A 70,147-nucleotide genomic window follows, 5' to 3' on the forward strand; every position below is an offset into this window, starting at 1 on the left:
TTCCACATTCTAGTTTATGACTCACTGAAAAAAGAAGTTAGTGTTTGCTTAAAATGTCTCCATAAGGGCTTCCCTGGTGGTGCAGTGGTTTAGAATCCGCCTGCCAATGCAGGCGACACGGGTTCGAGCCCTGGTTCGGGAAGATCCCACATGCCGCGGAGCAACTAAGCCACCTGTGTGCCACAACTACGGAGCCTGTGCTCTAGAGCCCACGAGCCACAACTACTGAGCCCGCGCGCCTAGTGCCCGTGCTCCGCAACAAGAGAAGCCACCGCAATGAGAAGCCTGCGCACCGCGATGAAGAGTAGCCCCCGCTCACCGCAACTAGAGAAAGCCCGCACGCAGCAACAAAGACCCAACGCAGCCAAAAATAAATAAATAAAATTAAAAAAAAAAAAAGTCTCCATAAACCTCCCTCCCTGTCCCATGGAGAAAACCTAAATTTCTAAATAAATCTATAAATCCATTACCCAAATAGATGATGAAACAAAGCATCTCTTTTCTTGGTCTTTTAAACTTGAAACTGTCATTGAAAATAAGCTCATACGTATTTGGCTATTGATCAAGTAGAAATCTTCAATAAAAATATTCTGCCATTTGGTTTCATCCCAAGCTTCCTTTGTCTTTCAATTAAGAAATGGTTTTATGTTATACCAATAGAGTGAGATATTCAGAGAATTAAATCAATAGACTATAAATTATATGTGAAAGAAAACATCAGGTCATTGCCCTGACACAACAGATTTATTATTAAAGTAGGCAACTCCATGCCAATTTACTACATTAGTTTTTATAAAGTAAGAGACAGGGAGAGAGCAATGATAACTTTGGCTTTCTCTTGCTTTTAATGGTTCATTGATAATAGCTACTTATCTCCTATTATTTTAGCTTGCTATAATAATGTCAAGCCAAGAAAAAAAAAGATAATCACCATTATGGGAATGTATATTTAATTCAAGTTTGACGGACTATTCCTTAATCTGATTCATGTATTTGTAGAGTAGCCAGAAACACTCTAAAATGCATAGTGATTCTTAGGTACACATAAAAACTGCATTATACAGGTTACATTAGGTTTAGAGCACAAAACATCAGGCAGTTTTGGTTGTACTTTCATAGGCATGTTACTAGATAAACAACCACATTGCAAAGCCTACCCACAGCCCACCAGCTCAAACCTACCTGTGCTAGCAACATCAAGAATAACAGCTGAATCCTAAGTGGACCCTTTAGCTTCACTATGTTTCCTGGAAACTACTGTCTTTGAAAATATAAAGCATATTTTTGCTCCAAACATGCATATGGACCCATACTCCATTTGTGGATTCTCTGCATTTCCCTTGCCATTCTTGAATAATTATTACCCTGATTTCAGTGGAGGTTTGATACAGGCTTCTAAAGGCCATCTCAAATGAAGGAGGAATAAACTCACCTATTTCTTTTGATAAGGCTTAAGGAGGGGGATCCTCATCAACCAATCCCCCAGATACTTTCTTCCAGGGAAAATGGGATTAAATAAATATTAAAGGTGAGGAGGTATGATTGAATCAGGGAGGGAAGGCTGACCACCACCACCACTACTTCTTAGTGATACAGGAATGATAAATAAAAAAACCCTCAGGTCGTCTTGGCAACAAACGGTGTCTCCACCACTGCTTACCCTTGCTGGTTGCCTTATTACTGATCATTCCAGATTCTCCACACTTCTGAATTATACTACTGGTGTTGCACATGCAATTTCACTCTATTTATAAGTAGTGGTTACTCATATCCAGACTATAGAGAACTCCTAAAACTCAACAATGAAAAAGACAACCCAATTCAAAAGTGAGCAAAGGACTTAACAGACATTTCCCCAAAGAAGATATATAAATCACCAATAAGCACATGAAAAGATGAATGAATGAATGAGAAAAATGTGATACACACATACGATGAATACTACTTAGCCTTAAAAAAGAAGGTAATTCTGCAATATGCTACAACATGGATGAAACTTGAGGACATTATGCCAAGTAAAATAAACCAATCATAAAAAGACAAATACTGTATGATCTCACTTATTTGAGGGCAGTCAAAATCATAGAGACAGAAAGGAGAATGGTGGCTTCCATGAGCTGGAGAGAAGAGAGGAAGGAGAGTTATTGTTTAGTGGGTATAGAGTTTCAGTTTTATAAGACGAAGACTTCTAGAGATGGATGGTGGTGATGGTAGCACAACGTTATGAATGTACTAAAAACACTGAACTTTATACTTAAAAATTGTTAAGATAGTAAATTTTATGTTATATGTATTTTACCACAATTAAAAAAGAAAAAAGTAGTGGTACTATACTCTACAATTCTCCATGAAGGCTAAAATATAACTGGCAATTCCAAGCATTGGCAAGGATGTGGAGTAATTGGAACTCTCATACATTGATGATGAGAGTATAAATTGGTACAAGTACTTTAGAAAAGTATTTGGCAGCATGCATTAAAACTAAACATATGCCTAGCCTATGATCCAGCAATTCTACTCTTAAGAATATATCCAAGAGATATGAGTGCACATTCTCACCAAGAGACAGCAACTAGAATGTTCAGCTTTACTCAGAATAACCAAATATCAGAAACATCCCAAAAGCCATCACAGTAGGATGGATAAATGAAATGTGGTATATTCATACAGTAGAATACTACACAGTGATTTTTTTAAATAAAAACTATTATTACTAGTTATAACATGAATGAATCTTACAGGTATTACATTAAGCAAAAAAGCCATGACAGTACCTACTGTATAATTCCATTTACATGAAATACAAGACTAATACATTGGTAGACGTCAGAATAGTGAGAGGAGGGTATTGACTGGAAAAGCACAGAACAGAACCTTTTGGGGTGCTGAGAAAGTACTATATCTTGATCTAGGTGGCAATTATACACGTATGTGATAAATCTTAAAAGGATTATAGAAAAAAGTCAGACAGAAAAGTCTACTTTTGTATGGTGGTATGATTTCACTTATATGACATTCTGGAAAGGGTAAAACTATAGGGATAGAAAACAGATCAGTGGTTTCCAGGAATTTAGGGTGGAAGGAGGTGACTGACTTGCAAAGGGACACAAGAGAACTTTGGAGGATGATGGAAATGGCCTATATCCTGACCATGGTGGTGCTACATGACAGAATATAGTTATCAAACCTCATCGAACTATACATTTTCAAAGGCTGAATCATCTTATAGCTGCTCAGATAACTTTCTAGACCCAAGATGGATCCACTCCCACCTGGGATGCCATGTCAGCAAACCAAAACTTAGATAACTTTTGTGTCCCTGTGATTGCTCCGCTAGACCAGAAACTCAGTGTACCCGGGCAGCCAATCCCCAAATGCCAAGCCAACTCTCACCTCAAACAAGGTTTGACTCTGTGGCCCCAGCCAATCAGATATTTTCTATTTGTCTCTTCCCTGTTCTTAATTCTTTATCCTGTTAAAGGTTCTTGCTCCATTTTGCAGTTCTCCAAAAGGAGACTGTTCACTTCTTGAAGTGTTAAATAAGTTTATTTGTATCACCTAAATTCTCTTCTTTAATTATTTTTTAACATAACTAAATTACAATTCAATACCTACTTTAAAAATATTTAATAATCTGTACACTTAAGATTAGTGCAATTTATACACTTACTATACTAAGTATATTTTATACTTCAATAAAAATTGTGAAATTAAGATTTTTTAAAGTAGAGCTTAAATGGGTTCTAAGACATGTGTTCCAGTCCAAACTCTGCTACTGGTTTGCTATGTCAAACACTCTAGTTGTTGCAACTAGTAGAAACATAGAAAGTATCATGTCTGGAATGAGCCCTGAGGTTCATATAGGCTCCCTCACCCCAGAGAGGAGAAGTGATCTGTGATGTGCCACACAGCTACTCAGTGTGGAGTCAGAAACTAAAACCTAGGACATCTGGCTCTCAAACCAATACTCGAGTTCAATTCCAGTTCAAGGGAGATTGAAAAGAAAAGAAAGGAAAGCCAAACTGACCATTTGGCACTGCATAAGCCACAAATTTTCAGCTAATCGTGCAGCATTGGGCCTCTGATGGTACATATTTGGTCTCCACTTCCAAAGGTACTGAGAGAACCAGCCAGAAACTTGCAAAGTGCCTTGAGCTATTTAAGCAGCTCTACTTGAATAATGTGAGGTATCAGAGATCCTTTGATAACAGCAATTTTCCACAAAATGTAAATTATGGCGGTCCCCATTTAGGGAGCTCCAACTCAAAATCAAATCTTGACATATCATCTACCAGTCCAGGGCCATCTCCAACACCACTTAGTCACGCAAAGTACACAGACTGTTCTACTACTGGGAGAGTTATTTTAGGGTATAATCTAGGTTATACAACCCTTAATTAACTCCTCTGAAAATGTAATTCCTCTGCAACAAAGTCAACTTTTTAAAGTGCACACATGCACAGACAGCCAGATCTTAACAAATCCTATAAAGTAGTGTTCACACGCTATACAGTTCCCAACACTGTCCTGACGAAAGCACGAACATGAGTGGTCCTGCCATACTTCTCTCTAAAACTGAGACATTAAGGAAGTGTTAAATCAGTGGCCCCTACTTCCCCTTTCTGTGCTCTGTTTCTACCTAGATGACCCTTTGACCTCCCATCCTCTCCTGCCACTCTAAGGCCCAAGCACCAGCTTCTCTCTAACTTCCACCCCCCTGTCAAAACAGAAAAGGCACTAGTATCAGTTATTTACACTTTTTGACTGACTGATTGGTTACACTTTAGTGTCAATAAGCTTTAGTCAGTATATTCATTCAAGCAGCATTTACCTTTAAACCATTTTACACATCATTGTATACTGAAAGGTCGATTCTCCATTAAAGAATTTTGAATTTCAATTTAACTTTAGTAAGCAAGTAAGAAAATACTTCGAAAACATGGAAGAACTTGAGATCACACTTTGTGTACCCAGCCTTGGGGAGTCATGAACCGCATTAGAATAGCTGAGAGGCTATAGAAAGAACCCAAAGAATTTTTCCCTCACCCACTCACTCATTCACCTATTCATGCATTCAGCAAACATTTATCAAGTGTCTACCATGTGCTAGGGATTGTACAAGGCAGAGAGAATGATTAATAAGATATGGTCTCTATGTTGGAGTACTTTACAAAGAAGAGTAACAGCCTGGTTAAAAGAATTTAAAGTCCAAAAGTAAGAAGTGCTCTAACAAATGAAATGCTGAAGGAGGACGATTCGCTTTCCCTGGGACAGGTTTCACAGAAGACAGACCTATGAGCTCAGCTGGAAGGAGTCTGGCAGGCTGAAAGGCAGAGAAAGGGGCAAAATGGGTTCCCTAAATCTTTTGGCCAAATATATTGGGGAGATGGGAAGGAAATGGTTACCTTTTTTGTGCAAAGAGCATTTAAGGCAGGAGGAGCTAACACCAAACCCAGTGTCTTCTGCAGCCACAAACAAAGATAACTTGGGCTGTGGCAGCAGCTGGGGCCCTTCAGTTCATCTGTAGTCACATGACCAGGCCAGTTGATGATAAGCCAAGATGCCCTGAGCCACTCAAAGGGAAGGACAGGTGCAAGCGCTGTCACAGAGCTCCATGCTCAAGCCACACTTGTAAAAATGTGATTTCTCTATCAGGACACATCATTGGAACATAAATTTTATCCATATCCTTTAAAATAGTTACTATTTGGTTTTGCTCTGTTTTCAGCCGTAGAATTTCCAAGTCTTTGTTAGTGTCAAATTTAGGTTAACAAAGAGAAAAGGCTGGTAATCAAGTAATGTCCTTGCCTCAAAATAGCTCCCTTCTGATTAGGAAAGTCTTACCTAACTGTAGCAGCTAAAAGCTTATTTCTGGGAGCTTGCTGAAGACATGGAATTCATCTCCCAATTCTAAAAAGGCCAGGTATGTATCCACAATACCCAGAGCCACCCATGCCCCCTTTGCTCAATTTCTTGGCCTTAGCAAATTTCTTAGAGCTTTAACCCCCCTTGTCCCAAAATTTGCAGGTGAATAGGTTGTGTCATGAAACATATTTGATGTTATCTTAGTCTATATCTAGCATTTTGTATCATAAATATTTTTCTGGGATTCTAAAACACAGCTCTCAAACCCCTATTTTATTCCAACCTCTGATAATGTAATAATGAATATTCATTCTTTCAACAAACATTTATCCAACAATGAAGTAAATGATTAGTTACTCCCCAAATACCCATTCTCTAGTATCCTTTGCATTTCCTAGTATCCTTTGCAGCTAGGTGTGGCCATGTGACTAAGTTCATCACAATAAAATGTGAGTGGAAATTGTGTGCCACTTACAAGTCACTTCCTTCGTAGGAAATTGCTTGCCTTCCACTTTCCCTCTATCACTCTTCCTAAAAACTGAAATGGGAATGTGGAGGTGACACAGCTTCAACCGTACAGACAAGACCTAAGGAATGTTGGAAGAGCACAATGGAAGATACCCACCTTATGAATGACCTCACGGAGCTAAGGCAGCCCAGCAGTCTGGGCTCTTATATTTCTCTGAAATTTTACATGCAAGAGAATTAAAGTCAGCCATATTTAAGCCACTGTATTTTTAGATTTCTTTGTAACAGTAGCTTAGCTGGACCCCAATTAATATAAACAATCATTCAATGTCCATTGAGCATTTACTATGTGACAGGAACTGTATGCTGAGGAAACATAAAGTAGTGAATGGACAGAAAAGCCCTCTGGGCATAGGTTGCTTATGGTCTAGAAGAAGAGACAAAATATATATATAAAACTACATCTGCAAACTCTGATAGTATGTAAAGGAAACAGAGGGTGCTCAGGTAAGGCCTCTCTGAAGAAGCATCGTTTAGCTAAAGCCTCAAGATCTTAGAAGAAAATGGGGAGGGGGGAGTGATTCCAGGTTGCAAGTCCCTCAGACAAGAAAGAGCTTGGCTCTTTGGACGGAACTCAAGAAGCCAGGTGAACAATGTGAGTAGTGTAGCATTAGAAGGAAAGGCTCTTCTAAAGAGAGATATAAACACATATATGTATAATTGCATAGTTACACTAAACCATGGGTGAATTATCTTGCTTTTAGAGTTGTTCCTAACTTTATTTTCTTTTTTTAAGCCAGAAGTTTTTTTTAAAAAACTTCCTCTAGTCACTCACATATTCCAGATCTGGATCACCTTGAAACCATTAAGAACTCTATCTAACTTGGTAGCATCCCTAGATTCCATCTACAGAATTTTTCCAAAATTAAATCCCCTTTTTCCTAAGCATACAATTTCCCCAGGGTCATTTCCAACTGTCTCACCCTCCATTTTCATCCTTTCTGACTCACAAACACCTGAAAAGCCCCAAGTTTCTACAGTTCTGACACTCTTCTCTTTCCATTCCCTTGGCTTTCGCAGTCAAACGGGGGCATGAAGATTACGTTAACATTTCCCCACCATCATGTCTTCTCCAGCAAAGGTCATCTTAAAACCTTAGCATTTGACCCAAATCACATGTTGATCACAGCCCCAACCAGAACTAAAGGCTTACTCTCAAGTTATACGTTTTGGGGAGAAAGGAACGTCACCTGTAATTACTCTATACAACTTTTATAATAAAATCCTAGAAGTTTAAATGTTTAACTAAATTCTAATAAAAATATTAATTAAAAAATGTTCTCTAACATAAATCAGGTTATATACTTCATTATGATTTGTAAACTCCTTGAAAGGGGATGGTATCTTCTCTCTGTAAAATTTTGCATCACCTCTGAATAAATATTTTAATTAATGAAGGAGCAGAGTCATGAGACAGGATTCAAATAGAAGACAGCAAGAAAGAAACCAGATGACGAGAGAGCAGAAGTTCCTAGTGGGGGAAGGGATGGAATTAGTGGAGGTCAGGAAGAGGTGAAGTTAGAAGGAATTCCTAGAGCCAGGAGAGCAAAACTAGAGGTATTCTCAAAGGCACCCGCAAGTGATAGGTGCGGAACCACTCACCTCCCACAATTATTGATGTTCAATTAGAGACTGGATGGGATGCCTTCATGTCATTCTCAAATAGGAAAGAAAAAGCTAGGAGATGAGAAAGATGAAAAGTAAGAAAAAGAAAAATGGGATGAGTCAAGCAAGTTAGGGTAGAGAGCGTATATACAACGTTATTAAGAATGAATGCTCAGGAGTCAGACGGCTAAGTTTAAAAGTGAGCATCGCCATTTTCTACCTGGGTGACCTCTCTTCTCAGCTTCACCTTCTTTAAAATAAGGATTTTAATAGTACCTACACCTCATAGTGTTGTGGAGAGGATTTTAAGGTGGCAACCCATGGAAAGTGCTTAGCAGAGTGCCTAGTACAATGTGAGCTATCAGGAAGTGTCAGCTACCCTCGTACACATAGGCTCAGACTCAGAAGAATAACTACTCGAGATGATAAGATAGGAAAGCTGTAAAATAAAATAGGAAATAAGTTCTGTTCTACAACTCAGTTAGATAAATTTGTGTTTTCTTGGTGGACAAAGAGAAGGGCCATCTTTGGCTCTTGTAACATACTTGTTTAGGTTTAACAAAGTGAAAAGGGTGCATATTAAAAGAGCCCAAAGCTGGGGAAGGAGAGAAAACGGAATTTGAAGAAGCTGCCATTTGGCCATCTTACATAGATACTTTCTAAGCCATCTGGTCCAACTTCCCTCCCACAATTCCAGGCCATAGCCCACAAGCCCTAAAAAAAATTCAGAGCACCACTATTTGGTTTATAATATGGTACATTATCTGGATTCTTGGTTGTAAGCAACAGAAACTAACTGCTGGTTATTTCATTGGAAAAGGATTAAACAAATGGATAGCTCAGAAAATTGCTAGGAAGACTGGAAATCAAGCTTGAAAAATGTTAAGCCCAGCAGCCAGAGCCAATATGTCACCACACAGCCAGTCTGGTAAGGAGACAACTACCCTTACCCCAAACCCTGATGTTGCCAAACCACTAGAGCTAACTGCTGCTGGATGTTTATCTACAGCACCTTCACATGGCTGTGCTGGAAACAGATGAGGCTACCGAGAAAGCAAGGGTATGGCCTTTTCTGGCTCACAGTGAGAAATTCTCTAAACATAAAAGGTTCTGATGTTGGCCAATCCCACTAAAAGAAATAGGGGAGAGGGAGGAAAGAAAAGAAAGAAAAATATCTTATGTAATAAGTAATGATACTTCCACTGTTTTAACTAATCATCAAATAAAAACTATACCACATAAACAAAGATAATATTTATGATATAACATAAGTGAAAAAATGTGGAATTCAAAATTGTAGTATACAATAATTGCCTTTAAGTAAAAGTATGCACAGGGCCAAAGACTGGACTCTAGAAAAAAGCTATATTTTGGGGAATGTGATGGTAATTGGTAATTTTTTTAATTAATAATTTTATCTGTATGATATTATAGAACCACGCTATTTCTTTACCAGGCTATGAGTATTGCAAGCAAATAATTGTTATTCTGAGAGCTTCAATTCTGTCAGCAATAAAACCCCAAAGAGAAAAATTAACTTTTTTGTATGCATGTTCATCATTATATATTTTTCAACAGAACTAAGATCATTCATAGTGTACATATAGGTTTATAACAACTTAACACTAGGCTTCTAAAATATAAACATTTTAAATCTGAAATTCAATTTAAGGTTAGTCTTAATTACATTTTACTTTCATATTCTTAAGATATGAGGCTTCAGTATGTGAGAACTAAATACATGGGCTGTCAATTTCAACTTTACTGATCACTCACTATGTAATGGAGAGCAACTTAGAGAACTTCTCTAAACTTCAGTTTCTCCATCTGTAAATGGGAATAGTAAATACCCACAAGGCTGTTATGAAGACTAACTGAGATATGATACACATAAAACTCTTAGCTCAGCATCTGGTACCAAGAAAGTTAATAATAAATATTAACATACAAAGAATAAGTTGTCACAACTTGCTAAAGTCTGGATCTCTCTCATAGAAGGAGTGTATTGGATGTAAGATAATGAATTGCAAGTGAAGTCCTTGTGGTTCATAGGAACCAGAATGCCCTCAACTTCCATGGTGTCTGAATCAGGGAACAACCAGGGAATTGACATGCCATCTGAGCAGCTTGGGCAGGGCAATTAAGAAGCCTGGCTTTTTTCTTGATTTTATCTCTGTTTCATCTGTCAAATCACATTTAAAAAAATTCTGAAATGGAAGAAATAAAATGGATCAGCCAGTTCCTTTTCACCCTGCTTAATATCCTGTGGGATAGGATGGATGTGAGCAGTCACCTTTTCTGTAAGATTCTTGGAGGTAAGTAGGAAGGAAGAAACCCTCTGGGCATATATGTAGTTATTCAAACCTGCTTATCCTTAATAACTTTTAGATCTTCAGTATTTAATTATTACTGAAATTAATTACTGTTAATTACTATACTTAATATAGTAATTAATCATTAATGTTATTAATATATCTAGCTTGAGATTAACTTTTGCCTGCCAGTTCTAATATCCACTTAAGTACCTATTAAAGATATAAGAAAATATTTTTTTTCTTACCACTATTGCTGCTAGTACCTTTCTGGACCTTAGGTTCTTCACCTGTAAAGTAGAGAAACCAAATTAGATGACTTCTAATATCTCTTCTTGTCTTAGATTCTGTGATTCAAAACTAAATAATATCAGTAATATTGTAATGTTTGTAATTATGCCAAGTCCTTGTTCACTTATGAAAATTAGAAAAGGGAAGAAGCAAATGTATGTGTTTCTACATACAATTCAATCTGACTTTGTGCAGACTGAGTTCTGAGAATAACTGACTTCTGAAGACTGGCTCTCTTTAAGCCTCATGATACATTCCTCGAAGTTCTGGTTGTTCTTGTTATTCTCAGTCAAGAAGTGTAAAGTGGTAAACTATGAGGACTGGCCCCTTTGGGTGAGGATGAATTATTCTTTTCCTTTATTCTTTAAATGCAAATTGTGACTGATTTTCAGTATATCAAATAAACAAATGAAAGCTGAGGGGTGGTACTTCATGCATTCAAATGTTTCCAACCATACGGATGTTAGCTTTCATAGAGACAACACATTTATATTTTACATTGAATACTTCCAATTTTCTGCACATGTTAGGCATGCCACAGACATCATTTGTGAATATAAACAGTATCTTTCTTCTCCCTGAAAATTATTTCCTTAACCAATTAGTGTCAGACATGAAAAAAAGTCTTTATTAAGTTAATCCTCTCATTGACTTTACTGTTAATTTTGACCTCTCTCTTTAGCTTTGTTTTCATTCAAATACTTGCCATTTGCTAATTTTCCCGAGAAGGTACAGCCATAGTTTGCACATACATCTGATATTAAACAGTCAGCTTCCCCAGCTCTCTGATTCTTTACCAGCATGATAGTACCTGTATCAAACACCAGTAGCCTGATAACTCTTTGTAGAGGACTTATGTGGTTGGCACCGTGGAGAAACACTACAACAAAATGCATAAGAATTTGGACTCTGGATTCAGTGGACAAGTTACTTAACATCTTACGCCTCTCCGTTTCCTTATCTGAAAATCAAAAGAATAAAAACACTTCCTTCTTGGTGCAGATTAAATGAGTTAATGTAAGTAAAGTATTTGACATAGGGCTTGGCTCAGAGTAATCCTGAATAAACACCAGACTTTCAAGATTCTGAAAAATCACATAAATTTTAGAGGGTAAAAGTCAACAAGAACATTTGCCTCATTTTATAATTTAAGAATCTCAAAGTATAGAAAGGTTAAGTATCCTAGCTACCTAAGCTTCTCCTGTGAAAGAGAAAAGACTAAACACAGGTGTCCTGAATTCCAGTCCAGAGCACTTTCCTCAGGGACTGTCTCCTCATTATTAAACGTCAAGAGCCCTGCCCTCAAGAAGCTTAAGATCTCTTAGGGGGAGTCAAAACTCACACACAACTCCCATTACTTGTTCTGTAACAAAGCTTCCGGCGCAAAAGGTGGAGCTCTGAGGGGCTCCGCTGATAGAGTGGAAAGTAGTACAGGAAACTTTCTAGAAAGAAGTGCGACTTGAGGCAAGGCAGGGTTTGACTCTACAACTGAATAAGGAGAGGACATTTGAGAAGCAAGGCTGTTTCCCTGAGCAGAGAAGTACTTGTCTCTCTAGGAACATTCACTGTTTAGAAACTCACCACACCTGCAACCCTCACCTCTACCCTCAAAGCATCTTAGTCGAACTAGAAAGGGAATGAACATATTACTCAATTAAACGTATGTTGAAAATATCTGAGAGGAGGGGGCAGGCAGGGAGTAAAGTCTCCCTCCGCTTTCAAATCAGAAAGGTGAACTAGGGGGCTAGGTTTCCGACCTGGGTTTCTTCTCCTGGAGGTGAATGTTCTGTCCAGGACCCCGTGGGGCGGGGCGTGGTTCGCGAGCTGGACGGAAGGCCTAGGCCCTCACCGGGAGGAGTCAGGCGGCCGCCTGCCGCATTTTAGGCCGAATCTCTCAGGCCCTGCGACTCCATCCCCGGAGCAGCCAGACGCAAGAGGTGCCGGCTGGGAAAGAAGGAGGAGACGGGAGGCGAGGTGGTCCCTTGAGACCCAGCGGGGCTCTCAGACGCCGCGGGAGACGCGCCCTGGCTCCGGCGGCGTTCACGGTCAACCCCGCGGGCGCTGCTCGGCTGCCCGGCTGCTGCCTCCTGTTCCGCGTGGGTCCCGCGAGGACGTGAAAGGAAGCGCGGCGTTCGCTCCGGAAGGCGGGGAAGCCGAGGGGGCAAGTCGTTAGAGCCGCGACGTCTGGGCTCCCCTCCACCCCCGCGGGCCCGCGGAGACCGGACGGCACCCCCCGAACCCCGTCCCTCAAGGCAGTAGCACCGGCCGGGTCTCCGCCCCCGCCGTGCTCTCGCCGAGGCTGGGGCAGCTGCCCACTGCGCGCCCTGAAGCAAGGAGCCCATTTGCTCCTCAGAATGGAAAATTCCCGTCCAAGAACATTACTGATATTGGGGGGAGGGGTGTCCCCTACCATCTCAAATCATTGCTTTCTGCCTTCGTATGAGTCTATGGCGATTTTTCTGTTAAAAGGTAGCAGGTCGTAATTTGTGAAGTGTCCAGCGCGGCTCAAAAGTCGCCCGATTTAAAAAGAAAAAAGTCATTCAATAATTTTTCCTTTATTTTCTGTTGCAAGCAGTTGCTTGGTGCTTTTTTTTCTTTCTTTCTTTCTTTTTTAACTAACCAAGTAACCACCCAAACCTAAAAGGAAAACGTAAAACAATCTGATTTCTATAGATTAGCCCTAGACTAGACGTTTTACAAACACAATTTTAACAAGAAAAATGTAATGGGATGTTTAAAAAATGGAGACATATTTTAGATGTGTCTGGAGATGTTGAGAAAGAAACATTGGGCTTTTCACTTATTTACAATAAGCTCAAAATGCAGTCTTTCCAGACTGTTTTGCATGATGTAATTGGGGTTTGGGATTGGGGGTGGTGGGGTCATAGGCTAGTGTCTACGGAGCAGCGTTGATTATTACTTGGTTTTCAGTTCTGCGGCCCGAAGGTCAGCTATATTTGATGATTGGTGTTATTAAAAATAAGGCTCTAAAACGCTAGGGATTCCAGTTAAGCTCTTCAAACACTGACAGCCGTAGATGTCCCTTTGGGCAGCAGGTTCTGCTGAGATCAGTAGAACCCCACTGAGGAAGGAAAACGAGGCAGGTTGTGTTGTAAGGAAACTTTATGTTAATTGTTTGGGCTTGAGGTGCCTTGCTTGTGTGTGTGTGTGTGTGTGTGTGAGTTTTAGGTAAATGAGTAAGTGGTGGAGAAAAGAAATTTGGACCAGAACAATTCAGGAGGATATGCTGTGCCACAAAACAAACAGAAACAAACAAGCACCAAAAAAAAAAAAAAAAAAAAAAAAAACGATTCAGGGTTAAGACACCCCCTGGAATGTTCCTTGCATCTCTAAGCCCTTCCTGGCTGATACCACTTGACAGTTTAAGGGAGGTTGTTGAACTTGGGTACAAACAACTCCTCTTTCATTTGTTCTTCTCTAGTCTAGGTTTAGAAACAACAACAACAGATATACATATGTTGAACATTGCCTGCTCGCTCTATCTCTATTTTTATATTTTTAGAACATATGTCTTTAACAGCAAGTAGCCCAACATTTTGTTATTCAAAGAAGATGGCAGAAACATTCCATCTGCCATACTGGGAGATTGTTTCAAAGAGTCAGTAATCCTGATGGCCTCAAAATCAAAGACTTGACTGAGTGTGTGGCTAGTAAACCAGAAGTAGAAAAATTTAAACAATATCCAGCCTGAAACTAATCATATTGAGTAAATGGGAAGGAACAAAATAAAATCAGGAATTTAGAATTCAGTGCACTGGCCTCAGGTGCTAAGCCACTCTGGTTTTTATTTAGGAAATAAGAGCATTGATATTATGTGCTCTGTGTCAAATCAATCCACCTCTGGGTGCCTTATCTCTCTGACTCATAAAATTAGAGTTTGGGTAGATGGATTTCTATCCATTCTGGTCACCTAAACACAAGAAGTCCTAAGACAGAACTTCCGTGTGTTCTCAGAAATGCAGGAAAAAGTAGATTATCTTCAGCAGAGGGTCACCAAAGTTAGCCATCTAGTGAGTAGCTCATCTGATAGGGGCATGATGTTCTTGTGTGTGTTGAAAAAGCCATAGCATTTCCGAGAGAGGTATTTTACAGTCCCAACCAATATTAAGAAAGATGCTGTTCACGCACCGTTTTCAAAATTTTAAAACAGAAGTTTGCCTGTCATTCAAAATAGTAAATTAAAGACTCAGACTCCTAGAGCTTCTACTGCAAGGATGATTATTCTTCAGGAAGAAACACAAACAGCAGTGACCGTTTTTTTCACAGACGTGCTCAGCCATCAGAAAAGCTTAATAAGTCCCTATTTAGTATGCATTTATGCAGTGATTATATGAACTTTGACCTCTGAAGAGCTGTAGCAATTAGCTTCAGGGTCCAGCATCTTCTCCCACCATTCCCCACTGGCTTCCTTGGGTCTTCCTTTCATCTCAGCAGTTCATATGCTCGGAGGGCATAAAATTTTAAAGTTGACTTTCCACCTGAGGTATTTGCTTCTGCACAAGGCACTTCCCCCTCCACTCCCCCCATCTGATGTCTAAACAGCCATCTCAGATGGATATTGGGGCTCTGATTGTCGATATTACTCAAACGCAAATAGATTTCAGTTCAATCTTGCCCTGTTCTTTCGCAAAGAAGATACACTCTAATGGCCCAAAGAGCTTCATTTCATAGTTCGTGGCATCTGAAATAAATCGGATCTCTTCTGTCAGGCTAATTGAATGTTTTTTAAATATTCCGTGTAATTTATTTTAAGTCAAATGAAACCTAGTGGCTTGGCAGAAAGCTAGAGGAGACAGGAGAAGGGCAGCTGGAAAGTCCCTCTCCACCACCACCCCAAAAAAAAGTCAGGAAGGGAGAGGAAAGTGTTTTAAGTTTCTAGTAAACACTGTTTAGCAAAAGAATAATAGGCAAGTTAACCCTTTCCCAAAGAGGGATGGAACTATAATTGTTGCCTTTAGCAGAGAGCTCAGATAAACCACTGGGACTCATTCTAAAGTGACCCATCACTGCATTCATCTCTTCTTGAACTTTCAGTGAACCTGAGATTAAACAGGGGTGAGCAGCTAAGCAGTTTGTTGTTAGCAGGCTTTTCAACAGCCCTTTCAGACTGAGTAAATATTGATCGGTTTGAATCTGATTGCCCCAGAGGAAAACACCAGGACATCTGAATAGCCTCCAAAAGTAAACTTTCAAAGGTGAAGCCGAGAGCAGACTTCAGAGTCACAGCACAATTTCAACTCAGCCTCAGTTGGGGACACCCTAAATTTCTGGAGTACTTTGAATGAAGGTGAGAGAAGTGAGGAAAAAGCATTGGAAAACTGGAATTTTATATTGTGATTATCCCAAGTCCCTAATTGAGACTCTTGTCCTTTTTAAATTTATCAATAAAATGTTATTTTCTGTTTTCCATCTTCTGTCATTTCAGTTACCATGGCTGTCATTTTTCAAGGAGCTAACTGTGCTCCTCAGAGACCAAAACAGAAAAAGAGAGACCTTGAAATAGGATGTGTTAAGCGCCTTTGATTTAATCGATTGGGACAACTAAAAAGATACAAATGTTTTCCTTGTTGAAAGGTATATTAATGTTTCCTAAATGCATTGCTTGTTAATTGATTTATTCCACGACCTAGAGAAGGCTTGGGATGTTTAGCCATAATTCATCATTCTCCTCTCTCTCAGCTACGTTAAAACCAGCACCTAGAAGATTGGAATCTCCGGATTCCAGCGGGTTGGCCCTGCTTTTAGATATTGAAATCTCGGCAGTGGCATGCAAATGACACTTTAACACATTAAAGTATTTGGAAACCAGCCATCTGTTTCGCTGTGTGGCTTTACACTAATAAACAAAAGATACTGTATACGGCCAGGCGGGAAATGAAAGAAAGAGTTGGCTGACTTTGAAGTTCTCCTCCATCCACTTGAGTCTTTTAGAAGCAACCCCAGAACCCAGGAGCTGAGGGGAGGGCACTGGGTGCCCTTGATATGGCCGCGGCAACTGCGCCTGCAGAGTCCCGGCTCACTCTCTTTGACAGGGAACTACAGGAAATCTCAAGGATGCTCTAGGAGGCCTGCAAATTACAAGTTTTTGTAAGATTTCTCACTACCCACCCACCCTGAACCCGAGCCCTTCCTTTGTAAAACACCCTTCGGAGCGGAAGTCATATGTCTGTATTTGTCTGTGATGCGGTAAAATTTCTGCTCTACTCTTGGGGTTAAGTTAAAGCCTCCAAAAATGTGTGAAAGTAAAGGGAACGTGGTAACAGGTCTAGGAGGAGAGTCACTTTGAACTTTCTGATTTGCTGGCTTCTTCTGTTTGAGACCAGCAGACACATGCATTGGTCAGAAGCAACTTGAATATGGACAGACTTCAGGGCGGCCTCCACAAGTTCACCTGGAAGAACCTATTGAGCCCAGAGAAAATTAAAATGTTTTTCTGGGTTATGTGGCATGGAAATTGAGCGGTAGACCCATTACAGCCGTGATGGCTGTGAAATCAAAGCTGAATCTGATGGGAATGAGATATGTAACCCAGAAGGAATTGGGAGTAGGGGTTTAAAAAGTGGAAGGAAGGAGTGGATCTTGACGGGAGGAATTGGAGGAGGGATGCAAAGGTTTACTCAGTACAGACCACACTCAATTTAAAGAGTGGAATATTTTGGCACGCTGTCCAACAATCCAGAAAGAAGGAAGAGGGGTGGGGTGGGGGCCCCGTCCTCAAACAGCTTTATACTGGAGCTAATTAAATGTGAATCTCTTAGCTCTTGGTTCATTGATGTGAGGAAAGACTGACTGAAGAGTTTCAGCTTTTGAAGGGGATTCTGTTTATATATATGTCAACGTTGAGTTGGAGGTGAAAAGGTTAGCACTTGACCCAGGAAGTATCCATGTTTGTTTCAAAAAATAGATCTGCTCCATAAATTTCTTCACCATTCATTTTTTTCCATAATGAACTTTGATTATAAAAAAGCAGCCGCTGCTATTTTAAAGAAAATCAACCTATTACATAGACATCGTTAGGTGCAATGACACTCATAGGGGAAGCTTCAGCTACATAATGAAAAGCCTTCCCTTTTTTTTTCAAGAAAAGGCCCACCTCTTTGAAAATACACACCACACTTCTCTCCCCCATGTGAAATGAGCCAACTTTGTAGGAACCAGCAAATTGTAGCCAAGCCAAATACACAGATGCGTGAGCATATCTGAAACCTGAATATATTTATTACAGACATCTTAAGACCCGTAAATTCTGCTCTAGATCACATCACTCCGGGATCTCTGAGCTGTTCATGATTGTACAGGAAATGGGGAATATCACAAAGGATAACTGATAGAACTCAGTGTGGTACTTCAGGGACATCAAAACATTGTGCGACATGCAAAAGACTGTTCACGAATCACACAAAATATACATTCATTGTGCCATCCATCACATTAACAATTGAGCCGAAAATATATCATAGCCAGCTAAGATAACTGTGGAAGGAAGAAGCTGGTTTGAATAATACATTTAGATGCTGAATAATCCAGCACAAATTTTAAATAGAGTGTGGCCAGAGAAACAAGAAAGGAGTGGGGATGGGGAGAGACTTAGCACAGGAAGCAAGGTTTCTGACCCTTGTATTCTGCAGGCCTTCTGAACTCACTGAAAGAACAAATTGAGGCTACCATCTGAGGTAGCCTCAATCTGATTGATTTTAAATGAGAGCTTTTAATTCTTTAACCTATAATCACATATAAAGTTGTACCAGCTTTGAGAGTTTGCCCACTGTGTTTTAGTCACTTAATCAAAACATTTCTAGAAAATCTGTATAAAGATAAATCTTTCAGGACAAAGCATTTACAACCAGCAAACTCACACACATAAAATTGAATTAAATTAAGGGATGAACTAATTGTGTAAACACTCTGATAGTGTATCTGTTCTTCATGAGCTCCTGGACCCTCTTCTCTCTCTCTCTAGCCTACTTTAAGAGCAAAGTAGGGGAGAACTGTAAATATACAGATAGATAAAAGATGAGAGGCCTCGCTCTGACATGTTTCGGCTGGCAGAGGAAACTATTTTCCAAAGGGCATCTGAAAGGAACAGTAGGTTCTGTCGAAATCTCCTAAAAGTAGGGGTGTTAGGTGCCATTGGAAAATTGATGCTGGCCCTCAATCTGCGCTACGGAGCTAACACCCCCCTCCCCCCTCATCAAGTTTCTAATCCAGAATTCTCTGGAAACCCATTATCCTGGCCAGGAGTTCCCCAGATAGGATCAGAAAGGAAGAGAAAGATTGTAAATGGAGAGGAAGATAAGCTAAGAATGTGCTTTGGGTAAGAAGTCCCAGCCGGAGGAGTAGCCTGGGCTGCAGAGTGGGGCCGGGGCAGCCTCAGTGGGAGGTAGGTAGAGTGTCTGAGGTAGAAGACCCCGGGGAAGGAACGCAGGGTGAGGAGCTGGACTTCTCTGAGGATTCCTCGGCCTTCTCCTCGCTTCCCGTCGGAGTGGCTGGAGAGATGGGCAAGAGGCCCTCCTTCTCTCGTTTCTTCTGCTTCATTCGGCGGTTCTGGAACCAGATCTTCACCTGGGTCTCATTGAGCTGCAGGGATGCGGCAATCTCCACCCTGCGGGCACGCGTCAAGTACTTGTTGAAGTGAAACTCCTTCTCCAGCTCCGTGAGCTGTTTAGTAGTGAAGTTGGTACGCACTGCATTGGGTTGACCCACGTAGCCATACTCTCCGACTTTCCCTGGGGGCAAGGTGGGAAGCGATGAGAGGAAAAGGTAAAAATTTTTATAATCAATATGAGATTCCGTACACGCTTCAGAGCAACCTTCGGGTAAAGAGGAATCAAGAATTTCTGAACATAAACTGGGCTTGGGAGGGTGAGTGATGAGGTGTAAAGTGTTAATCTGAAATCAACCATTAGCATGGTCAGACCGTGATTAATGGAGCCTGGAGATATTAACAGGACGCCCCCCACACACACACACCTACCCACTTCCCACTTCCTACTTCCCAAACCTCTAAAACCCAGCCCCTTTGGAAATACAGCAGTCCCAGATGCTCCTTTGCCCCAACGCACCTGGGTAAACCACCCCACACCCTACAACACAGGTAGGAAGAAAGAACTTTAAAAAAAAACCAAAAAACATGATTAATTTTCCTTGGAAACTAAGCATACCAGCTCCTTCCAAAATCATCAAGGAGCTTTCATGGAATGGCAAGACTGACCTGTTTTGGGAGGGTTTCTTTTGACTTTCATCCAGTCAAAGGTCTGTGCTGGAGAAGATGTCTCTGATGCAGGGGAGTGACAGGCTTCTTGGTGGCTGGCGTGGAGAGGGGACAAGGAGTTATTATACGTGGCCAGGGCCAGGCTCTGGTGCTCTTGTCCATATGAGTGGTGAATGTACTGAGGCGAGCCCACCGCGCCCCCGGCATAACCCTGGTGGTGGTGGTGATGCTGGACCATGGGAGATGAGAGATTTCCAGAGTAAACAGCGGGAGCGCACGAGGGGTACCCACCACTTACTTCTGCTTCCTGATTTAACGCGTAGGGGCTGTAAGGCGCGCCGAAGTTCTGCGCGCCGTAGCTTGGACCACAACTCGAGTGGGAGTAGGATACCCCCAGGTTCCCAGCAGTCTGGTAGGTGGCCGGCTGGGGGTGGTGATGGTGGTGGTGGTGGGGCGGGCTGATCTGCACCCCCCTGCCCACTAGGAAGCGGTCGTCGCCGCCACAGCTGTTGGCACTGACCGCGCACGACTGGAAAGTTGTAATTCCATGGTCGGAGGGGTAGGCTCGCGCTGAGCAGGTCCCCGAGTCGCCACCGCTGAGGATGGGGTATTCCAGGAAGGAGCTCATTCTTGCATTGTCCATCTGTCACTGAGTGACCGGGTCCTGCGAAGCCCTGGGTGACCGTGCCAACTTTCTCACTTCCTCCATGGGGCCGGAGAAGAAAAATGATATGAATGTACAGTGCGCAAGAGGGGGGGCGGGAGGGCGGAGGGCGCTAGGGGAGGGGCACGTGACTATATCAACCAATGGCGGAGCTTGCTGCGAAAGTTTGCTGGCTCCTGCGGTGATGGATCACCATTTCAGTGGCATTTAAATCCCCAGCGCTCCTCAGTCTAGGTGACGCGCAGTCGCCCCCCCAGGCAGCCCGGGCGGCAGCAGCAGCTGCGGCAGCTGCCGGGGCAGATTCGGAGCGCTGGGGCGAAGGGGAGCAGAGGCTGCTTTCTGCGCGCGCTGACTCCGATCTCCCCCCCCCCCTCCGGGAAGTGGGGGCTGGAAGGCATCCCCCGTCACCGCCCCCTTCCCCACCGCGCACAGAAAGATGAATTGGCAAGAGGTGAGAAGCGAGGAGGGCTCCTCGATCTCTCGGGTCGGGAATCAGTGGGCGGGAGCTCGCTGGGCCGCCACTAGCACACTGGCCGAGCCCGGAACGCAAGGAATTGGGAGGGTTGCTCCCCGGGCGCTTTCCGTTCAGTGCCTTCTGCGGTGCCTCGAGGAGTGCCGAGAACGGTGGCGTAGGATGAGGCTGGGCCACCAGCTCTCTAAGCTCGGGATGGAGAGGGAAGTACGCAGAGAGCTGGCTGGGAGGAACCCGAGTGGGCGTGGAGGGGACGAGGGCAAAAAAGGAAACTTCCCTTCTCCAAGGAGGGTCTTGAAGCCTCCTTTCCTCCTCCCCCTCCCTCCCCCCTCCCCCGTCGGCTATTAGCGTGGCAACGTGGAGCTTTTGTATGTAATTCGACGCCCGGGAGTGGGTGAGCCTTGGGAGCTAGGCTTGCTGGCCAAGACCAGGGGTGGCCCAGCTCTTCGCCCTCCCTCTCTCCTCGCTCTCCGCCCCTTTCTCCTCCCCACTCAGCTTGCTCTGGGAGCCCTACGGGATCCGTAGCAACTCCGCCGGTGGATTTTGAGGGGTAGGAGGCGGGGGGGAGAGAGATGACGCTAGCGGACGTGGCAAGCCTGGGGGCCGGGCCCTGCGCTGCAGGCCATCTGCCGGCTCCCTAGGACCCAGGAGCCTGCGTGATCCGACCGGGGCCTCAAAGGGCGAGACCACGGCTACGGCAAACTACGATGGACTCTCCCCCCCCCCCCACTCCCCGCAACGTTTCTCGTTTTCTGAAGGGAGATGTTAGGAGTGGTAGAGCTTCCTTTATCCACCCCCACCCCGTTCTACTGCACAGCTGAAGTGGGGGTGGGGGGCTGGCAGGTGGGAGGGGCGGGGGACAGATGGCTGATGGTGGACGGGACATTTCCTCCTTCCCCAACAACTGACTGCGTAGTTCCTTGTGTGAACCTTCAACTCTTTCCCTAGAGAGACACGTGCAAATCTGAGCGTCATCCCAGGAGAGGGGTCCTGTTCTCCATCACCCTCGTCCTACCCCGATGCCGACGGGGTCGTTAACTGCTGTTTACTATTACGTTTCGTGTGAACCCTTAGCTTGTAGAGAGAACAGGCCAAACAGAGGCCAAGAATTGATGCATTCTTGGGTAAAAGAAATCCAGACATCATCCAGAAGCTTTGCGGCCAATGCTGTGTAGCTCTATTCTGACCGTGTTCACCACATCGGAGTCCGACAGATCAGATTGTCTGAGGATTGTGCGTGGGTTTGGGGTCCCCACTCCTCTCTAGCTCCCCCTCCCCAGTTAAAAGAAGGAAGTTTTTCTTAAGGCAGGCACGTTTCAGATGTGTTAGTCAGCCTTTCAGGTTTCTGTGTTCTGTTCTTCACGTATAGAAGTTCCCTCCTAACCTGTCTCCCCAAGAGGGAAAACTGGCAGACATTTGACTGTAGATTCCCTCAGTAGCAAAGGAACATTTTTCCTAAACATTTCCTTTTGAAAGGTATTTTCCTGTGACCTGCGACCCATCCCCAATCATGGTTAAGAGGGAACCAGGAAAGGTCACTCCTGCCCCAGTTTCAGCACCTGGGGAACCTCATCCGGGAGAAGGGAAAAGGCAAGGAGGCCCTCCTGGAGGTGGCTTCCTTGGGAGCGCCAGGCCTCCAGCCAGTGGGGGGGGGGGGGGAGAAGGGGCTCCTATGGGGGAGGAGGCAGGACCTTAGGGGGTCTGGCCTGGCACTGAGGACGATCTGCTCTCACAGCCGAAGCTCGTCGGTACGTTCTCCCCCTTGCCTCATTCCTGTCCCTTTGTTGGCCTCCTCGGCTTGGGTCTGCACGACCCCCTCGGCAGCAGGGCTCGCGCCACAAAGCCACCCCAGTCTGCAGCCGCTCTCCTTCCTCTGCTAGTTCTCCGCCTCTGGGCTCCTCTCCCTCCACCTCTCTTCCTCCCTCCGGGCCTTTTTCCCGGCCATCGTGGGTGGAGTGTTTTTCTTGGGATCACAAGCTTGCGCTAGCACACAGGGCCGCCGCACACGGGCCGCGACCGACCCGCCTCCGCGCACTGCTCCGGGCTGGCCGGGCTCTCGAGGTCGAGCCGACTCCGCCCCGGCTGGTCGCCCAGAGCGCCGCTCTCCCGGTGCGGCTCACAAAGGCAGCCTCCTCTGGCCTCGATCCCGCAGGCTTCCGTAGCTTGGTTCCTTCACCACCACGAAATCCTAGGGCTCATTTCGCCGAGTGGGAGACCCTAGGTCCTCGGGGCAAGTAGGCCAGAGACCCACGACGCGAGCTAAAGTCTCTTTAAACGCCCGAGGAGAGTGCGTGAAAGGCGAGCTCGGTCACTATTTAAATGATCCCTTGCAAGCGGCTTGTTGAGCTCAAAGCGCCTCTTTCAGGGCTCTTCTAGTAGTAGAAAGGGAAGGAGCGAGGAGGAGACAAAACGCCGCCGAGGCCCCGAGCTGTTCATGGCATCCGCGGCTCAGCCAAGCTGTTGTTTTAAAAGAGCAATAAAAATGAATTATGACTAAACGCCTTCTAACTTAATGCTTTCGGACGGGGATTCCTGGCAAATACGTAAGAGGATTTTTATTTGTGCATGTGTTCCTGCAATTGATCTCTTTGATGACATTCTCATTCATAGAAAGCGTTTGATTTATGAGCGTGGGATGAATCGCAAACAGCAGCGGCTAAACCCTGGCCTCGGCCGGGCCGCCTGCTCCGCTCCGCGCCTGGGGCAGGAGACTTGCCCGGGTCCCCACTCGCCTCCGCCGCTGCCGGGATTTAGGGGGCAAAAGGGTGGGGGAAGGTAGGCAGCAAACCCGGGGAGAAGGATCGCGATTTCCTCATAACTTCCAAGCCTTTGCTATTAAGAGCCGGGTTCCTAAATCAACCCGCCCCCCACACATGTTGCTTACTCGCTGCCTTTTCTCACGGTAAGTAGCCATCGGAACAGAGCTCAGTAAGGGAAAAATAAACATGGGGAGACATAAGAAGGGAGAAAAAATCAGAACAACCCAGTAACATCCCTAGTTCACATTTTATTGATATTTCATTTAAAGTGCTTTTTCTCTTTCTCTCTCTAGAAACTGGGTTAATTTATAACCTGGGGGGTAGAAACACTCCACTTTAAATCTCATCTTGCTAACCTGACTTCAAAGCTTTAATGATCCATTATTTGCCATGTAAACAGATTTAAGAATGAAATATTGATTTTTATGACCCTGAAAAAAAAGAGAAGAATCCTAGAATGACTGAACCAGAGGATTGCAAAAAAAAAAAAAAAAACCCTTTCTGAAGTGCATTTTCCAGCTAGTAACCATTGTTTTGTTTTATTTTTGTTTTTCTGTTTTAGGTCTGTTTGCCTGGACCCATCAACAGCTGGGAGACTAATCAACCGCACTGAAAATGTTTGGGGATTTGTGGGGGAGGGGTTTGGAATGTAAATGTTTGAAACAAATGTGTATAAATAAATGAATTCTTGATAACTTAGTTATTGACCTGGAGACTGGTAGCTTGTTAAAGAAACTCCATGTTCCTCCTTCCTGGAGTTGGAGGTTTCTGTAGGCACTTTATTTCTCCACTTTCAAAAGCTTGGGCTTGGCCCAACTCTGAGGCTGCCCAGTCCTGTTTCTATTACCAATTTAAATCTATGGCTTGAATCTCTACATTGAAAAACCTACTCCATTCCCTTAAAAAACAAAAAAACCACACTTCTCAGAAGCCCTAACCATTTTCTGGCTTTCTTCTTTTGTTGCTGTCTATTGAAGACTTTGAACATGCCCATTTAATAAATATATTAAAATTGAAAAAGAAAATGGATTGTGACCAGAATTTTATTTACCAAGTTAGACTAAAAGAGGAAAAAGAAACTGTTATGAGCCTTGAGAAAGAGGGGGAGGAAAAAAAATAAGAAAGCTACTTATAGCAAAGGAGAATTTATTCTACCAAAAATACGCATGACAATGCATCCTAATGTAATACAAAAATAAAAAGAAAGTGAAGATACAATTATATGATCACTTTCTTGCAGGCCTCATATATTGCTTTCAGGAAATCACATAGAGGGTTGTTGGATTAGATTTTAAACAACTAAAACTCCAAAATAATCTGAAAAAGATGGCTCTGTAACTGGGTTAAGGGAATCACTAAACAGAAAAATCTTCAACATTTAAAGGAGGGAGAGGGTAAGTCAAGAAGAAAATAAAATAAAAATTAACTCTCAGAATAAAGGGAGGCAAAACCACCCGGTCAAAGGGGTTTTTGTTTTGTGATGCTTTGTTTTGCTTTAATGTTTTTAGTAATTCAGATGCTGCAAGTCGATTGTGGTGAGTGTGTCTGTAAAAAAGTCAAAGCTGTCAGCTGAAATATCTACAGGACTGTCGAGGGAACCCGGCAAACTGGGCGAGACTGCGTCTGAAAGCTGCAGGCAGGAATCTGTGGAAAAAACGTTAAAGTCCTGCAAAGAGGGGACCTCGAGGGCCTCGGGACTGTCATTGTTTAGGCCAGAGCCACAGTTCTGGCCCATTGTTGACAAGCAGTTAGGAACAGTGGGTGACTGGTGCTGAAAATGTTTCAGATTTTTTTCATTGCTGGTTAAAGGCGAAACTGGGAAACTTTGGGAGTCACCATTGTGTCCATTGGGAGCCTGCTGCTGAGAGAGGGCATTTTGCTGAAAAGTGTAACCTTCCCTCTCCAGAAGGGCCCCGGAGACGCTGAGGGCTTGCTCAAAGAGCGACTTCTCTTCCTCGTCCTCCTCCACTTTCTCAGAGTCTTCGAGGCTTTTAAATTTTCCTTCGCTGTTTTGGTTCTCCTTGCACTGGGTCTGCCTCTTGTGCTTCATCCTCCGGTTCTGAAACCACACTTTCACTTGTCTCTCAGTCAAATCCAGCAGCGCTGCAATTTCCACCCTTCGGGGTCTGCAAAGGTACTTGTTGAAATGAAATTCTTTTTCCAGCTCTAAAAGCTGCGTGTTGGTGTAAGCAGTTCTCAGGCGCCGGGAGCCCCCGCCGCTGCCATCGGCGATTTCCAGGGATTCTGCGGAAAGGGAAACCAACAAGAGACACACGCACAGTTGGAGGTGGAGGGGTCCGAGCGGGGTTATTCCACTGGAGAATAAATATAGCAGACAAGATCAACTGCAACAAAATGGCCGCCCCTAGATGCAGTAAAGCTATTGTGCTGCCTTTCCTGGGAGCCCAGCCCGGGGAGACCCCATCTCTTCCACCTCCATCAAATTCTTGCCTGTAGCTCCCCCCAACCTCTCCATCCGGGAGCAAACTTTATATTAGCCACACCACAATTTATAATTAATGCATCAGCTGCTTAGCTGAGCAAGAGCGATCTATCACTCTTCATTACTGTCAAAAAGCCAAACTCTAGGACAACTAGACAAGAGGAGGTCAGTTCCAACTCAAATAAATCATCCCACATTACACAAGTTAGGGAAAGTTCCCCCACCCCCTTCTTAAAATATATATATATATATATATATATATATATATATATATATATAAAATCAATGCGGAACGCAGGATCCCTTTTCTCAACATCAAACCCACTCCTGAGCCCACAGGGGAAGGGAAAGCAGCCAAGCATCTCTCTCTCTCCCCCTTCTCTCCCAGCCCACGCTCCCCTCCCCCCATAACCGCTCTCGGGGCAGCCCAGAAGGGGAAGAGGGTCCGGGGACCAGGGGCCAAGTCTTTGGACTGACCTTTGTGGCTGAGGCAGGCAGGGCCGGTGGCGGCAGCGGCCGAGGCGGGCGGCAGCGCGGTTTTCTTGGCCGCCTTCTTCTCCTTCATCCAGGGGTACTCGGGCGGCTGCAGGGCGCCGGCGGGCACTGGGCTGCCGCGGCTGCCCGCGGGGCTCGGCTTGGGGCGGCCGCCAGCGCCGTGGCGAGGGTGACTGCCCGGGTTCAGGCTGGGAATGGTCTGCTCAAAAGGAGGAGGAATCAGTGTCGAGTGTGAAAGCGTCGAGGTCTTGATTGATGAACTTTGAAATGTATCAGCGACAGGGGGAAAAGATGTCAGGCACTCAGCGAGCGACGGCTGGCTATTGATAAAACCAATCTCTCGCTCAAATTCGTAATTCATGGCCTTCTCCTTGGAGCCCCCTCGGAGAAAAAGTTCCCTCTTCTGGAGGGGCTTTGGGGGGGCAAGGCCCAGGAAAAAGGCGAGCGCGGAGGGAAAAAAAAATCTATCATAGAAGATCGCTGCTGGGGTGTTTTTTTTCTAATTCACTGATTACAGCCGTATGGGGACCGCGCTACTATTAAACTATTGAATTCATGGAGACAAGGTTGAAATTGGACCGAATTGGCTGTCACATGATTGCTTCTGCCCAATGACAATTTGGGCTTTAATCAAAAGAAGCCACTGTCTGTTTGATTGATCCAAAAAAGTCGGGAAGGAACGCCTCATTGGGGGCCAGCGAGGCTTTATTTACACTTTTTTCAGGGCAAAAATACCTATATGTGGGTGTGGGTTAGGGATGCCTGGGAGTGCGTGGGGGCGAGGGTGCCTGCCTGCCTCCTGATCAGCACGGATCTGGTGTGTGCGCCTGGCAGTGTGTGTGAGTGTGTGAGTGCGTGCGAGTGGTGAGCCCTGCAGCCGGTCCCGGCGGCAGCTGCCCTCTGCCTCCCCCGCACACTCCGCGCATTGTTTGGGACTGTCGGGAAGACGCCTCGCACCTCACAAATCATTTAAGCACCTCAGTCTGACGCCTGCAGTCATTAACAAAGTAATCCATTAATCTTAAAGTTTTGACACCCGAGGGCCCCGCATCCCAACCACATAAGTTCTGCTGAGGCAGGAGGAAGAAGCAGAGGGAGAGGGGAGATGAGGCAGAGAGAGGAAAGGGCGGGGGCGGGGGGAGACAGAAAGAGAGAGAAGGATTCTTTTGGGGGGTTCCTCCCTTTTATTTCCCTTTTCCTCCTCCGCCATAAACCAGTTCCTGGATCTCAGAACTGGTCTGTCTCTGTTTTCCTTCCCGTCTGTCTGTCTTTCCCTCTTTTCCTCTTTTTTTCCCTCTTCTCCCCTCTCCTCCTCCCTGTCTCTCCTCTGTCCACCTCTCCTCCCCCCACTTCCCTCAGGCCCTCGCCCCCCTCCCAAAGCCCAGCTCGGAGTCCGCGCCCACGGACCCCGGACCCCGGCCCATTGTTAGCCGGCTTTTCCACGACAACTATGCATCTGGCTCCAGCGGGAAGCGGAAAACGGGAGGCGGCTCTCCAGGCTTCCCGACCCTCTTGCGCCATCAACTTCTCAGGAGTGGCTCGAGAAAGATAGATGCATGTGCCAAGCGAGACAACAACCCCAGATCCATGTGTCCAAATCCCTGTAGCCAGGGCGGCGGCCAGCCAAAGAAATGCCGCCCCGAGCAGGCGCGTGCGGCTCCTGGCATTCTGGGTTTCATACCCGTAGGGCTCGGGTGCGGTAAGTATTTCTGATTTCCAGGAAGTCTGTTGGAAGTTAGCAGCACGGAAGGAGAAGGCGCTTGCTTGTTCTCTCCTGTTTTCTTTTTCTTTTCCTCCCCTTCTTCTCATCCTTGTCGCTCTGGTGGGGGCTTCTTGGTTCAGATGCAGTGAGTGCTCCCTGGCAGCCCGAACTGTCTCCTGCACTGTCCCGCTTCTTGGCCACCAGGGATGTTTGCACTCGGGTTCTGTTGTGAGAAACAGCACCGCGGGTGACAGAGGGCGACCCAAGGAGGAATTATAAAGGTTCTGTTTCTCTCTTCACTTTCTTTTTTCCAACTTGGAGACTTGAGACTGAGCGAATCTTGGACTGTGCTGGAGGGTTCAAAAGATAACACCTTTAGATACCAAACAATAACTTTGAAAAAATCCACCAAGCCAGAAAAAGGGAAGGAGGCTGAGAGAGAAATCTGAAGGTATCTCTTTTCCCCCAAACCCTGAGGATGATGATTCGCTTTTGCTTCCTTTGAAATGGACTAAGTGATCAGACTCCCCCTGGCCGGCAGGCATCGGTGGCAGGAAAATAAATCATTCTGATGGCCAGGGAGAGAAAGATTGTCGGAGGAGGAAAATCTACATAGAAAACAAGAAAGGCTGACCAAGCCACAAGGATAGGACTCCATCTCTGAGGCTGGCATCAAAGGGGGTTTGGGTTGGAAATTAGATATAAAGTGGACTTCGTCATTGACTAGCCCAGAGCATTGCCTTACAGATAGAGATGCTATTTTGGAAAATGTGGGGTTTTTTTCAGTTTTCTTGCTTTTATTCCAAACAAAGCTCTGAAGGAAGTCTGAGTGCGATCAATCTTGCTCACCAAAAGCCTTGACAGCTTCTGGCCCTTAAGAACACATTTCAGCTTCGAGCTCTTTCCAAGATCAAATGTGGCCGAGCAAAGAGGAGAGCAGGAAACGCAAGTAAACAAGGAAAACTAGTCTTTTTAAAGATTTTTCTTTTTTGGCAGCAAAAAGAGTTATAAGGCTGCTTTTAGGAAAGGTGCTTTGTGGACTCTGGGATGGTGGCTTTTGGCATTTGCTTTTACCAGAAAATATTGAGGGGTTAAGGGGAGGGGGAGCGTGGAGAGGAAGCAGCGCTGCCCCCGTATCGTTGAGGCTTTGTCAGGGGCTGCGTGGGTGAGAGCTTTCTGCTGGCCTCAGCGGCCTTAATTCAAATACCATCTGGAAGAAAACCCTTTTTTTGGACCATTCAACACTGAAATCTTCCCAAAACCTATTACTTTAACTCAGGAGGTATTTTAATAAGGATTTCTTTTTAATATCTAGGAAACTGGGGTTGAGATTGATATTTTTTCTTTGATAGTCAAAATGAATGTCTTGACTGCCAAGATATGGGAAATCATATTGGAATCTCCTTTCTAAAATCTCTGCCCTGAGGGAAGAAGGACTTCTCCAAACCAGTTCTCCCTCAGCTAAAGAGTAGATTTTAGAGATTTTAGAAACGGATTCAAACAGTGGGATCTCTGAAAGATTTTCATCTCTGGATGGGTAGCTTTCTCTCTCTCTCTCTCCCCCCACTCCACCACTGTTTCGTCTTCTCCCAGGTAATTTTACACACTTCTCTAAAATTATTACTTAAAAGAAGACCCCCTTGTCTCAGCCTACTGTGTTCAGGTCTGAACAACCAAAAGGGTGGAAGCTCCAGTCCTCAAAAAGACTGGTTTTCCAGCCTCTACATTTCTGAGGTGCGCCATATGTCAGCAGGGAGGTTGGGGTGGGGGATGGTGGGGAGCAAATCTACTTCTTCCATGGCCCAAACTCTTTAAAAAGAAAAAAAAATACATAGCAGGAGACCCAGGACAGATTTGGGGGAAGCACCTCTAGCAGTGAGAGAAACACCCAGATCTCTACAGCTGCCTCGCTTTGCATCTGCCCAGCCTTTTTCTTTTCTTTTTTTTTTTAAACTTCAGGAGTTTCTCTAAAAGCAGCTCCGTCACGCCCAGTAGGTACCCCCAAAACGGCTCCACTGCCTGTTTTTAAAGCTCATCTTCAGGAGCTTCTCAGGGGAAAGATAGAGGCCATGATGATGTATATTTTGGATTGCAAACAAAATGGCGACATTTCCCATCTCTGCCTCTGAAAGATACAATCCAGGGAGATGGGGGATTTACTTCTCACATCAGATGCTCCTGATCCCCAGACACAGGTGGTTCCTCACTTCCAGCTTTGACGGGGGGCTGCTGATGGGGATGTAGTTCTGAGGTTTGCACTTTCAGATTTCGGTTTCTTCTCCGAGCAATTCTTTAATCTGAAGATGAAAATATTTCCCTTTCCTGTGCCTGCCTTTGCCTCTGCCTCTGCCAGCCAGTCAGTCGGCAGCTCTATCTTAAATCCAGCAGTAGGAATGTAATGTTTAGCTCCTGTAGCATCAAATAAAAGAAGTACTTGTAAAACTGCATTTTTATTAGAAAGATACCAATCTCCTTTCTCTCTCCCCCTCCCCCTGGGGCCATAAAAGGAAAGCAGGGAGGGAAGAAGGAGAGGAAATAAATCCAGAGTATGCCAAATCCTATTTTCCGGGAAGAAGCCAATGCTGGGACTCAAGCAGTCCATGGAAGGACTCGGGGAGGCTCCTTGGAGTTCAGCTCTTCTTTTGCTGGAGACCTGGGTGAGCCTCAGTCTCTTCCGAGCCGCCCCGCACCCAGTGGCGATTTTAGGAGTGATTCTTTCCTCCGGGCGCGATAAGGGACAGCGAAGCATCGGCGGAGAGGCCAGTTGCTCCTAGAAAGTGCTCGGCATCCTCCGCGCGGCCGGCGATTCCCCGGGTTAAGACGTTGGCTGGTCTGCTTTGGCCGGAGGAAGATGGTGGAGCAGAAGACAGCCCTACCTTATCCCCCGGCGGGGCTGCCCGGGCACCTGTGCGGCCCGCGCCGCGCCTCAGCCGGGCTGCCTTTGTTCCTCCCGCACTCAGCACTCCGCAGCCCCAGCGCCCGCGGCCGGCCTCTGTGGCAGCTGGGAACCGGGCAGCCCAGCGGGCAGGCAGCTCAGCGTTTCCAGAACTGCCGCCGCGAGAAGCTCCGGCTGCCTTCCCGAGGATTCGCCGCGCTCCCGGGCGAGCCGCCTGGCCAGGCCTCAAGCCGGAGCTGGAGGGCTGCCGCGGCCTGCTCCGCCAGTTCGCTTCTGCCTGGACTCCACGCAGACCCTTATCTTCGGCCAAAGAATCCCTTCTGAACACGGATATTATTCAGAATAGAAACTTTATTTTATTTTTTTGTTTTGTTTCTCAGAATGTGAGCAGCAAGGAATGTAGAACTCTCAAAACAAACCTAGCGTTTTTCGCGTTTACAGATTTTTTTTTTTCAGTTTCGCTTGATGTTACAAACCTAAATCACTGTTTTCAGAAGCTGGATCCTCTCTGGTATTATTGCATCGTTACTGTTTTTATAAAGGAATTCTATTTCCCTTTCGAATAAAATTTTTTTCTATGTACGCCAATACACCATTGAACAAAAGGCCCAAGAAACCTTCTGAACAATCAGGGTACAGAATTTCTTTAATATAAATACGAACGGATGGGGATAAATAATATTTAAAACTTATTCAATGCTTGCAAAAAAAATATAAATAAATCTGACTGTTCACCAGCATACACACACGGAAAGACGTACACTTAGTCATCCTTGCACAGGGAGCCCCTGTTTCAAAGCGCCTTTGATTTTTTTCTCGCTCTTTACAAGAAGTGCAATTAAAAAAAAATACTAAAAACTAAAAAAAAAAAAGTAATCGCTTCCCCTCGGGAGCCATAATGTACGAACAAATTCACATCAAAGAACTTGGCTAGAAAATTTGTTCATATACCCTGTTTCTGATCAAAGAGTAGAGAAGGTAAAGGTGCAGGGCCAGCGGCCGAGCGAGGGGCGGGAGGAGATAAATATCGCTACTGATACTGACAGCCATTCCAGCAACCAAGATTGCTACGTCACATAAACTATAAAAACGTGTTACCAAAGAAAACAAAACGGGGGGGGGGGGCGGAGGAGAGAGAAAAGGGAGGGGCGGGAAGAACCTTAAACAAACAAAAAAAGCAAACGAAGAAGAAAGGTAGGTAGCGGGGGTGGGGTGGGGACTCTCCTGGCGCGCAGCCCCGAGCCCACCATCACAGATGGGTGAGCTTGGGGGCTTCCTGAATTCTTCCCTGAGAAGGATGGTGGGCGGTAAGGTCCGTGTAGGTGGGGTGCGGCTCCCCTGGCCCGGGCCCATGATGGTGGCCACTGCCCAGCGGCCCAGCGCCCCCGTAGTCCATGGCAGCCGAGGCGGCGTGGGGGAGGTGAGTTAGGCCAAAGAGGGGGGGGGCAGAGTTGCTCATGGGCTCCACATAGCTGCCCCCAACGAAGACAGGGCTTCCCTGTAAGTGTGGAGTCCCATAGCTGCCGTTGCCCTGCAGGCCATGCGCGTGCGGATCATAGTTGGGTGTGCCCCCCGCGCCCGCCCCCGTCGCGGTGTAGCGCTTCTGCGGGGGCGGCGGGGGCGCGCAGCTGGGCAGGGGTGCTGGATAGGAGGCGGGGGGCAGCCCGTAGGCGCCCTGGGGGGGCTTGGAGAAAGGCGGGGGCGACTGGGGCTCGTACGGGACGCTGTTAACCAGCGAATGCATAGAGTTAAGATAACCGCCAGCGCCGGGCGGCACGGGACTGCGACTTGGGGACTGGCCCCCTGATGATGTCAGCATGCCCTTGCCCTTCTGATCCTTCTTGTACTTCATGCGGCGATTCTGGAACCAGATCTTGATCTGGCGCTCGGTGAGGTTCAGCAGGTTGGCCATCTCCACACGGCGCGGCCGGCACAGGTAGCGGTTGAAGTGAAATTCCTTCTCTAGCTCCACCAGCTGAGCGCTCGTGTAGGCCGTGCGCGCCCTCTTGGACGACGCCTGCCCAGGTGGGCTCTTGTCACCTGCGCAGCTCTCCCCTGCGAGATCAGAGGAGAGAGGAAGAGTGGCATCAGGGGCTGCCTGCAGCCCCGCCCAGCCCCTGACCCAGCCAGGCCCCTCCTTCCTCCAGGCCCCAAAGATCCCTCCGTTTGTCAGGGCCCAGAAAGGGGAAGAAGGAACTACGTATTGTCCTCTGTCCTGGTGGGGAAAAAGCGCCTGTAGCCCGTCATTGAGTAAAGCTGCAAATCATAGGCCTCTCCAAGGGTGTGTGTGGAAGGAACAGAAAAGCAGAACCCCCTGTTTGCCTTCCTGGTCTGTATTTCCCTTCTGGAGCTATTCACTTTCTGACTCATTTACTGATCCTTCAGCCCTATCAGACTACAAACTCCGTGTGGGCAGGCGTCACCATGTTCATTCCCTTCACAGTAACTGGAATGTGGGGCACTTAATATACACTCAATAAACCTTTCCCTCCATCACTATCTGACTGAAGGATTGGACAGTTGCCTCAACTGGCCACTTATTTGATCTATCCAGTATAAACGAGTGGAGTGGAAGCTCCAATCTGGAAGGCCTTCTCTGCCAGAAAGAAGAGATCCCATTGAAAAGAGATTCCATTTCTGGTGGGGAGGCCCAGCCCCCTGATGCTGGATGCTATTAATTAGGGTTCTCCACGTCATCAAGCAGCCTGCCCCAGCTCTGGCCACTAATCTTGACCATCCTTTCCTCCCTGGCCCCCCAAATCCTGGCTCTGGATGGTCCCAGATGCTCAGGTTCTGAACAGAGCACTAGCAACTGGAGAAGGCAGCGGCAAAGGAAACGAAGAGGCTGGGAAGCCCAAGACCCAGCGCCTGTCCTCTATTGGAATCTGGTTCCAGGAGGCCCATGTGGTTCCCATTAGCATCCCCTCCCCCAGGAAATCCCTGGCTGCCTTCATTGTACTAAGTCTGAGTAGGGCCTTCCCAGAGATAAGGCAGCCACTCCATCTACTGGAGCAAAAATTAAAAATAGGCTCTGATTATAGGCAGAGCATTGATTCTGACTTGGAGGCCTGCTTTTATTCTGCCACATTTCATTGTGGGGTGGGTGCCACTGTTTCATTAGAAATGAGGAGCTGTGCTAAAAAGAGACAGTGCTGCTCAGGTTTGCTCTGCCCAAAGGTCCTAACGCCACAGGGAGGGACTCCAAAGTCACTAGGCCTCACTTGCTCATAAGAGAGGTCCGGAAAGACTCCCATCAGGTCTCTCTCTGGGGTTTCCTGCGCAGAGTCCAATCACTTCCCTAGTTGCAAAGCCTCTGGAAACCTTTGAGAGTTGGGGGGAGGAGGAGTGGTGAATTCTGGAAATAATCCAGCGCTCCTAAACCTTGCTGGTTGTGGCTGGAAGTGGCCTGGGGGGCTGGGAGCCAGGTCAGTGGACCCTCTTCCGGAAGGCGGCCCTTTACCTGAGCTGGAGCCGCTGGTTTTCTGCTTTGTGTTTTGCCGAGACTCCTTCATCCAGGGGAAGATTTGTTTGGCCACGGTAGGCGAGTTGAGTAGGGGGCTCTTGGCTGCGCTGGCGGGGGTGGGGTTGCTGCTGCCATTCTGAGGGGGGGAGACTGACGAGGGGGGCGGGGGCGCGGCGGGGGCAGGCGCAGGGGGCTGCGGCGGGGGTTGCGGCTGCGGTGGGGCAGGGGGCGCGGCCTGGGGCGGCGGCGGGGCCAGGGGCGGCTCGCCCAGGCCCGGGGGCTGGCTGGGCGGACCGCTCAGGGTGCGCAGACACGCCTCGCTCAGCTCGTGCGCCTTGGGGTGGCCCCCGGCATTTGCGGGCGACTGGAGCGAACAGGCGGGTCTGTGGTACTCGCCGTCGGCGCCCAGTGCTGCGGACGCCGGGTACGGCTGCTGACTGGCATTATAACCGAACCCGTTGGCTGCCTGGTAAGGGTAGCCACCGTAGATCGCCGAGCTGTCGTAGTAGGTCGCTTTTTGCATCGCGTTGTTTCACGATCTTGATCGCAAACTCTGACAGGGGCTTGACACCCGTGAGGGCGCACATTGGCACGCCCCCGCGGTCACGTGACGCTCCGCCGCCAATGGCCGCCCAGCGCAGACCTGGGGGGCGAGAATCGCAGCGCCGTGAGGGCTCCGCGCAAATCCATCTTACTCTCAATAGCTAAGTGACATGAAAGCCATAAAAGAAAAAGTGGTCAGCAATATTTAGCAGCACGATTTGGCCCCGGGCGCAGAGAGCCGCGCTATAAAAAGCCGCTGGAATTTACTGGCAGCTACAAATATTTGCTTAACTTGCATCTGGAGTTGGGGTGTTTTCCGGGGAGAGGGGAGGAGAGTGAGAGGTCCGGAAGCCGGGTCTGGGGAGCTGGAATCCAAACGAAGAAAGGCCTGATGGGCTAGAAAGGAACAGGCTCTGGATCCCTTCTTTTCCAGGGAAGAAGAAAATTGGGTGTCCCTTCCTCTCCACAACTTGGATTCCTCCCCTCTGGAGATCATAGGGAAGGGGCAAGGGGGCAAAGGGGAGCTTGGGTCACCAACTTTTTCTCCAATCCTCTCTTTAGGACTGATATTTGCCAAAAGAACCATGACGCAGGGTGACTTCCCGTCCAGGCCCTTCTTGGACCTTCCAGCACCCAAGAGAGGTATGCACAAATTTTTTTCAGGCAATAGCCCTACTGGACCCTTGTCGATTTCAGAAGCTGAGCTTGTTAGACAGTTAATCTACCCTTGTGCAGGGATATGACCCACCTCCTCCAAATGAGACCCTTGTGGTCAAGGAGGGGAGAGAAAACTTTGGATGGAACATTCTGGGTGGGGATGGACCAACAACGACACCCTCTCCAGGAAGTTAAACTCAAATCTAGGACAGTTCTTTACTCCTTCCCTCTCCCTATTTCTCAGGCAGGTCCCAGCAGGCCACTCCCACCTCTTTGCCCCTGTTACAGAAGGTCTCCAGACCCTCCTGCCTTGGACTTTCTGAGGTCCTGTTATTCAGGGCAACTATCAAATTCTACCTGTTAAAACATGATGGATTAGAGAAAAAAAAAAACCCATCAGGAACCTGAAAAACCAGCGTCATCTCCATGACCACGGCTTGAACTCTCCTTCCAACTTAACGATAATAGGTTCTGTCTTAGAAACTGCTATGTAATGTGATGTATGGGGGTCATTTGGCTCCGGACGAGGGATGGAAGCACAAGCCATAAAATCCTGCCAGAGTTCCCTGATCTTTTTGTGCTGTTGTTGTTGTTGATATTTGTTACTTGGCCTATTTACCTGCTTCAGAAACACCAAGTAAAGGTCAAACCTGGAAATCTAAAAAGCAATCGAAAGCCTTCTCAACCCTTTTTATTTAGAAAACATATTGTATAAGTGAAATCTATGTTTTATTTTTGTTTTCACCTTTGCATGGTCAACCTCCGGTTCTCACTCAGCTCAGAAAACTTTCACGTGAGTTCAAATAGTCGCTCCGCACACACAATCAGAATGTTAGTCTCTCTGACCATTTAAGAAAATTACAATGACAAATTCATTGTAATTGAATTTGAAAAGGGCTTACACTTCATGCCTCAACTATGTGTATTCGAGCCCTGAAGTTATTTAAGATTCCAGGAATAGCAGACACTTTGTTAACTAGAAAAAATTAATGTAATAAGCATATAGCAGTGGATGATTATAATTTTGTTTTTAATAATGGACTCCTTTGGATTTCATTATTAAACCAACAATCTGACCAACATCTGGAAAACAGGCACCATTAATTTTCCAGAACCTCAATTAAAAATTACAGCAGCCCTTATGCGGAGTTATTGTATGTGATCTTGAGCCCTGGAGTATTGTTTCTCTTTTGGAAATAGATAGGAAGCTACAGATACCATGATCAAAAAGTAAATAAAGGATAAAATAAAATTTAAAACAGAATAGCAATTTAATGTCTCCGTTTCCTGTTCTTTCACTGAAAATAACTCCAATTACATTTGGCAGTGTTAATGTCTGCCATTATAAATTTTTAAGATACTGGGCTTGTGTAAAATAAAACGTCAGGTTAAGAAAATTACTCCAGACACTTGAACAGCAGATATTAGATAAAACAAAATTAAGTTGATTTTGAACATGCAATATTTCATGTGACTTGCTAATTCATTATCACAGGCTACACCGGCCTGCGGCTTACGGTCTTTTCGTCAAGTTACGCATTGTCTTATAAAATAATAAAAACTACCGTTGAAACTCTTAAGAGCGAACAACAACCTCCATAAACTTAAAATGTGAATTCACCCACCAAAGTCCTTCCTATTGTTTGAGGCCAACGGATAACCACCTTGGGGCCCACATAATCCACCACCCCACCCCACCCCAGCCCCCAAAGTTTGCAACCTAGTAAAGAAGTTGGAGATTTGCCAGCCAGGAAACTTTGCTTTGCATCCCCTGGCAAGGGCCGGGGATGGGAGGAGATTCCATTGAGAAGATCCGTTTCTGGACAGTAACCCCCAGGTGCAAAAACTGAAAGAGTTGAGGAGGCTAAACTGACTGCAGGAAGCAAGCCCTATTGTCTCTCTGGAAGATCTGCCCAAATTCAACCTCCTTCCTTCAGACACTGCTCCCTTTTTCCACTCCCGCCACTTCCTCGGCCTGCCCTCACCCCGAGTTTCAGCGGGAACAGCGGGTAAGAGCTCCCGCGTTCCCTCGCCCACTGCTTCCCCTCCTCCCCAACCCCGAAAAGTTGAGGCTGGGCTAGCGAGAGGGAAGAGGTGGGGGCGGGGATGGGAGAGCGGCCTGAACTCGAAGTGTAAGGGTATCAGTCACTGCCGGGAAGGAAGCTCCGGCTTGTGAACTCTTCTTGAACCGAGATTTAAGTCTGCAGCCATAAATCACCGAGACGTAAACTCCACCATTCAGCGCCGAGAGCGGCCGGTAGTGGCCCCGCTTACCTTAACTTCTGATGAGCGCCGTGAGCGCAGGCTCGGGCTCCGGCCCCCGGCCCGGCTCGGCTCCGCAGCCCGGCCGGGTCCCCTCGGCGCAGGCTGGGCACCGACCCTCAGCATCAGCCGAGACGGCGGGCGGGAGGGAGACCCCGAGGCCCGGACGCCGCGGTGCAGAGCGTGGCCGCCTAGCTGCTCCGGCACGGCTCGCCCAGGGCGGACTGGGGCGGCTCGGACCCCCCCTCCCACCCACCCCACCCACCCACCCTCCCTCCCCTCCCCCACACCCCCGCCCCCTGCCCTTCCCGAGGGCAGCAGCCGCGGTCCGGAGATAAGCGCTAGCGCGGCGCAGGGCTCTGCCTGGGCTAGTGGCACCGACGTGGGTATGTTTCTTATGAATATTACACGCGGAGCAGCGTCTGGTCGGGGGGTGCGGTGGGGGGCGCTGGGGGCGGGCGGCAGGGGAGGCCGAGGCGGCTAGGGGGGAACGTGGGCCGGCGTGGGGGATGGGGCTGAGGCGAGGGGAGGGATGGGAGCGAGCGGGGGAGCTCGGCGGCGGCGGGAGGAGGGCAGCCTCCCCCCAACCCTCACCGCCCTCCCTCTCCCCGCTCCTAGGCGTCACTGAAGTCCAGGAAAATTATGCTAATGAGGACAAACGGCTCTCACAAAGGGGCTCTCTTTCTTAGGAATCCATTTAGGAAACCACCTTACCCTGTGCCCTGGACGTTTCCAGTTGCGGGGCGAAGGGATGACGGAACCAGGAGAAGAGAGTTCCCCAGACTTTGGGCAGTTTACCTCACCTCACCTGCCACCCCCAATCCAAGAACCTCAAAGCCAATCTCTGGGGAGCTGGGATAGGGCCTCCTTTCTCGGGAGACCGCCCCAAGAGCCAACTGGGATGTCTTTGGTTATATTTTTTAAGTAGAAACCCTTGAAATCCTGGCGGCTGGGAGGGAAGTAGCCTGGGGGAGATGCAGGTTGTCCAGGCCGTGAAATGGGACACTCTGGGCTCAGGTACACACAAAGGTGCTAGAATCCTGGGTCTCCAGGTCTTCTGTGCCCATTTCACAGTTCAAACACGCAGCTCACTCTCAGGCAAAGACAGATAAAGTTCTGACCCCCCGCAGGAACGTACACCTATATTTTCTTCCCTAACTGGTGGTACATAGGGACGCTGAGCAGAGGAAAGGCCTGATGTGCCTGGTAACATTGCCAAAACTTTAAGGAGAATAGATGGTCTTTCTCCTCCTTAACGCCTCCCTCAACTCCCCAGATTCAGAAGTGAACTCTGCAAGGATATGTGTGTGGCAAAAAGAGAGAAATGGCGCTTTCGTGCAATTCCAAGGTGTCAGCGGCCGGTCCTTCTCAAAGGAAGGTGTTAAAAATATAAGTAGTATGTTTAAACTGTCAGGGAGCCAAAGTGTCACCTTAGAGCAAAAACAAAGCCAAGGGAAAAGGGAGAAATCAAAAAGCACTCCGGGCCAGGGTGGCCTCATGCATACCAATGGTTTTTGTCATTTATGGCTGGGCAAGATTTATGACTCGGCGCCCCAAAGCTGTAAACAGAGCACAAAACAGCAAACACTTGCTCCTTATGGCATATTGCTCCAGCGCGACTTGAAAGGGGTAGCCAGGCAGCGTAGGAGGCGAGAGCCGGCCGCAAAAATCCGCTGGGCGGCATTTTCTCTTCAAACCGGCCGGGTTGGATGTGGCATTTGAAGAAAGAAGGCGTGGGTCAATAATCAACCCGCACTTTCTCCTCCAAACTGCTGACGCGACTCGCCGCTTTCTCAGCTAAGCCAGCTGCCGGGAAGGCCAGCTCTTCGAGGGAACCTGCCGGGGGAGGGGATGGCCCAGGGCGCCGAGGTGAGGGATGGGGCACCCCGGGCGCATACCTTTCCGCCGGCGCCAGGGCTGTGCCGGCAAAACGCGGGGACTGGACCCGCCGAGCCGCCGGAGCCCTGGGAAAGCCGGGGCGGGAGCTCGGGCCGGGCCTCCACCCGCCCCCGACTAGGTGGCCTCTGGGCTGCGGGCTGCGGGCTGCGGGCTGCGGCGGGCAGAAGTAGGATCTGGACCTCAGGACTAGGGTCTGGCGGCCTGGCACGCAGACTGCCCGGGTCCAGGCCTCGCTGCTGACATCCAACAGATTGGCTTTTGGAGCTAGGCAGGCGAGGTGATTAAAAATAATAATGTATAATAGCTGACGGATTTTTGTTTGTTTGTTACTGCTTTTTAAAAGAAAAATATCGCCAGTCGATTTCCACCGCCGCCGCGCCCTTTCTAGGTAAATCCCGCAGCCATGCACCCGGCTCTGCCAAAACCGCTGAGGTTTTCTTTGGGGAGAGGACCCCTTGGCTGCCCCAATACCCCTAAGTCCCATGCCCCCGCCCCCCATCCCTCGCCCATGTGGACTAGAAGAAAACATTTTCTCAGCACTAGAAGAATCTCTGGAACAGCGGAGGTGCGCTGGTGCCTTTCTACCCTTCACAGGGACCTCCTTGTGAACTTATCTGCGAGGGCCTGTGGGTGGCTCCACGGCTGGCTATGCAGCCAGGGAGGAAGGTGAGGAATAACTGTTGGCAAGAAAGGGCATAGAAATCCCAGACTGGGGAGGAAAATCAATGAGGAAATAAGCTTGCCTGTGAGGTTGAAGTTGGCATTTTGAGGGTAAAAGGGGACTAGCCTTTTTTTAAAAAGTATAGCTGTTGTTTAGCTATGATGGAGTGGCTTTAGCTCTTTCCGTGGAGGAAAAACCAACCGGTTCTCTATAAACGCCACTACTGCCTTCTCTCTGTACACACTTTTATACAGAGTCAGCTCAAGAGTCCATCCCTAGATATTTATTCCGCGTGCTGGCACTGAAGCGACAATAAAAAGATGCCTTTAACAAACCTCTTCTATTCCCTCTCTCATTCTTTCTAGCGAAACTATATTATTTATGAGTCTTTAACTGGGTCAAAATGTACCAGAACTGGGTCATAAATCATATGAAATGCTGACAAGTAATTGAACTGCAATTAAAGCTTACATTTTATTTCCAAGGGGTGTTTTAGAGCACTTGAAATGGCCTCAGTTAAACACGGTTAGCGCCTGGGCCAGTAGCGGAGGAGGGCTGAAGCAGCCCTTCCGTCTGGGGAAGTAAATCCCACTCAAGTAGGGGAAACCTGATTTGATTTTTTTTCCAGTGCAGAACGAAATAAGATTTTTTTTTTTAAGTCAGGAGACAAATACGATTCCCGACTCCTTGTAGGCATCTGTTTTCTCTGCTCCAAGAGCTTCAAGAGCAAAGGAAAGCGAAGTTTCCATCACCTTTTTAGGGAGTTTCCATCCTTTCTGGGAGTGCTGGGTCCCTAAAGCCCAGTTAGCTCAGGCTTTCCCAGTAATTTGGAAGCACACTGTTTAACTCTCTGCCCCCATTCTGGCTACAGCACTGTTTCTGGGGCTCTGAAACCGTTGAGACGTCTGCCTCTGCTTTCTGCAGACTGCCTTCAGACTTCCCTCCAGCCCAGGGCACACCAGCCAGTCCTCCAGCCCTCCTAGCTGGCTGAGGGCGTACAAGGGGGCGCCCAAGCCTTGTGCATTATGAAGCCCAAACGCAGCTCCAGCTCCCTGCTTTCTCTGTCTCCTGAATGTTAGAATAACAGAGCTTCTGGGCATTCAGCACGCTTGCCCCCACCCCAAGCCTCTCCGAGATTTGAGCTGTCCTTCTCCACCCCTACTCGGGCAGAGGGTGCTCAGGGAAACAATGGCTAGTCCTCAGGGTCTAGCTCCTTCAGTCTGGCAAGTGGGAAAGCGCTTCCTGCAACCCAGCACTGAACAAAGTGGCCCGAAGCATCATCAATAAAATGGCAGCGCATCTGGACGCTCATTGATTTCCCTTTCCCAGCTGCTCTGGCTGTCCAGGTCAGCCCTCACCCTCCATCCTGGCCGGCAAACACGGCTAAATGGGGCGCGATCCCCCTTCTCCTTCACTCAGCCCCCACCCCCTGCAGGCAGTCGTGTCCAGCGAGCACAGCGTGGGCCACCTTGGCCCGAGCCGGCGCTTTGGGACCCTCCCTCTGCCTGGGGCTCAGCTTCTGGGACTCAAGCCCCGATGCAGTGGACAAAGCCACTGGAGCGTCGGAGGCCACCAGGCCCACCTAGTAGCCCCCGAGTGCCCCTTCCTTTACAGCCCCCCCAATACTTTCCAAGGAATTAAATTCAGTCTGAGGCGCTACTGGGGATCTTTCAAATGCTTTCGGTTCTAAGGGAGAAACAAAGGAAGAGAAGGGCTGAGGGTCCTGTTCCTGAACCAGGGTCTCCTCACCTGACCTTTGTCTCTCACAGCCATAACTCACTCTACATATGAACAATCAACGGAAATACCTTAAAATAAATTCCATCCTCCTGGTGTGGCCTGGAGTCCCATCGCTAGCTCGCCCAGAACTGCTCCATGAGCGCTGAAAACTGCAACCCGCTAGGAAAGCGCTTTCCAGAGAAGGGGCAGGAGAAGGAGGAGGTGGGTGCGAGGGGGTGGGGGGAAAAGCTCTCGCTCTGTAGAGAATCTAGAAAACGTAATCACAGGCAAAGCCCGCCCGGGTCTCCGCTCCAAATGCCACAATAATGTGCTGTATTATGTGCTCACGTGGTCATACGTCAACTTAAATCCTTCTATTTGAAATAGGGAATCACTGAAGGAACTAGGTTTCCAAGCAGAACATTTAGCTTTCGGGGAGGTGAAGCGGGGGACCTTGACCAGCAATGGGGAAGGGAAGCACTGTCTAGGGCAGTAGGACGCTGGGGGCATCTCCTCCCACCCCAACACGTGCCACACAAGGCCACTTATCTCCACTTATATTTCTTTACACATGATCCAGACACAAGGGAACAGCAATTCTATCTCCATTCTTACAGTCCACGGAACTTTCCTTACAGTCTTCCACTCACACATAAACTGAACCCAGAACACCCAAGCACTCTAGTCTCCCCTGGCCCACTGGCCAGTATGTCAAAAGGCAAGGCGCTAGCCCTGTTTCCAGAAGGAAACCCAATAAGGACTGGCCTAGTCAGTGGACTCCCTAATGGCCTGCCATTGTGTGGAGTTTGCTAACACCCACACCATACACCACAGCCACTGGAGAAACCCAAAAGGCCCATAATTACCTGACAAAAGGCTGAAGCACCTCCTCCAAGTCCAGTTGGTTTTTTTCGACGGGAACCCCCTAGAAGAGAGATGCTTGGCTCTAGAGTGGTGGGTCAGGGTTTGCTAAATCTGAAGGGACCAAGCGCCCTGGCCAAATCTGTACTTACACATTTCCTTAGTGCATAGCTCAGTGATACATGAAATTATAAGCTTCTGATGATGAAAAATGTAAGGGGAAATGATCTAATTGTCTCTGCAAGAGAGGAAAAAAAAAAGAACCAACCTTTGCTGGCATCCCTTGAATTAACCTACTAGACAATCTAGGACCCTCTCTGCAGACAAGTCTGCCCACCCTCCCCCAAGACAACTCCGTGTCCACCATCAGAAACTGAACTGGACCAACTCAGCTCAGGAAGAACCTGGCATTACCCCTCCCCATCCCACTCCAACTCCTACCTTCTGCTTGGTGACACCATCCACTGACTTTAACACTTCACCCTCTCAGGAGCCATCTAAAAAGTTCCTCTTTTCAGGCCTTAGTTTCTGAACTAGGGGAGTGCTCTGAGGGGGTAAGATCCTCATGCCATATTCTTTTGTTCCTCGAGAGTAGGTCTTCAGCTGGCTAGGCCTCTCTAAGTGTGAGGACTCACTTGTAGCAGCTGCCGGAAGCTGTGCGTGATTCTTCCCTCCTCTCCTCCCCCACAGAGGAGCAGAAGAGGCCTGGTGAGAATGTAAGGCCCTCAGCAAAGGGGCCTGGTCATGGGGATGTCCAAATCACAAGGGCAATAAAAGAGGAGGAGACCGAATCCCTTGGAAGTAAGCCCTGGCCTAAGCTAGAGGTAGTGTTCCAATAAGGTTCTGTCTGTGGGATAGCTGGGAGACAACCTCTTTGTGAACTTTCCCAGCTCTGAACGAAGCCACAAGCTAGAAAGTGAGAACCCAAAGTGAAAACCTGCTTCTCTCACGTTTTGGGGGTAGAGGACAGGACCAAAGGCTGGTTTCAAAAAGCACTCTCCAGTTCCCCGAGGACTCAGACAACTAATACACTGTCCTCTGCTCCCCTTACCCCTCCACCCACACAATTTCACCCTGAGCTCTCCAGATAGCCTGGCAAACCCCTTGCCTGCTCCCAACCAAAGTTTCTGCACAGGCTTCGACTCAGAGATGAGAAGGGGCCCCCTTCAGAACTCTCAGAGCAATCTGGAGCAAACCAAAACTCCCGAGGCCATAAATCAATGGGAGAAGCCTTTGGTACTGCTTCAGAGAAATGCCTTAACGCCAGCAAGGCCCAGCAGCATCTCAGCTCCAGCCAGGAGCCCCCATACCGCTATTAACAGCCCAGTTAATGCTCCAACTGCTGTTTAACAATTAACATTAACGACTTGGGGTGGGATGTGAAGGGAAAAATCTGAGCAAGTCAAAGGAAATTTAACTTCTGAGGTGAAAACAGCTTCGCTATGAGACCTTGGTCTGGGCAAGCCCCCGGGGAACCAGCAGCTGAGAGTCCTCCTTCACCACTCTGAAACCCACTTTCCTGGAGCAAGGCTGTGGGTCTTTTATGGTTCAGTTCCAGAGAACAAGAATAGAGATGCTCAAGTATCTAAGCCCAGGTTGGGAAACCCAGCTGCCAATCCGCCCTCTCCTGACTCCCCCACCCAACCTGGCCAGGGCTGGGGACACATACCCTGGATCCGTGCACCAGAGCCAAAATAGCCGTGAAGTTGTCTTGGAAGGAGCAGGTGACCAAGGATACAGAGCTTGAGTCAATATTTGCAAGGCTGTTGGCAGATTAGCTATATCTGTATTCAAACACTGCAATCTGATTTCTCTGTCAAAAATACACTTAACATTTTTCTCCCTTTACTTAACTCTAGTGGTTTTTCTACTCAGCGTCAGGTAGGGCCTTCTTTGCTCACGGTATGTGTGTGTGTGTGTGTGTGTGTGTGTGTGTGAGAGAGAGTGAGAGAGAGTAGATTATAGATCATTATTTAACATGAGATATTTCCTGTGGGTGCAACTACAGTACAAATGAGCTCCAAGTTCTCTGGACACATATGGATGTGTATATCATTTTATACACATGGCCGCAGACCTCTGCAACTATTTACACATGCAGTGGTTCTGTTGTGTGCAGAGATGCAAATCATAAGTACACACTGAGTTGCAAATTCCTGAAATGCTCCATCTATACTTGGTATAAACAGACATACAGTAGCTGAGAACATAACCAGCTTTACAATTACTCTGTTTACTTCCTATCTGATAAAGTAATAATTGTATCTGGAATACCATATCAGTCTTAGAGCAACACTGAATAGCATGTTTTGATTAATTAACAACCTGATATCTATTGTAGGAGCAGATTTCGGGGAAGGCTGAGGCCTAGGGAATAGAAGATAAAAATCTCAGAAAACTTTTTAAAATAAGTAATTCCTGAAAGCACAAAGCAAATCCATTCTTTCAACCCAAGCTTTTGAAAGCTATTCCAGCAGCCCCTCCCCCAAATGGCAGCAAATTTGTGGATCTTTTACAAGGTAATAAACCACAGTAATTACCTCCCTGCACCCCAAACTAAGAGAACAAATTAAGCCAGAACTTGAAAACAATTTTAAAGAGTTTTCCCTTGTTCCAAATAGGAAAAGAAAACGCCGAGACATACAAAACTCGTGCTTTTCGTATAGGAGGATCAGCGGATCAGCCCGGCTAAAGAAACCCAGAAGCCCAGCTGCCTGCGATGGTCTACACATTTGAAATACAGCAACTTCCTTCGTGCCGAGAAAAGGCAAAACGATAGGAGAAACTGCAAGGCGGCGACACAAGTTTCCTCCACGCAGAGCTGGGACTGGCCACAACTGCCGAGCTCACAGTCTCCGCAGGCGCCGCAAACAGTCCACAAGGAGAGCAGCCCACGCAGCGGCCGGCGCGCCAGTGGCCTCTACTTGCTTTTGCCCTGCTGTTCCGTGTAGCGGTTTGGTCTGTCTGGGGCATGCCGGAGGGGACAAACACACCCTTCTGAGCCCCCTGCCCCACACACAGACACACATCTTTGGTCTATGCAACCGCCCCTCCGTATGAGGCCGGCTTTGGGGCAGAGCTTTGTCCGCTGAAGCCCCGCATTGGCTGGGCGTGCAGCTGAGGGGAACCAGCCCCAAAACTCCTCTGAAGTTAAATATTGACCAGCACCTCTTTCAAAGGGCATGGGGTTGCAGCTGCCACGGAAAGTAAACTCCTGCCCAAAGGCCCGGTGCGAAACCCGGGGCAGTGAAGAGTTTTGACGCAGCGCTTACCTCGAAAGATGTCGAAGACTGAACTCGAGAGTGTCTCCAGCTTCGGGCGCTCAGGGAACCGCCGTTTCCGGTGTCTGGGCGCTCTGCGGACAAACAAACAGCAGAGGGTGAACAGCGGCTGCGGAGGAAGGGAGTTGGAAGGCCGGAGGCCGAGACGAAGGCAGCGCGGGCACCAGGGTGGCCCCCGGGGTGACGCGGACACGGAGGAGTCGCCAGGGCACTCGTCCATGCGGCTCACTCATTGCTTGAAAGGTTCCGGTCTACAAATAGCCTGAAGATCATGATTTATTTTTGTAAAATAAATACATACTCCATCTCCGCACCCACACTCTTTTTTTTTTCTTTTTATGCGGGGGGGAGGGGAAGCGGGAAGAAAATGGACCAGACGGAGGAAGACAAGAAGGTGGAAGAGGCTTTCTGTTGGTGTCCGCTCTGCTGCGAGAGCTCCTCTCGCACCTCAACTTGGGGATGTGAATGCACGCTTTATTTTCTTTTGCTAACAAAGGGAAGCCTTGTCTGGGAGCATTCAATCACGGACTCTCCTGAAACCTCACTAATAGTGTTCATTTCTGTTTGGCGCGAAATCAGATTCCAGCTCAGCCCATGGGCTGGGGCAGTCTTGTGAGGTTTTGTCTTCTGGTTCATTAAAGCCCTGGGGCATCCTTTCTCGGTCCCAGTGGGCTGGCGGGACCACCACAGTGCCCAGTCCCTCAGAGTAGGCCAGTTATGGTTTCTGGAAGTGGGGGAAACGGGAAAGGATGCGGGCATCAGACAATAACCGATCTGGGGGCCCTACCCAGCCTCCCTATGCACAGCAGCCACGAGCCGCTCCAGGCCCTAATTCCGCTGCTGCCTCATTCCTTAAGATATTTGCAACCCTTTCTTGCTCTCTAACTACCAAAGGGTCAGCCAACTTTCGGGGGATGGGGGGAAGACTCTGAGGAGGGACAAAGAATCCTCCTGTGCGTTGGGTTCAGGCTTGGAGAAGTTCTTTGCTGGGCTGGGACTCTGAGGGCCGGTTGCTTCCACAGCTCTGTCCCTGCCCCACTATCCCTTCACCCAGGCCTGGGTGGCCTCCCCACACTCCAGCCTGCCTAAATTAGCCCCAGTGACTGTCCCGCGTCCATGCAATCCTGCTGATAGTGCCAAGAGAGGCTACCAAATAGCCGGTAAGTACCCTGACCCTCAGGCTTCAGGGCCCTCTAGCACACTGAACAAGTGGCCGCACACCAGCAGGTAGCTGCCCTCTGCCACCACCTCGACCTGCAGGCCCCATTGTCCGTCAAGCACTTGGGACTCAGAATCCATGCTGGGCCCTTTCTCTTGTTCAAACTTGCCCTCTACGTCCCCAAAGGGAGCGCCCCCTGGCCTTGGGGATCCTGGCCTGACCCTGAGCAAGGTGGGGCTTAGCCACCCTGCACATTACCACTCAGCTTAGCCCCAGAAGGATCTGCTGCACCACCATCCACCACAACACACATCCCCACCCCCTCACGCTTAGGAGTATTGTCATTATTATGGTGATCATTGTTGTTGCTATTTCCTTATCCCCAAGTCAAATATTCATGGCTGCTGTTCCACCATAAATCGTTCAGACTAATGAGTCACAAAGAGATGCTGCCCAGGTCTCTCCCTCTGCAATGGCCGCCACCACCGCGGCCTCTCTCTCCGCGTTTTTGGCGCTCGCCCGGCGCGGGTGATTTATGAACACCGGGAAAATTGGACAAAGCCGCGCGTCCGTTCTGTGGTATCTCTGCAGCCTTCCCCAGTGCGAATCAGAACATTACCAACTGTCTGCTCATCCGTCCCACTTCATCACCAAAGCCAAGATGTGACCGCAGAAATCCCGAGCCCGAACTCACGTTTGCCCGGGCGCGGCGCGCTCCACAGACTCGCACAACCCCTGCAGGAAAAGCCCCAAGACCCAGCGTGGGCCCGCCAGCTCCGGTCCTGGCCGCTGACGGCCTCTCTCCACCACTCCTGAAGGAGTTAAAAAGCCTTTGGATACAAATCTGAGTATGTGTGCTTTTAAAAATCAAATAGGAAGTTGGGGGACTCACTTCTGAGAGATTCATTCCTAGTGAAGCCCTGACGACTCCGATCCATTCCTGACGATCCGCATTAATTATTTAATGAGTCACGTGACCACAAAGATTACAATTTCAATATCTCCCTCGAACAGGCGCTACACCTTTATCTGCTGCAACCAGGATCCTTGTTTAACTTTTTTAGCTCCCAGGCCTCCGAAACGCAGATGCCCGCTCCCAGGCAAGCCACCGCCATGTAAATCCCAGGGCCAGCCATAGTAGAATTAGTCATTCCAGGACTAGGAGAATTGTGGACAGTCAGGTGCCCTGATGTCGGTCCCCTCCTGAGCCCAGAGGTCAGCCCACCTGTCTCAGCGCACTGGCTAAAGCAGTTTGGTTACATGATTTCCCCAGCTGCTTTGGTGGCTCATCAGGCAAGAACCCACCCTTCTTCCCTGGCCTCTGGACACCTGTGGCCCTCTGTTTCAAGTGTAAGCTCAGATGCATATGTCCATTCCAGGCTGCTGCAGAGAAAAGATGTCTGTACACTTACCCCTACCCAAGGTGAGACCAAAGACTCTGTTCAAACTACACACTCATTAACATAAAGAACGTGAAGGGGAAGCGTTCAGCTGCCTCAGTTTCCTCATTGGTAAACTGAGAAGACTGAACCAAAACGGCCTCCAGATCCCTTTTGCCCTGGACATCCTTTCAATGAGGGGATCTCTTTTAGCCCCAGGAATCAATCCCAGAGAGGGTGGGACTGGCCTGAAAGCAGGGGTGGGGGAGAGGGGCCCCCATGAGTTTGGGGCCTTGAGAAGAAGAGATGCCAGAGTTCCAGGACTGAAGTTTCAGACTAGAATGTTTCACAACAGCGCCAGCAGCCTCCCTGATGCTATCAAGGAGTTAGAACACACTCTCTTCCTCCTCCTTCCCAGCCCCTACTCTTTGAGAGAGGAAGCAGTTATTCTTGGGCCAGTGTATAATATAGACAAGGGGCAACAGGAGCAGCTGCTGGGAAAGGTGAGCCTGTGTTCTTCAATACCAGCCCGCAGCTAGGGATGCAGAAACCAAGAGAGTACAAAGAACAGCCTATTGCCTGCACAGAACCAACGCATTCACACAGGAAGTCCCAGGTTTCTGTTTGCTACAGTGATTCTTCGGGGTTCTTCTTTCTTTCCATTCCAAAGAGCTGTGGATATGTTTCTATGTTGAAAGGGCTGTAGAAAAGGCAGTGGTGAGAAAAGCAGCACAGATTGGAAGCTCAGGGAAGCAGGGGGACAGAGGAGAGATGGTGATACTCATCCCATGGGGAGGAGGCTGAGAAGTGGGGGGAATGTGGGCACCCTGGGACAGGTGAATATAAAGTCAAAGATGCTGTGTGGAGGGCCCACTCTCCATATATCTAGGTAATCTTCCCAGGAGGTCCATCCTGGGTATTAAGTACTCTACTATGCCTGTCACAGTTGAATTCCTGCTGTAATAAAACACCGGGTATATCGCAGATTTCAGCAAAACTAGGAAAGAGAGCCTGAAAAGTGCCATCTCTCTTCACGGGGGAGAGTGTTAAGTACTTAATTCAAACTGTGACCATTAAAGTGTCTCCTATCCGATTAGGTTGATTTCAGATGTTGACAAAACTTTTATCTCCGGAGTCATGCACAGTGTGGCTCTGTGACTAAAGCAGATGAGTGTGTGTTAGAGGGAAGGAGGGGAAAAGAGAGAAAGAAGAGGGGAGCATGTATAAGGGTCATTTTTGTAGGAGGCTTACAGAGCTTACGCAAAATACTGTCTTTAAAGGCCAAGGGTTTGAGGGGCCAGTAGGGTCCGCTTTAAAAAAAAAATTAATGAGATAGAAAATTTGTCCTCTGGGTGAACTCTTATGGTTGCCCTAGCAAGGGGCAGACAATGAACGATTTTGAAGCACAAAGTGGGATTTTCTAAGCTGTTATAACAAACTCCCTTAAAGACCAAATCTGAAGCAGGCAAAACACTTGAAGAAATGACATAATCATTTGGATCATCGTGGGTAACTTTGGCTTTGTAAAACTTACCAACACCTTAATAATCAAGACAGCTTGGGCAAAAACTACCATTTTGTTCTGGGATATTAGAAAGACAATCTCGATCCTCTCTCTTTTTTTCCTGGATAGATTTAGAGTAAGTGAAAGAAAGTTACCCCTTCCACCCCTATACAAGTGCCCCCAGTATGAAGCTAATGAATGCCCCCGTACCCCTCCTTCCTCACCAAGGAGAAATATAAGAATTTACCTTAAATGATGATAATCTGCCATTCGAGGTTTTGCAGCTCGACACTCAATTTCCACCAAGAGTCTAGGCATTTTTTGAGCAGACAGCCAAGATGCTGAGTCTTTGCCCGAGACCACATTATTTTCAAGAAGATCCCTCGCTTCTCCACAGACTTTTCCCAGAGAATGCCTTTCAGAATTGCTGTTGAATTACAAAGAAGTATTTATTGTATGAGGTGATTAATGATTCCTGGGGAAATTGCTATTTTCAGCGTGATTTAATTGCGTTTTACAAGTGAGTGTAGTAGGGGGAGGGTTAATAAGTTTTAGCAGCAGTTGCAGGGCCTCCAGAAACCCCTGGCACCCGTTGGCACCTTATAAAATGCACTTTATGCCAGGTTTGGCCTGACCTGGGAAGAAGTGTATTTGTTTGCCCCTGAATTTTCCTGGGGATAGGAGGTGGCCCCTCAGAGACTGGTGTCCACTTTCCTCTCAGATCTGGTTTGCTCCCAGGTAGAGAACAATCACCCTTGCCTGTTATCACACACAGAGCAGCCGAGGCGAAAGGGGTAACAGCACTGACTACTGGCTAAGGATGGTTAGCCTCTGATGGGAAAATGTGTTTAAAAATCCTCTGATACTGCAGAGGTAGGTGAGTTCCCCCCTCCCATCTCTGCTAAAATTGTTACATGAACTAAAAACCACACTCATTCAAAGCCAGGTTACAGTTCTAATATTTGGGGGCTAGTGGCTGTTGGTTTTCTGAATCTTGTTGCAGAGTACTCCCTTCAGTGACAACCAAGTCTAAATCCTCTTTTACTAATTTGTAAATCAGTAAACAAATACTAGGGCTATGAAGATTGAGAATGGGGTTTGAGTTCAACCTTCTGAGTCTAGATCTCTAGGTTGCGCAGAAAGATCCAGGAGCATTTGAGGAAGGCGACCCTAGTTCAGAGATTGGCTTTCTTCCAGCACTTAATACTCCCAGGTCTACCTTGCTTAAGGTGTCATTATGCTTTTTCTTTCCTCAGAAGAAACCCTGGAGGGTGTACTGGGAAAATTCAGTTTATTTTGAAAGCTCCTGCTTCAAAAAAGAAAAAAGAAAAGAAAAAGAAACAAACAAACAAAAATCCCAAGCTGTAGTTAGTGAAGAAGAGAACCTTATAAACAGGCAAGAAACAAAAAGCAATCTCAACTCTTTGCACAAACTAGTTTTTATCTCCAGGGAAACAGAAAGATTAAGCGTGAAGGTGCAATAAATACCAAAGAGACCACTTCTTTCCAAGTGTGCTCAGAGTTCAGCATGTAGAACAGCTGCAGAAAGTCCTGGGCCCACAGCACTGCGCAGTTTCACCTTTCATTGCAGAGAAGGACACGTTTCTATGCCTTACAGAGACTTGAGGCCTGAAAGCCTGGCCAAGTTTGGGAAGAGGAGCCCTCTCAGAGCTCAAGAGCCTTCCTGCTCTTTGGAACTTTCCCCACAGTGGGTCAAACTTGACAAGAGTTCAGCTCAAGTTGAACAAATTATGTGAGCAGTTAGTCCAAGTGAATGCAACTCAAGCCATCTACAGGAATTTTACATGCAAGGCCAACCATTTCAATTGAGATAATTTTTTTTAAATTAAAAGTAGGAAACACACAAATATGTCTCAGAACTTTGTTTTTTAAATGGAGTTTATTCTTAGCACATGTCTTTCTATAGAGCCACACCACAATTTGTAGAGTTGCACATGGGTCTAAATGCACTCTCCCTCCCCCAAGATAGTGCCTCAGAATAAGACAACAATATCTCCACAACAATATTTTAAATAAAGGAAAGGAAAGGAAACTAACGTGTCACATCTACCATCAAGGTCTGTACATTTTGAGAAATAAATAATCTTGTGAGGTCCACAATGTCTACTCATTTATTCAGTTCGGTACAAGCTTGTATGAGCTGCCTTAATGAGGGAAGGGGAAATAAGGAAGATAGGAAAAGGGTCTGATTTTTTCTGCTTGCAACAAATATACATGTACACGTCCCCAGTCAGCATGGGTTGTGCGACTGCCTTTAGCCATCTCAAAAGTATTTGATGCCAAGTGGTTCTTCTCAGGTACCCAAACCTGGCAGCCTTGTTCAGGCCAGCAGGTTGTCCCACTAGTCAGCATCTTGGCCATTGTCCTCTCTTGGGCGGCAACCAGCTCACACTCTTACCCAGAAAATGTCTTCTTTTTATTATCCTTTTCACCTTTTATTATCCTTTTCACCAAGCTGAGTTTTGTTTTGGGGTCTGTTGTAGTCCAGATGGGGAGGGGTGGATGGGAAAGGGGTAGAAGAGGAAAGAAAAGCATGTGAGGGCAAGAACTGGTCTAGAGCTCTGGAAGATTATATGGAGGAGGGAATGGGTGTGGAGGCGCCCTGGTGGGGGTGAGGATGGGGGTGCGGGTGTGGGCTCTGAGTTTGTGGTTTCCCCGGTGGGCCTGCTGAGGCCGAGGCCGAGTTGGAGGATCGCATCTTAGTGTTGGGCAGTTTGTGATCTTTCTTCCACTTCATCCTTCGGTTCTGAAACCAGATCTTGACCTGGCGCTCGGACAAGCAGAGCGTGTGGGCAATTTCGATGCGGCGACGCCGGGTCAGGTAGCGGTTAAAGTGGAACTCCTTCTCCAGCTCCAAGACCTGCTGCCGGGTGTAGGCGGTTCGGGAGCGCTTGGGCTCCCCTCCGTTATAACTGGGGTTGACTGAAAGCCCATAACCCCGATGAAGAAAGCCAAGGAGGAGGGAGTGGAAGAGAGGGAAAAGAGGAGGAAAGAGAAGGTGGGGTGGGGGAAGAGCAATTGGACATCATCATTATATAATAACCTGACACCAAGTTCACGCAAGATACATAAAACGGCAAAGAAAATGTTTCACAGGCTATTGACAAGGGAAACACCCGAGAGCCATAAAGAATAGTGCTGGGCATTGGGGCTGAAGAAAAGCTTCAAAGACACATGGCCTGAAGCCTCTGCCAGGGCAATTAAATTTATGGGGGCTATAATTACTGCCCTAACAGTTTGGCGTCTCGTAAATCTCCCGATAAAGGGACCCCGGGTACAAAAGGATTCTCACGTTGGGATCAGGCGGCTGGCTGGCGCGCACACACCCACATCCCACTGTAGCTAGAGCCAGCTGGGGGCTCCCCTCCCGAGGCCCCCAACCCCTCGGCCTCTCCCCACGACCCCCGCCCCAACCCTGGAACCCGGGCTCGGTCCCAGCCCACCCTCCCGCGCCTCCACGTACCGGCGCTGACATGGATCTTCTTCATCCAGGGGTACACCACGGGCTCCTTGCCCTTCAGGCCCAGCGGGCTCTTGTCGCCCAGGAGCAGCGGGCACGCGGGGGCGCTGCCCCCTGCCGGGACGCCCGGGGTGGCGGGAGCCGCCTCGCAGCGCCGCGGGGGCGCGGAGGCAGCCGCACGATGCTGCGGGGGAGACGGCGGCGGGGGCTGCCGCCCGGGCGGCATGACATGGCTCGCGTGCAAGCCGTGCGCGGGACCCTTGGCGTGCGCCGGGGGCTGCTCGGGCTGCGGCGGCCGCCCGGGGCTGGCGCTGCCGCGGTAGTCATAGGGGTAGGCGGTGTCGGCGGCACCGTGCGCGGGGTAGAGCGCGGCTGCGGGATAGGAGGCCTCGCGGGCGGCCCGCGGCGCGTAGTAGGAGGCTGCGGACTCTCGGCTGCCGCCCGCGTGGGGGAGCTGGGGCTGCTGCTGCGGCAGGTGCTGGGCCGCGGGCACTGGGGGCTGCTGGTAGCCCGGGCCCCCGCCAGGGCCGCCGTCTCTGCCGCCCGGGCCGCTGTGCTGCGCGTACTCCTCGAAGGGAGGGAACTTGGGCTCGATGTAGTTGGAGTTTATCAAAAACGAGCTCATGGTCATTAATTTGTGAAGTGCAAAAATACTAATTTTTCTCGCGTTGTCGTTTTTCTGGGCTCGCCGAGGCCCCTCCCCCTCCTGCCTCGCTTCCCATCCCCCCTTTCCCCCGCTCCCTTCCCCTCCCCCGCTGTCAAGATCCCACCCCTCCCCCTCCCCCTCCCTCCGCCGCCGACGCCACCAAAGTTCGCGCCGCTCCTCCCCCGCGGCTCGCCCGCGCGCGCGCGCGCGCGCGCGTCCCCGGTCTCGGCCCCGCGCGCGCCCCGCCCAGTACCGCCACGTGACCCGCCCCCGCCAATGTGCGCGCCGCGCGCGCAGACCCGGATCAGGAAGCGCGCGGGCAGGTGATGGATGCTGCTGTCCGGCTCCAGGAGGAGGGAGGGAACTGGAGCTTTGGGCGTCCAAACCCCCAACTTTGAGTTCCGCTGGGAATTCAGGGCCAGCAGTCTTCTGGTCCTCTCGGATGCCCAGACCGAGCCCTGTGCGTGCCCTACTCTGGCCTAGGCCTCGGGGCAGACAGGCGGCCGCGGCCCAGCGTTGACCTCGGGGCCCAGCCTAGCTTGGCCTGGCGTCCTCAAGGGTTCGAGGCCGCCTGGGGGAGGGAATGGCGTCGGGACCAAGGGGATATTCCGATTTTTATCCTGGCCGGGGAATAAAACGAATGAGGCTAACAGACCGGTTTTCTCACCAGCTGATTCCCTTCCGCACATCATGCCCGCCGCGTCCGCGCCCAACGTCCCCAGTTTGAGAAGCCAGGCAGGAGCGAAAAGGGTGGGTGGGTGAGCAGCTGAGAGAAATCGGTCCCTGGATGTAAAGCAAGGCAATTCCAATACAACCGGATGAGCACTTTTCCTTTTTTCTTTCTTTTAGAAGCAGAAGATATTTGGTTTTTTACCTAAAAAAAAAAAAAGCAAACAACCTTCCTAATAGCATCTCATTTGATGGAGGTGTCGATTCAGAATGAAACATGCTCCAGTGTAGTATGTGCGATTGTGAGAAAGTGGCCCAAGGGCGGGGATGCATAAGAGCGATGATGCCGCCACAAAATCGAGCGTTGAGACCAACAACTTCCTACTTCAGAAAAATCTCCAAACAAAAACAAACTAAGGATAGCATAGGCACTGTGCCGAGGGGTCTTTTCCCGCTAAAATTTTGTTTTGTCTTTTAGCTGTATCTTTTCCAGGCTGTATCTGAGGCTAAAGTTATATTTAAGGACGGTCTATAATTTCTGGATTGCTGAAAATTAGCATATTAATGATGTCAGTAGCTCTGGAAAGTGGGGAGAGAGGACTGTTGTCTGCCATTTGGTAATTGAAATTTGATGGGTAAACTAATTATGCCATTATTAACAAATAAATTACTTATTAATTCCACCTAATGTTGATCTTCAAAGAAAATACTGATGCCTTACTCGTTGTGTGTACTTTCCCTTTCCTTTTCTGAGTGACAGACATACCTAGATCCTCTACTTTTCAGCCTAGATTAAAGCAGTGCGTTTAACTAGCATAGTCACCATTCTAAAAACACTTTCATATTGGCATGTAAAGCAAGGATTTTTCAGCTGGCGTACCCTAGTTGATTTTTCAAAGAGCAATATAAACTGCCTTCTCACAACTGAGTCTGAAACGCAGGCAAGGAAAGTCATAGCCTAAGCCTGGAGACACTTCAAAACGAATGTGAATTCTATCTTCATTTATATCAGCTACTCATATGAGTTACTAAATGCTGGAATATATCCATTTGATGGATAGTCATTTAATGCTTAGCCACATAAAGCCCATTATATGGTACTAATCTTTAAACTAATTTAGGGAAAGAGGTTAAAAAAGGGATCATGTTAGCTTTCTAACTGCAATCACCCTGAAGTGGTACAAAGAGGTTTTCCACATTGGATGTGTGTCTGTGAAGAGTGCTGTCCATTGACATGGCACACCCTGAAAATTTTTAAAAATGAAATCTAAGCCACAGACAGAAATCAACGCTGAGTGTAAATCTTTAGACATTCTCTCTAGACTCTCTAGCCTGTGATAGCTGCCTAAACCAATCTCTCTCTACAGCAAGAAAAAATAGTACATACATATGTGTACTATATAACATGAATAATATGTACATACATAAAGTAATTAGCAAAACTGGGCTCTCTAAGCTTCTGGGAAGAAAAAACATGACAAGGAAATTTTGCCTCCCTCCTCGTGTCATCAGACTAAGGTCTTAACCATGTCTGTTCAATATTATTTACAGACACTAAAACACAAAATTCATGTTGTTTAGCCTCAGAACCGTCTACCGAGTTTCTATTTTAAAGTATTAACGAGGCTCGGGCACTGTTTTGTATATGGTTAACCTAAACGAGTTAACTGCGCCTGTGTTTCATGTGGTTCTATTACTTTAGGAAGATGGGCTTACACAGAATCCCCCCAAGGCCTGTAACTTGTCTTTGTGGTTCGTATCATAAACACAAACGAAGCCAGGACCACCAAGTGTTATCTCACACACCGACATTTTGACATTTTACTGCAAGATTTATGGCTGTAATAAACAATCTCGGTACCTTTTCTGATCCTTCCACAATCTTCCTTCGCAAGCCATAGCATCATTCCATTGAATCAAATAATCTTTTGAAAAGCAAAACAAAGAAAACTCTTGCCTTCATATGCGATCCAAGACACCAAAGTAAAGCCAGGAAGAAACTAACTCAATTAATAAATAAACTGAGGTTTACCAGCAGCGCCTTGTCCGAAAAAAGATGGGATGCCCTGAAATCGAGCAGAGAGGGAGTGTGCTAATCTTCGCACGCCAACTGGCTCCAGTCCCAAGCAGGGTGAAAGCGTTATCCTTTTCTTGGGAAACTGGTAAGCACATTTGCTCATTTCCACGTGCAGGGATAACATATATTCCCAACAAAAGCTTTCTTAAAGTCCCATTAAGTGAAATAACTTTTCATCATGTCCTCGAGTCCCAGATGGAGAAGGAGAGTGAAGGGAGTCCAAGGGAGAGGGAGGGCGAGAGGGGGGCAGTGTTTTGCAGCCTAGTTTGAATCTGATTTGAATCATTTTGAATATATTTGGAACAGCCTTCCCTCTTGAATGCAGCCCTGTCCCAAGTTTCAAAGTGACCGAACAGTGACACCGTGCGCATTTTGTTTCTTATTAATCTTACACATTGACAGTCTTTGTTAAATCACAAGGCGCGCCCTTCGCCAGCCGACATTTTCATATTTGTTAGACGCGCTGACCTGAAGTTCACCTCGGCCTTGGACTTTGCGCCTCTAAAAGGTCTATACCATGTCTTTTAGAGAGTGGGTGCTTTGCCCAGGTCACTCCTTCTCAGGGAAAACCAAGGCGGGGGGAGCAAAGGAAATGTAAACGTTATGGAATGTATTGACTGTATTTGTCCTTTGTTCTCTAGAGCGAGAGTCCCCCAGACTGACTGTTCGCTGTCTGAAGCACGTCTCTGGAGGGCACGGGAGAAGGACTGAATTTCAAAATGCCTGATGGTGGCATTTGAGGGCTTCCCCCACCTACAGTCGGCATAGGATTTTAGAGAAGCAATACTTTAGCAGCCATTTGACCAATTAACTGTTTGGGGGTAATTTCCTTATAGAAGTTTATACTAATGAACACAACCCAGGCATAAGGCATATGAAATTCATATCCGGATTAGACATGAATTTTGACCAGGATTGTGTGAGAGGCCTAAAGATTAAAATCCTCCAAATAAAGAAAGTAAGCACTCTAAAAGCAATAACTTCTGCAGGTACATTTTCTTTGAGTTGAAAAACTAGCTAAGAGGTGTCTGTGATTATTGAAGCTGACATGTTCCTAAGGTGTGGCGCGTTTTTAACCAATAACACAATAACAGGGTTTTCTCAAAGAGACGCATAATTGTCTTGGTGACTAATGGGGGGGGTTTCCGTTTTCTTCATTTCACTGGCCCAGATGTGGTGAAGTGTTCGCTGCTGTAACAGCAGTCACCACAGTTGTTCCTTTTCCTCTGTTCTCATCTGGCACACCCCCATTTGGCTTCAAGCTCTTGGCCAGAGTGAAAACTTTACACATTGCACAGTGAAAGCAACCTGACTACTTCCACAAAGGCAGTGTTTGGGAAATATTTGCTCTTACCCCTGAACATACCTGGCACCAGCAAATCTAATCAAGCAGACTATAGTGGGATGATCTTAAATGTCCCTGCAAGGGTCTACATTTTGAGTAGTTGAATTAGTTTATCTCTAAAATTAAAAGAAAAACCTAGAAAAAATGTCATCTTTCTCTTCTCTGTTTCCCTACACAAATTACTTGAAGATCAATACACAGAAAAGGAAAATACGTCCCCCAGAAAATAGATGCTAACGGTACCAACACTTAACGTTAATATAGGTGCATGAAAAATAAAATATTGTTTAGCTCTCCAGTTGCAGTGCACACACAAGGCATGGTTCCAGTAGGCTTCCCTCACACACTATTCCCTTTCTTTTCTACTCTCCCGCCCTCCCTCCTTAGCTTGCTTCCCCTCTCCTTGGCTTTCATTCCAAATGTATTTTTAAAGAGTATTTTCTGGAGAATAGAAGTCTGTCACTGTGGTCTTGAGAAGAGGTCTGGCATTTGTGGATTCTACCTTCCTGCTTAAATGGCGTATTCTTTACAGTTTATTCACCCATAGATTGTAGCATTTCTCTTACATTCAGTGTAGGGTTCACAATAAACATAGTGAAAAACTTTCAACAACAGGAATATTTTCCTGGTACCAATAAGCATTTTCTCACTGGTGGAGGGGGTAGAGGAATCCTGCCCCTTTCCAGAGGGTTTCCACTTCCTTTCTCCCCTTCCCAGCTCTTTGCATTTAGTGGGTGGCAGTTTCAGAAAAAGCATTCTGTCCTTGAAAATTGCAAAGGATACACTTTGCAAGAAGTGCCTGTGTTTGCCCTTGTTCTCACACACTTTAGGGATCATTAAAGGTACTAAAAAGGAAAAAAACTGGCCAATCAAAATCACAGTTTTCAAATAAAGGAAGTTTCCTGCCCGATCTCTTTCCTTTGAAGGTATGATGGAACATTGGCAACTTGCTACATTATTTCTAAAGGTCCACTGATGAGTTTCGATCTTTTTTATTTTGTGACAAACGCACAAACAGACTCCTGGTTCTCCAGCATCTAGGGTGTTGGTGCTTCAATAATCTATGCCTATTTACCTGCTGCTATTCCCTTAGAATGGGAGCGATAATTCAAGATGAAATACAGCATGTATTAGTCTTGAAAAGAGGAATTTTCTATCCTTTCCTTCGTAATTGAGGTCATTCAACCACTAGGGTTCACCTGGAGTCCATACCGTGATACACGCGTCACTCTGAGCCATTTTATCTTTTGTGCTGATAGTCAAGATCGCAACTCTAACATTGACATCAAACTCTGTCTGGGCAGATGACGAAGAGCGCTGCACAACGTAAACTTTTGACCCTCAACTTTTTGACCTGCAGTTACAACCACAAAGATACACAAAGCTGTGCCTCTTCTTTCAAGGGGAAGCCCCCCACCGCAGGAGCTCAGGGATGCCCTGCTTCTGCCACTGCCTTTTGGAGTAAGAGGGTGAATTGGATATTTTTGTGTGTTTGTGACTGTATTTCCTGTCAAGTCAGCCTCCTACCTCCTTTTGTCATCACTTAAATAGGAATGAGATTATTATAAAATCACTCATCATTACGTTTACAAGGAAAATTTGGAGTAGGAGGCTTTTGCGAGGGGAACCTCGTAAAAAGCGAAAGAAAAGAAAAGACGGGGAGAAAGCAGGCAATGGAAGTGGCAGACTTTTCCTTTATTTAAAAATAAAGACGCAGCCCTAATTGTTGGGAAAGCTGGCCCAGGCAGGAGAGTTGACTGTGAACTTGTACTAAAGCGTGCTCTGCTGGCGATTCCTAGGGTGTGCAGATTTATCTTCTCTGCATTTACTTAACCCGGCAGTGAACTGCACGGGCGTCATTTGTTAGGCGATGACAGACTTCACCTCCAGCAAGGGCTGCTTCACAAAATCGCAATAATTACCCAATAACCTTCATAACAAATATTATTATTGAAAAGACCGGTTTGTGGGGAAGAGAACTGGTGGGAGAAAGGCAGCTTTCTTTGCAAAAAAAACACCAAATAAAACCGTCCTAGGCAGATCTTTCGGTTCTGGGGTTTAGAGTGGCTAGGACTGTGGCTCCCCTCTCCTATGTGGGTGGGAGCCTAGGCAGACCCCCTCAGCCCTGTCTGGAAGCCCCGATTATAGTTTTGTCATTGTCTAGAAAGAAATTCTGCCTTAGAAGCCAAAGGGATGGCGCCCACAACGTTCTGCACTCTCCATGGTGGGCAGACCTCGGACAGACTCCAGAGCGAAGGTGGGGGACAGCCTTTGCAGGGCATCTTTCAAGCTAAAAGGATTGTTTTCCTCTTTAATAGCCTATCTTTCAGGATGTAATTTGCTCTCCCCTCACTAGTTGTTTGGATATAATACTCTTCACATCTCAACAAATGAACATGACTCCGTTTCTGGTAGAAAATTCTGTCTTGCTCTCCCAGAGCTGCCAACAATGAAGCGGGGGAAAGAACAGGGGGGAAAAAAGGAATCTTGGCATAAGGTTGTGAAATTAGAGCATGGAAACCCTAACAAACCCCTAAGTAAGTGTGACCAGAAGCTTCCTATTATATTTATAGTTCAGGAAATATTGTCTCTTCAGCTTGTAGAAACAAACGGGGCCTGGCACATTTCGGATGCCTTCTCCTTTTACAAAGCTAGGAGCACAGACAAACACTTCTGCCACCAGCTGAGGCTAGATGTCTTCATAAAACCCTTAGTGACAGAGATTTTTTTTCCTAAGTAAGTTCCTCTGCAAAAGCAACCCAAAAGAACGCACGAGAAAAAAAAAAACTTATCTACAAAATGAGCAGATAACCAGCCATCCTCCTCACTATGCTTCCTATGAAAATAGGAAGAGAGAAAAAAATTCCTCCAATAACGCTCACATAGGTCTGACTGGATGCTGTATTTTTTTAAAGTCAGTTAACCGCATGTGAGTTGGCCTGCCGTCTTAAACTCTAAAGTTTTATGATGATTACAACAGACAGAAATAAGCAAGCTGACAATATTTATAGCCTGTAATTTTTTTAATGCTTGGGAAAGATTCCCCCATATTGTGTGATGCTAATCCAAGAAACTTTCTGCCCATTCCCATACCCAGAGTGGGACGTGACCACAGAGGTGGTGTGGACACTTCTTCCAGGCATGTTACTCAAATGAACCTGCCAGCAGCTCTATCACTCTTTTTTTCTGCCACTAATTTTAGTCACCAAGAAGTCACTCAATCAAGATCACCAAATGAATAACTAAAATAAAACCTTAACCCAGTATTTTCCAGTAAAGAATCCGAAACTCAGAGCAGCAGAAGAAAGACTCCAGAATTCTCACAGACATCTAAAATAATAAAAGAGAACCCAAATAAAGTTTATATTCTGGTTGCCACTAAGATGCAGACACATCTTCCTGAGTGCTGAACTGCTCTCAGGAAATGCTCACTTTAACAGGTTACACAAAACGACCTCAGGGATTCGCCTTGCCACTATTCAAGAGGAGTGGGACTTGTGGGAGGGTTTCGATTTTTCAAAAAACTTCCCAGGTTTTGCTTTCTGAACCTCTGACTTTGGGGACATCTGTTGGACTTATGTTGAGTGTAAGTGGCCTCTGCACAATAAAGTTTGTGGAAATTCCAACTCTACACTTTAAATGTTTTCACTTTAAGGACTTACTAAATATCTTTACCAGTTAGCACTTGCAGAAAACCACCTAGCTAGCTCCTAAGGAGAAAAGCATTTGGAGACAGAAGATCCCATTTTTTGTTTCATTTCTGAGCTGGAGGATTTGGCTTAGTTCTTCATACAGGATGGGGGAAATCTGCTAGATCCCTTGTGGGTACCCATTCAGAGAAAGACCCCAGGGCAGGCCACAGGGTCCCCAGTCATGGCTCTGCCACTGAAGAATGTAGAGGGTTGGGGCCAGAAAGGGTGGCTGAGACCAAGCTGGAATTGTACCTGGGAAAAATCTATCTCACCCATTGGTGCAACATTGGGGACTGTTTTGGAAATCATAGATTATGTAAATTTCCTGGGATCAAACAGAAAGATCAACTAACAAAAGAAAGGCGGAAGTCTCCTACTGACAAACGACCTATTTCTTCCCTAAACTACCCTTTATGATGTGCGTGGAAAAACAACCTAATGGTCCTGGGGACTTTTAAGTTGGACATTGAAGACACCTCGATTTCCCCCCAAACTTTAGGGCACAGTTTGGAAGAAAGAATTTGCCTGTATATTGAGGGGGAATAAATTAATCTTCAGTGCTATCTAGGGAGATGCCTAAGTTGCCTTTTGAGGGTCCTGTGCATAGATTTTAAATTCTACAAAAGGAGAGGAAAAGGAAAGAAGAAGAAAGGCAAGGCAGAAGAAAAGAAAGCGCTGTAACGCCTTTCATTTAGCTTGGGGATTCAAAGACTAAAGTTAAATCCGGCCATAAAGTTTATTGCTTCAGACTCACAGTCTGGTGAGAACAGTCCCACCGAAATAAAAAGAACGTGCAGACAAACAAGGTTCAGGGCCTGGTCCCTGGTGCGGGGGAGGGGGTGCTGAGCCCTCCCCCGCAAGGTGGGGACCCGCGGTCCCCAGCGTCCCGCGGGCGCCAGCGGCCTGGGCTCGGCCTGGCGACCCAGGGGCCCAGCCTAGAGGTGCCGCCCGCACCCGGCCGGCCTCTGCACCCTCAGGCTCTCCCGATCCAGCCTGCGACCCGGCCCCAAAGGCCGTCACCTCCGTTCAGTGCTGCCAAATGACCCCGGCCCGCGGAGACGTATTGCCACAGCCCCGTCAGAAATCCCGCCGGCGTCCGCCTCGGCCCTGCCCGGGCCTTTCTTTCAAACTCCCCAGCGCGCCCCAGCGCAGCGCGGCCTCGGCGCCCGCAGCCGGCGCCACCCCGCCACCCGGCTCCCAGCCCCCACCCAGGGCTCCGCAGACCCAGCAGAGCCCGGCCCTCCAGCCCCGGGATGGGGGCGGCCCTGCCCGGTCTCCACATGCAGGCCTACTCGCACACAAAAATCATCTTTTTGCACGCCGGCGAGAGCAGCGGAAGTCATTAACATCCGCGCTGGTGCAGCAATTAAAGTTAGGCCCAGGGATGCGGCGCGGCCACAGGCGCTCTGCACCGTGGTGCCTCCGAAAGCTGGCTCTTGGCGCTCCTAATTTGGGCAGAGGGAAAGTTTGCTCTCCCCTTTGGAATTCCGAGGCAACCTCAGAGTTATTGAAACAGAGAGAGAGAGAGAGAAAGATCCAGAAAGAAAGTTTTCAGAGTACAAATAAACTTGAAAGCGCTCAGGGGGCGAGCTTACCTTAACTCGGAGGGAGCCATTTTTTCAGAGTTTTGAGAAACTTGCGGTCTGGACACTTCTGGACCTAAAATTGACAATTTGAATGACCAGGTGGCACACGTAGCCTGCAAAAGAGTCAAATGGAGTCCAGCGTCAGTGAGATTATATGTTATGTGGTATATAATGTTGGATGTCAACTCCCCAAAACCATAAAACTTACTTTAATGGCCCCACGTGACGTTTTATAGCCAGTGAGCCGATCTGTCTGTGCTATGGATGATTTTACGATCTAATTCATAGACAAAACCCTATTCATTTGGCACCCAAATGTCATATAGCCGGAACTGGGGCTTATAAAGTTTACTGTTTTATAACTTTTTAAAGGAAAGACGGCATCAGTGTAAGCAGTCGGTAAATGTGCAAATCTCTAGTTGCGCTTTAGCTGCTCTGAGGAGTTTCCCAATCGAGCTAGGATGGGGTAAGTACCTTCGATTTGTAGCAAATTAATTATAGCAAAAGAAGCCAACTGGGTTCAGGAGGGCGAGGAGTGGGAAAGGGTGCCTGGCTGGGTTAAGGGCAGAGGGTCTGGGGGCCACAACTTGACATAGCAGCCTCTTCAGCAAGTGGAGGCCTAGGATGGCCTTAGGAGAGAAGCGGCATCTGTGTGGGCCCCCGAGGGCCGCTAACAAAGCCCTGGGCTTTTTCTCCTTTCTCTCTCTTCCTCTCTTTTTCGTACCCATCAAGTTAACCTGGTTTCCTCAGAGATGGGCAGGTTGGACTCAGGCTTTGCAACCACCTAAAGCTTTTCCACCTTCTGCCCTGAACTCTCTGATGGGTCAGTTAGGGAGGCCACGGGTCAGGGTGTTGGTCTGAGGTCCCCTTGCAAAGGCAGACTGCTCAGGTAGCCTCAGACTCACTGCCTCCCAGCACTGGACAGACAGACAGAAGAGCAAACAGAGCCACTTGCTATTTGGCACAAACCAGACCAAGAGAACTTACAATAGAAAGTTTATTTTTTGTTTCCAGTCAGTATTTTTTCCTTAAAAACAAATACAAAAAAAAAAAAAAAAGCTGATCACAGTTTGCTTAAACAGCCAGACTTGGACAATATTTGTAACTTTGTTCACAAAAACATACATCACTGAAGCTGCGCTTATAAGAGCCACTTCCAGAGTTCGTGCAAAGGGTCCTACAAAGGCACGCAGGGACACACCGCTCAGAGTCACAGTTTTCATCACAGAGTCACTAGTCACTACACGTCGAACAAGTTAAGTTGTGTCTCATCAAGTCACCTCTACAACAGCATTAATTACACAAGGAATATAGGTAGTTTGAATAAAAATATCTTTAACAGCTTGGAGCTATTGAGACAGGAACACTTCCACTCACATGCACAGTTAAACAACTGGAGTGCAACACACAACATTGGCACTAAACGAGGTCGAAGGGGGACTTTTTTGTGTTTTTTTTTCTCTTTTCTTTTTTTGTCATAGTTACTTCAAGTAACACAGCTTGCTTCATATAAATAAGTTAAAACATCTATTTTTTTTCAAGACAAAGCCATTCAGGACAAAGAAATGAAGAGAAAGCAGATCTACTTATACAGGCGCTATAATGGCAATAAACAGGCTCATGATTAAAAGATGAATTAGGGCAACGAGAACAGGGCTTCTTCACAGAAGGAACACAAGGGAGTTTCAGAAAGTCACCTTAGGACTGACACTACGCGGGACCCGGCTAATACTGCTCAGTACTTTAAACGCTCAAATACTCAGGGGCGGAAGGCCCCTCCCGCCGCCGCCATGCTCATGCTTTTCAGCTTATTATCTTTTTTCCACTTCATTCTCCGGTTTTGGAACCAGATTTTAATTTGTCTCTCGGAGAGGCAAAGAGCATGTGCTATTTCAATCCTTCTTCGGCGGGTCAGGTAGCGGTTGAAGTGGAACTCCTTCTCCAGCTCCAGGGTCTGGTAGCGCGTGTAGGCCGTTCGGGCCCTTTTGCCTTCCGGGCCGCCTATGTTGTCTGCAACAGAAAAGTCAGCGGTTTAGCCACCCACTCCTCAGCCTCTGGCTACCAAAGTCCGCCAGCTGGACCAGCCAGGGTCCTGAACAGGGGAGAAAAGCTCAACAAGTCTCCCTCCTCACTCGCCCGCCCGCCCCTCCCGAATTTCCTTCCCTCTTCCTTTCTAGAGAGAAAACAATAAGATTTGGACTCTGGGAACAATCGGCCCATCCGAAGCTGGAGCCGCGTCCCGGACGATCCCCCGGCTTTCCCTCGCCCCTCTCTTGCCCTCTGGCCCTGCCCCTGGCGCCCTGAGGCGGGGCACAGCCCTCACAGGCTGCCCACCACCCAGAAACCCACCAAAGCAAGGCCCTTTTCTGTGCGCCCAAGTAGCCTCCAGATCACCCTCCCTTAAAGTTCCAGCCCCGCGAGCCGCCTCCTGTTCCAGCCTGCACGCTTGGGGCGCCTGCTTTCTTTTTCTTCCCTTTCCTTTCCTGCTCTCCCTCCTGCCCCCAAACTTCAGAATCCCGCCGGCTCTCGCCTCGATTATTCCCCGCACCAAGCCCCTTTTCGGGGACTCTAATTAGTAACGCTGTTTCCCCAGCGTAGCCCTCCTCATAAATTATCAGTCCTGACAAGCCCGATTCACGGCCCCTACTGCCATCCTCTACCTCTCTGCGCCCTGCTCGGCTGGCCTGACCCATGAGCGCGTTCCGAGGCGCTGGGGTTGGATATGTTTTTTTTTTCCTTTCCCCCCTTTTCAACGTCTAAACTTGGCTAGCCAGCGGCCCCTTTCCCCGCATTTGTGAGCGCTGCAGAAAAGAGAAGGAGGAAGAAGGCAGGCAGGGGAAGGAGAACGGCGGGGAGAGGCTCCACAGGGCTGGGAGAGGCGAAACCAGGACAGTGACGGGGAGAGAGAGGGCGGTAAAGGAGAGTTGGGGGGGGGGGAGGACCGAGAGCCGCGCCCCCGCGGTCGCGTGGATTTAGGAAAAGACTGGCTTTACCATGACTTATGTGCAGCTTGCGCATCCAGGGGTAGATCTGGGGTTGGGCGGTCGGCGCCGGGCTCGGCTCGCTCTGAGCGCTCGCCTGCTCGCTGCTGGCGGGGGCGTCCTCCTCGGCTCCGGACGCCGTGCCAACCCCCTCTCTGCTGCTGATGTGGGTGCTGCCGGCGTTGGCCGAGGCGCCGCTGGAGTTGCCCAGGGAGTTTTTCCCGCCGTGGTGGCTGTCGCTGCCGGGCGAAGGCGCCACGGCGGAGCAGGGCAGCGGGTCGGGCGGAGGCGAGTGCGTGGACGTGGCAGGCTGGCTGTACCTGGGCTCGGCGGGCGCCGCGCTGGCGCTGGCCGCGTAGCTGCGGGCGCGCTCCCCGGAGCCAAAGTGGCCGGAGCCCGAGCGGCCGACGCTGAGATCCATGCCATTGTAGCCGTAGCCGTACCTGCCGGAGTGCATGCTCGCCGAGTCCCTGAATTGCTCGCTCACGGAACTATGATCTCCATAATTATGCAACTGGTAGTCCGGGCCATTTGGATAGCGACCGCAAAATGAGTTTACAAAATAAGAGCTCATTTGTTTTTTGATATGTGTGCTTGATTTGTGGCTCGCGGTCGTTTGTGCGTCTATAGCACCCTTGCACAATTTATGATGAATTATGGAAATGACTGGGACATGTACTTGGTTCCCTCCTACGTAGGCACCCAAATATGGGGTACGACTTCGAATCACGTGCTTTTGTTGTCCAGTCGTAAATCCTGCCTGATGACCTCTAGAGGTAAACTCGGGCACTAATGGGGGAGTTGGGTGGAGGCGAGAGGAGTGGCGCGCGCGCCCCAGGCGCGTGCCCGCCACTCGCCGCCGTCGTTCAGTCGGACTCGAGCGCCACCCGCTGGAGGCAGGGCGCATCCCTCCGCTTCCGACCCGGGGCTGCAAGGGCCGGGGTCGAATTGAGGTTACAGCCCATTATGGCAAAATTATTGCATTTCCCTCGCAGTTCCATTAGGATGTACCAATTGTGAGGCCGTCAGCTGCCGATCGCGTGCCCGGCGAGGATGCAGAGGACTGAGGGGAGATGGTGACTTGGATTTTATTTACAACAACTTTATTTCCCTGCTGTGCAGCCCCTCTTATTTTTGTGTCGATGTTGGGATCGGTTCTGACCGTCGTGCCGGCAGCTCTGAAATTTGAAAATACAGATATCACCTTCGGGGAAGGGGGGGAGGCCATTTAGCCAATTGGAGAAATAAATCCTACCCGCAGCAGCAGCTACAATTACGGCTCTGTTTTTGCGAGCGCATGAGGGACAGTGTCCCTGCCGCTCTTAAATGACAGGCGTCTATTCAAGATAGCTTTTGTGTAGCGTTTCTCCGAGGCGAGGTCAAATTCCATACACTTTTATAGCCGGAGTCGATTTTTCTTTCGTGTAAATATGGTTTTCGTGTCATTAGTTTGCTATTTGATTTGCTATAAGTATCCAGCCTGGAGAGTCTTCACCACCGGGTCACTTTCCTCGAGCCAACCGGGCCCCAAGTCGGAGGGTTCTCGGTGAACCCAGCGAGTGGGCCCAGGCTCCCCGCAGCCACAGAAACTGCTTGGGCCTGGGGCTTCGTGGGCCGAGTTATTAGGGTCTTGCTTAGACCTCCAGAAGTAAAATGAGGACGCTAATGAAAGCATTTTGTGGCAGTGCCTAGTACCTCCGTAGTTATCTTCCTGGGTTCTGAAAGACGAAAGTAAATCACAAATATAGCTTAAAGTTGGGTGTGGGGGGAGGTGTCCCCGCTGGAGAGGTCAGGCGTCTCAGGCGCCCCTGGCACATTTGGAAACCAGGACTCTTGCCGCTCCCATAGCCCTGGGCTGCATCCTTAGGTCCTGAGAGCTGTTGTGGTGGTAGCGCCGGCCCTGTTGGAGGCGGGGAGCCGGAATCCGGAGCTCGGGGAGCCCAGTCATTCCCAGGGCTGCAAGATTCCACCCGCGCCCAGGTTGGCTCGTCTGGGCTGAGGCTGCTTCTCTTCCAAGGACGGTTGCGCGCTGGGCCGAGAGACAAGGCTCTCTCGGGCCCCCTTTGTTCCTCGCGCTTCTTCCTTTCTGGGGGCGGCCTGGGAGGCCTCGGCAGAGCTGGGGCCCCAGACTCTAGGCTCCCTCTTCCCAGTGGCCGGAGTTGATTTGGTGATGCCCTCCGGGACTTGGTGGCGAGGAACAGAGGCGGAAACGCCCAGACACCAAAGGGGGCTCGGCACCGGGTTCTTTCCTCTCCAGCAACCCCGGGACCCGAGCTCAGGGGCATGCAGAGGCGCTAACACAAGAGCCGGGAACCGATTGGGGCGCGCCCTGAGACCCGGAGCGGGCTTGGGCAGGCTTGGAGAGCGGGATTGCGTGTGCAGTGCGCCTCGCTCTACCGCTGGGATTGGCTGTGTGTGAGGTGTTTTGTTTTTTTTTTTTTTTTCTTGTAAGAAATAAATGCTCAGACGTTTGCAAAGCGCCGGGCTCCCCTGAAGCTGCGAAAGCCCCCCGGATGGGAGCAGGCGGGAAGAAAAGTTGGGGAGTAGGCGAAGGCAAGGGGGCAAAGCCGAGGGAGGTTGCGGCGCGGGCCTGGTCCCTGCCCAGGCGTCTACTCGCCCGCTTTTGCCTCAGCGTCCTCCCCGCTGGGTTGTGTGGAATTGATGAGTTTATTTTCCTTTTTCCACTTCATGCGGCGGTTCTGGAACCAGATCTTGATCTGGCGCTCGGTGAGGCAGAGCGCGTTGGCGATCTCGATGCGGCGGCGCCGCGTCAGGTAGCGGTTGAAGTGGAACTCCTTCTCCAGCTCCAGCGTCTGGTAGCGCGTGTAGGTCTGGCGGCCTCGGCGCCCGTGACTCCCGTACACAGCACCTGCGGTCAGAAATGGCCGGGCGCCGGTAAGCCAGGATCCGGGCAGCCAGACCAGTCAGCCCCGCGCCCCACGCCCCGGTCTCGGGGCTGAAAACCACCCGCCTCTCCCACTATGTCTGGGGCCGAAAGCGGGCTGGATGGGAGAAGAT

General features: G+C 48.1%; 6 protein-coding genes across 7 annotated transcripts in view; all 6 read right to left on the reverse strand.

Moving 5' to 3' along the window:
- Nucleotides 1–18,992: 18,992 nt before the first annotated feature.
- HOXA1 (homeobox A1) lies at nucleotides 18,993–20,476 on the reverse strand (the record flags this gene model as incomplete). 2 transcript variants are annotated; one of them, XM_082846327.1, is made up of 2 exons in its annotated part: nucleotides 18,993–19,348; nucleotides 19,834–20,476. In XM_082846327.1, the coding sequence occupies 2 exons, from the start codon at nucleotides 20,474–20,476 to the stop codon at nucleotides 18,993–18,995; spliced, it is 999 nt and encodes a 332-aa protein (XP_082702453.1). The 2 variants fall into 2 exon arrangements, with proteins under 2 accessions (XP_082702453.1, XP_082702454.1); XM_082846328.1 differs by lacking the exon at nucleotides 18,993–19,348 and having other exon boundaries at nucleotides 19,869–19,928; nucleotides 20,132–20,476.
- A 4,756-nt stretch (nucleotides 20,477–25,232) lies between these two features.
- Nucleotides 25,233–27,123, reverse strand: HOXA2 (homeobox A2; the record flags this gene model as incomplete). The annotated part of the gene is made up of 2 exons (XM_082846307.1): nucleotides 26,649–27,123; nucleotides 25,233–25,972 (listed from the first exon to the last, which is right to left on the reverse strand). Exons 1-2 carry the CDS (start codon nucleotides 27,025–27,027, stop codon nucleotides 25,233–25,235), a joined length of 1,119 nt encoding a protein of 372 aa, XP_082702433.1. The 5' UTR covers nucleotides 27,028–27,123.
- Nucleotides 27,124–32,513: 5,390 nt separating this feature from the next.
- Nucleotides 32,514–35,250, reverse strand: HOXA3 (homeobox A3; the record flags this gene model as incomplete). The annotated part of the gene is made up of 2 exons (XM_082847070.1): nucleotides 32,514–33,319; nucleotides 34,725–35,250. 2 exons carry the CDS (start codon nucleotides 35,248–35,250, stop codon nucleotides 32,514–32,516), a joined length of 1,332 nt encoding a protein of 443 aa, XP_082703196.1.
- A 17,992-nt stretch (nucleotides 35,251–53,242) lies between these two features.
- Nucleotides 53,243–54,764, reverse strand: HOXA4 (homeobox A4; the record flags this gene model as incomplete). Its single annotated transcript, XM_082846059.1, has 2 exons — nucleotides 53,243–53,595; nucleotides 54,137–54,764. 2 exons carry the CDS (start codon nucleotides 54,762–54,764, stop codon nucleotides 53,243–53,245), a joined length of 981 nt encoding a protein of 326 aa, XP_082702185.1.
- An 11,068-nt stretch (nucleotides 54,765–65,832) lies between these two features.
- On the reverse strand, nucleotides 65,833–67,703 carry HOXA5 (homeobox A5; the record flags this gene model as incomplete). Its single annotated transcript, XM_082846208.1, has 2 exons — nucleotides 65,833–66,158; nucleotides 67,142–67,703. The coding sequence occupies 2 exons, from the start codon at nucleotides 67,701–67,703 to the stop codon at nucleotides 65,908–65,910; spliced, it is 813 nt and encodes a 270-aa protein (XP_082702334.1). The 3' UTR covers nucleotides 65,833–65,907.
- A 1,610-nt stretch (nucleotides 67,704–69,313) lies between these two features.
- Nucleotides 69,314–70,147, reverse strand: part of HOXA6 (homeobox A6) — a gene marked incomplete at its 5' end in the record, with an annotated part of 2,494 nt that continues 1,660 nt past the window's right edge. Inside the window, one exon of the mRNA XM_082846329.1 lies at nucleotides 69,314–69,998. Within this exon, the coding sequence (XP_082702455.1) occupies nucleotides 69,739–69,998 (260 nt within the window). The 3' untranslated portion in view covers nucleotides 69,314–69,738. The remainder of the gene's footprint in view (nucleotides 69,999–70,147) is intronic.

This window comes from Leucopleurus acutus (assembly GCF_964270905.1).
Source record: "Leucopleurus acutus genome assembly, chromosome: 9".
Taxonomy (NCBI): domain Eukaryota; kingdom Metazoa; phylum Chordata; class Mammalia; order Artiodactyla; family Delphinidae; genus Leucopleurus; species Leucopleurus acutus.